A 72,089-nucleotide genomic window follows, 5' to 3' on the forward strand; every position below is an offset into this window, starting at 1 on the left:
ATTAGTAACCTTTGCCTGTAAAGGCAATTTTCAACACTGCCACATTGACAGGCTAAACGTCTGCCTAAAATTAACTCTTCTATTTCTAATTATTTCCTCTCAGATTGGACTTTCTCTACTCTCCTTTTCCCAGCAGTCCATAACTATGCCTAGCAATTATTAACAAAATATGCTTTATTGAAACTTTGTACATGATCCAGCCCATATTATGCAAAAAAAACAAAAAAAATCTCACTATGCTTGTTCTAGACTGAGTGTTAACTTTAAGGAGAGCTTATAACTAAAATAGTCACTTTTTCAATTGTATGATTTAGGCCAATCATTTAAATGGTATATGTAAAATAAAATAAAATGACTTACAAAGTAGTTTAGACTACAATTGAGTGGTAGGAAGTATTCAGACGGGTTGGGTTTAAAGGTATTTTAGGGGGGCAAATTTTATGCTCCTTTTATCCTAACTGCTTGAGTAAACTCACCAACATCTTATAATAACATTCTATTTCCTTTCTCCGTGTGAAGATTTATCACAATGAATCTGGTGAGATAATCCCTTTAATAGTAGAAGTCATTACGAAGTAATTGCATTGAAATGTGCTATAGAATGATGAGCACTTATTTCTCTTTCTTGCCAACAAGTATATGAGTCTTTCATTGACTGAAAGACAGTAACACAATTCTCCTTTCTCCCCTTAACACAGCCTCTTCTGATTGGGAAAAAAAAAATTACAAAAAAAATTTGGTTCGGACTTCCCTGGCACTTAATGCTGACAATACTGAGATGCAGAACTCTTTACCATAGTAGGAGATGTACCATCTCCTTTACACTGCTTTTGCCTGTTTAACACTCTGCTGGTTATTAATGACACATTTGAGATCATAGTGACCTCTTTCAGCCTCCTCAAGCAGATGTAGCCTAGCAATGATAAAAACAAAATATCAAGTACAGCAGTATAATTCTATTTTGCAAACAAAATAGCTGGGTATTAACTACTTCAAAAGACTCTGTAGCCAGAACGCTCTCTCTGAAAAAAATAATGCCTTCATGTGGTATGATTAGTGAAATAGTAGCGCTGCTCTAAAATGAGATTAATTTTTAATTTTAACATCATTCACAACTTTCTTTTCAAGCTGCCTGAGGCCTGAAATTTTGTTTTTGTTTTTTTAATCAATCTGTTGTTACTTTTTATTATTATTCTTGAATGTTCACTCCTGAAGCCAGAATTACATTTGTGTCTTTGGGGTTTGAAATTGATTCAAAATTGACTGAAAGACAGTAACACAATTCTCCTTTCTCCCCTCAACACAGCCTCTTCTGATTGGGGAAAAAAAAAAAAAAATGACAAAAAAATTTGGTTCGGACTTCCCTGGCACACAATGCTGGCAGTACTGAGATGCAGAACTCTTTACCATAGTAGGGGATGTACCATCTCCTTTACACTGCTTTTGCCTGTTTAACACTCAATTCAAAATAGCTCTTTTCTACCATTTCCAAGCATGTTTTACTAAAACACGATATTGATATTCTCTTTGAGGGTATTGAATCTCTCCTCTCCAAGTTAAAGTGAAAATGGGGAATGGGACTGATGTTGACCCACTGATTCCTCTTAATGTCCATCTGTCTCACTTTTATTTACAAACATGAATCATGAATCAAAAGCATTTTTGACATAACAGTTTCTATATGTGTTCCCTGGTTTGAAGTTCCCAAATAAAATATTTAATAGATATTCACTGGGCTCTTATTAAATGTATGACATTATGCTACATACTGCGGTGAGTGCTAAAAATTATTAAACTGTCCCCTGTCTCCTGCCAATCTGCTGGGAAGCCTCAGAAAGATAATTCAACAATTACATTGCAAAGGACATCTATAGGTAAAAGTCTATCTACAGGTATAAGTGAGATGAAATCCAGAAAGAATGTTAGAAGGGTGCTTTCATTATGCTGCATTGATCTATAACTTACTTATTCATGAAGAGTATGGTGGTGGTGGTGGTGGTGATGATTATTATATTAAAGCATTATTATTATTCTAACCCAGTAGAATCATAGCTTATTTAAAAAGCATTATAATATTTGATCCGCTTTCACATTTGATGCACAAAATAGCTCTTTGCTCCCCTCAGCACATATGTTACTCTCTTTATTTGGCAGATGAAGAAACTGAGTCACAGTAAATTATTTGAGAAAAATGTCTACTAGCAGAAACTAAGTTTCCTGAATCCTAGTCTCTGTATTTTTTAGGTAGATGGCTACAAAAATCCCCCAGGACTCAGACTGATCCCTTTTTACATTTCTTCTGTAAATTTTTTTAAGATAGTTTTTCATAATTTATTAGGTTATTTATATATACATATTTTTTATTATACTTTAAGTTCTAGGGTACATGTGCACAACGTGCAGGTTTGTTACATATGTATACGTGTGCCATGTTGGTGTGCTGCACCCATTAACTGGTCATTTACATTAGGTATATCTCCTAATGCTATCCCTCCCCCCTCCCCCCACCCCACGACAGGCCCAAGTGTGTGATGTTCCCCTTCCTGTGTCCAAGTGTTCTCACTGTTCAATTCCCTAGGGAACCAGAACAAAGATTAAAAATTCTTCTGTAAATTTTTAATCTTTGTTCTGGTTCCCTGGAAAACAGACTGAGGTAGACATACACATACAAAAGGGCTGGTGGGGGGTGCCCTTGGGAACAACATCCATAAGGGAGGGAGAGAAGCAGAATTAGGCTGGGGGAAATATTGATTGTAAATGCAGTTGCCCCAGTGAGTCTTGACATTCTTTCTTCAGTTATCTCTGTTGAAGCAAGAGGATTGTACCTTGAATATGGCATATCTTATACAGACAGTGTAACCTTGGACCAGGAAACTCCCTTTAGCTAGTGCAATTCTCAAAAAGGTATTCAGCTATCTATAGCCTGCAGCCAGTTAGCAACTTAGCTGAGAAGTGAGTGATCCTTCCAAAGTGGCAGTCTAGGTGGTACATCACAGCCTCTGACACATGTGTCTTCACCATTTCCATACATGGCCCCCACAGTTATGCAGGGGCTTCTCATTGCCTCAATCTGAGAGTCTGAAAATGACACATTACTTCTACTCACAGTTTATTGGCCAAAATTAGTCACGTCTCCACAAAACAACTGGGAAGTGTGTGCTCCCATGTGCCCAGGAAAGAGGGGAGAACTTCTCATCATTACTAGAAGTATATCCACTTAGTGTTTTAGAATACCAGGATCAATTACACTAAAACATCAAAATATCAGCCAATCAATCAAAAAGTACTTGCTGATTACATTCTATGTAACAGTGCCACATTAGGAGTTTTGATAAGTAGTATTTAGCAGAATGACAAAGTATTAAAAATCCAGATGGGAGAAAAGAAGATCAAATCTGTAACGCAAGGTAGTACATACTTGAGAGTTAAATTGTGACTATTGATGCTAAATTCTATAAAAATGCAGGAAAGAAGTACAAAAAGGGGAGACGTTGGAAGAGACTTCATGAAAAAGATGAAAATTGAGTTGTGTCCTGAAATTTTAAAAACATATGGAAAGAAGAGAAATTTGCCTCCACAATTACAATCAGATATACCTCACGACCACTCTTGGAACTTTTTAGAAGGTCCTTCTTTCTGAAAGTCTCACATTCTCAAGCATATGCTGCCCAATTAGTGCAAAGTAGCTCTTTAACATGAGGGAGTGCTGATAAATCATGAAACATTCTCTCACAAACTGAGAAACAGTTTGCTGAATAGTACAGATTAGTGAGGTGAAAATGTGCCCAGGGCAGAAAGCACTGTGCTAGAATGGCCTGCTGAACTGTGCTCCTCCTATTTCAAGACCTACACTAAATGGCCTAACTTCATCGCTGTCTGTAGCTTACCTCCCCAGTTAGCACATCTTCATGATTTTACCTATGGTGTAATTTCTGACGTTGCTATAATTCCTCCAGTCTACTTTCCCAAAAACCCCAAAAGAATGAGCAATTTGATCTTTTTAATATAATTGACTCAGTATATGTAGTAAACTTTCACTTACCTACTTTTGTTAATTCAAGAAGTGAAAATATAAACCCACTGTTTCAGGTGTGTCACCTGTTCTCTAACTTAAGCGTCACAATCACCAAAGGTGGACAATTTTATCCCAATTTTATATATTAGGACAAAGAGGTTTAGTGAAGTTCAATCACTTTTCCCAGTTATAGTTTGTTAAATTGCTTGCCCTAAGTGTAACTCAAACCTCATCTGTCTGATTCTAAAATTCATCATCTTTTCACTACAACTTTTCACTTTGCTTATAATTATAATTATATATATATTTATAATTATAATTATATAATTATACATATATTTATATATATATAATTATAATTATAAGCAGTCAATAATTATGTTAAAGTCAGCCCCTACACAGAATTCCAGCTTTATTTTTTATATAAGGTGAATCCCTCTTTGAATTTTAAAGTAATACAATTGCCAAAGTTTCTTACACAGAATTTCCTAATGTGTCTGCACTATATGGTCCTAAACCACAGACTCTCAGAAACTGCATTATGGAAGCTCAAACATAATTCACTCTGTGGTTGTCAACATTTGCTCCACACTGGTAATCTGTAAGAAATTAAGCTAAGACCACCCAATTTGTTGAACTGATCCTTCAGTTGTTTCTGACCTGGGCCATCTCCCCAGCAAGAGCCATAAGGTAAAACATGTTGTGTTCCATTCTCACCCTGCCAGACAATGCTGTGCCTTTTGAACATTTTAAAAAACATGTGTTCTAAAAGCATCTGTCGGCATTGCTATGCAACAGCAGTTTCCAATGGACCATGCTTGAGATGAATGGAAACTCAGGATATGTCTATCACATATAGCAAGGCACTAGAGATTAATGAGACCAGATGTTCCTAGAAGTCTTGGGGAAGAAACAATGGAATGCTTCTCTGCTCTTGGTATTGATTTACTTTTTCCCTCCCATGTTTTCTGGAATAAACTGAATAACATAATCTAATACATAAGCAAAGCTACAATATATAATTCAGAATGTGTTACATCTGAGTTGCTAGGTGACCATATAAAAACTCTGGGACCCCAGTGGGAAATTTCAGTAACCTCTTTTATCAGTTCAATAAATAGATAGATAAATAAATAAATAAAATGAATACTGAACAATAAATAAAAGAGTTTAAGAAGATAAATGACCCATGCTATACTCCGCAAAAATGTAAAATTTTAGAAGAAGTTCTCTGTTTGTGGGTGCAGTATTAAAAAAAAAAAGGACTGCAAAGGAATTTGAATTTTAACCTAAAGAAGTAAAAAATTACCAACTCAAATCCTGAGCTTTGCTTTTGCTTGGAGAGCTGCTTTGGTAAATGCCCTTGGATGAGATCTTGTCCTTGAGAAGATGGCGTTTCATGAAATCAGTGAGAAGCATCTCATTCCTAAAGCCCCAGTTCTATCCAAAGTAAAGGGGTACCCAAAGGGCTGAGTCAGGGAAGCCATCACTTCACTTGCCTTTCTGTCCTCTGCATATCTCAAAAGCCAAAGGGAAGACTGAGTGGATGCGGAGGAAATGCAATCACTCCTCTCACCATGCTGATCAAAATCCCCTCTGTGGTAATAACCAGGTAGCTGCTGGGAAAAAGAGCATTTAATCTAAATGTAAAACAGAATGTACTGTTGATGGTCCAGGTTTCAGTCCACTGATGGGAAACATCATCTTCTTACCTTTTTCTTCCCTGGAAATGAATCAGTGTGTTCAGCTTTGAAACTCATCAGCACACCCCTGTTTTCACTTTCCGCACAAATAGGTAGGAAGTCTGTGATTTTGACTGAGAATGAAACCCCTGCTGACATGATGATTTGTGGCAGATAATGCAACTGATTCCATAGAGATCGCTTGAGATCACAAGAGATGTGAACAATCAATCTGAAAAATAAAATTTATTCAGGTACAGTACTACTAATCAAATCCATACTCAAAACAGCTCATGCACAAGACGACTCTCACCACAGTTAACCAGTTCAAACAATGTCACTCTTTTGTTGATAGTGTCATTATGATAGTTGCATCAAAATGGAGAAGTGGGCCTAGGAAAAAGCTAAATTTTCAATGTGAAAAGGTTTGGGGGAACTATTAGGTATTCAAAAGAGAAACATAATCTGCAATTCAGAAAGCAGCTTCATAGGAACTCCACATTCACAAAAATGCTAGGAAATTAATCTACTTTTTCGGGAAACTTAATTTCATATCTAAAATGTTGCTTTATCATGATATAATGAGAATTAAGCCAATAGAAACCTTTATTGCCTCTCATCTTAATACTTGCAGTTTTCTTTGGAGGAACTCTTCTCCAGTCCTGACACTTCCTTTCACAGAGCTTCATTGCTACAAGACTGGCCCCTTTCTATCTGAGATGTACTGACTGGTGCAGTTGAAGAGAATAAACTAGACACACTACGCTCAGCACTTGCTTTCTCTTGAGTTGAATGGCCTATGGATGGCTGATGAATTCTTCTGATTCTGATGCTAGTACTCTTATCTGGGCCAAGCTCTCTAAGTGCAAGGGACTAACCTGAACAAAAACAGTTTGCATGACTGTGAAAACATTCCTTTCTGTGCATCATGTTCTGTCTCTCTCTCTCACACACCACACATACACACACACAGAGCGTCTATTATCTCTATTTCTCTCTGTGTGTGTTCATCCCCGATCTCACTGGTTTTCTCACAGGCAGCTGGAATTCTCTGCAACGGTTCCAGGCTGAGGGATGTCATGTAAAATGGAGAACCCTGTCCTGATCCAGCACTTCTGTGACTAATGAAAGCTATCCAGTCCTGGGGATCGGTATTAGGAAGCTCATTTTCTTTTCACACTAAGTTACATATTATAACTTACCTCTATCGATTATGTAGGTGATGTTTAGATTTCTTGTCTGCCTTAGTTCTTGCCTTATTTCCCAATTCATTACCTGTTAGAAAAGAAGAATATTTTTTCATTAAAAACTCCAATCTTTACACCTTTGATTAAAAATATTATATAAAAATGTTCGATAAGAAATTTGAACATTTGGTTCATGATGTTTTATTATGTGTGGTCACATGCATTAGTTCTCTAGATTTGCTTTGTTTTTCTGCACTTCAGGCCATCACTTTAAGAGAACATTATGAATAGCTGCTGGACCTAATAACATTTAAATGGAATGGCCAATTAATTCAATCCAGGAAATATTTGAGAGTTAAGTAGATCATGGGAGACATTAATGACATGGGGACAAGTATGGTACCCCAGGGATATTCCAGGAATTGAGACCCTATTGTACGCTGCTTATATAGAACCTTCAAACCTGAGATTGTATGAATTCTCCACTATTTGTTGCTTTGTTTTCTGTTTCTCTCCTTCTAATAAAGTTCTAAACCATCTGCATAGCTTAAATGAAAAGATCTATTAGCAAAGTTTGTAATTAACTCTTAAAGCTCTTTCAAGTAGATTAAAATAGCTGAACCATGTCTACGACCATGTTTTTGCTTATGCCTCTGTCTTTTCTTTATAAAAATTCCTAAAAGTGAGTATTTTACTTGCTAAGGGGGGCATTTGAAAGGTTGGAGTCCCTTTGTGACATCAGGATAATTGAGGCCCAAATTTCCTTGTGATCAACACTATCTGGAAAGCTGCCTCAGTTCTCCAGTTCCTTTTGAAGTTGACATCACTGCTGTGTGTGGTATTTCAAACATCTGTTCCCATGATTCCCAAGGAACAAGTGTCATGAATCACTGCTTCCCAAAAGAGTTACATTTTGCTGAAAGTTGACTTCAATTTTACTTGCAGTCTTAAAAGTCCCAAAAGATATACTAAAAATTCACTTCCAGAGTGTTTATAGTAAACAATTATTGCTTGTTTTGTGGTGCAAGACTGATATATTACTTCAGGGAAGCAAAAACAATAGGGATTTTCTAGGCAGTGGCATATTCTTTTATTCTCTCTTCCCTCCCACAACACTCAATATTTCTTGGAAAATTCCCAGGGAGTCTGAAACTCCTAAAAGTTATCTTCTACTATCCATGAGGTACAATTATCCCCTCTAAAAAGTAAGATATCTTTTAAAAAGAAAAATTCATTATATTTTCAAGTCCCTGAGAAAGTTTACCTCATTTCATGAAAATTAAGAGTTATAACCCTACCTAAAGGTTGGGAATCTAATAATTTCCCCTACTTTTTGAGTGAGACAGAAATATCTTGGATTAAAATGTTGTCTTTATATTGAATTAAAATAGCAAAACCAATGAACCAAGTTAGGTTGCTTAGTTTCCAAGGATCTGAAATGGTCTGGGATGAAACAGCAATACCTTCTTTAAAATTACATCCCTTTTCTCTGAAATAATTTATGGTTACAAATAAATTATAGGCAACATCATTTAAACTATCTAGCATCAAACTGTTATCTGATGTGTGAGTATATCAAAATTTAAAATAAGCTATTAAAGAATTTGTTTCTGCTCATTGCTTTCCATATTTCTCTCTGGAACAGGATTATTATTTTTATTTGCTCATTGATACCACTTCATATTTTTCCTAATTTTTAAGTATAATTATAAATAGAAAGTAAAACTTACCAACTTAAGTTTCATATAAATCTTTTTATTTTAGAATGGTTTTATATTTACATAAAAGATGTAAAGATAGGACAAAATATTTCTATATATGCTAACTCAATTTCCTCTGGTGTTATCATCTTATATTATTATGGTCCATTTGGCAATAATAACCCATATTGGCACATCGTTAGTAACTAACTAAACTCCGTATTTTATTTGGATTTCATTAATTTTTCTCTAATGCTCTTTATTTCTATTCCAGAATCTCATTTAGGATACCACACGGCATTTGGTCGTCGTGTCTCCTTATCCTTCTCTGATCTGTGACAGTTTCTCAGACAGTTTCCTTGATTTTGATGATGTTGACAGTTTGGAAAGGTATTGGTCACATACTTTGTAGAATGTTCCTCAATTTGGGGTTTGTCTAATATTTTTATTGATTATAGTTTTGGGTTTTTGAAAGGAAGACCACAAAAGTGAAATGCCATTCTCATCACATCATATTAATGTACATACCATCACCATAAGTTATCACTGATAACATGAGCCTTGACTACCATGCTGAGGTAGTATTTGTAAGGTTTCTATACTGTAGAGTTACCATTTCCTCTTTTCATACTCTACACTTTGGAAGTAAGTCACTAAGCATATCCTCCACTCAAAGGATGGAGAGTTAAGCTCCACCTTCTTGGGGTGTGGTGAACATAGACAAATTATTTGAGGTTCTTTTCAGGAGGTTTGTCTGTTTGCTTCATTTATTTATTCTTCAATTATTTATTTATATAAATAGGGACTCAGGCATATTTATTTTATAATTTGGGTTATAATCCAATAAAATAGTATCTACTCTTTTTGCTCAAATTGTTTTTCATCTTTTACCATTGTAAGCTCCATTGTCTCTTGTGTCACTTTGGCATATCCTCATCATTTCGTTTAGAGCACTTCCTTACTTTCTCACACAACAAGGTGCAACAGGCTCATCTTGTACATTCCCTACCGCAGCCCTGGAATCAGCCATTTCTCCAAGGAGCCCTGGTTTCTTTTATTGGAGGATAACATTAGAAACCAAGATGGTAGGATTTGGTGAGCTCGATACTAATGTCATGTCACTGTTTCCAGGCCCTCATAGAAGACAGAGCTAAGACATATATAGGTACGTGCAAAGCAATGCATACATGCATATCTATAATTACTTCTGTATTAATTTGTATCTATATTAAGCTAAAAATGACTTCATGCTAATCTCTCTGACTTTATTCCAGCACCATGTGGTTCATTCTAGTCTAACTCACTTACTTATCTGTAACTTCTCACTCCAGCAGTGAGAAACCTGGCTCCCACCATTATTATCCTGTTACATAGTTGATTATACATGTATGGCAGTTTCAGAATGGTTAACCTATAGCCCTTGAGAATGAAATTTTATCAACTACAGAACAGTGTTCATATATATTTCCTTTTGTATTTAGCCTTAAGGTTTTCAGTCAAACTACAGGTTTCCAAAGTTAGTTAGGCCACAGCCTTTTTCCTCTCCTTCAATAAGGTTGAATAATATGCGTAATGCCATTAGAGTCTTCTGGCACAGTCTGCATTCCAACTTGGGATCCCTGATAAATTTTGTTTTTGTTTGTAAAGATTCAGGTGCATTCTTATGTGCTGCAAAGTTCTAAGGGTCTTGAGATATGCACAGTGGCATTTAGCCATCACAATATTACCATAAAAATTAGTCCCAATACCTTTAAAAAAAATCCTGTGCTTCCTAATTATAAAGAAAACGTAAAATCTTTATCTGTTTACATTTTTAACACTTATTTTTTCCATTTATTATAAGCTCTTTATTTATAACTAAATCAAATTAAAAGCAATTTGTGCATACTCTTAAGAGCTTTTATTACTCCATTTTCTTTATTTTGTTTTTATTTGACTTTAAATTCCGGGATACATGGCAAAATGTGTAGGTTTTTTACATAGGTATACATACGCCATGGTGGTTTGCTACACCTATCAACCCATCATCTAAGTTTTAAGCCCCACATGCATTAGGTATTTGTCCTAATGCTCTCCCTCCCCTTGGCCCCCACCCCACAACAGGCCCCAGTGTGTGTTGCTCCCCTCCCTGTGTCCATGTATTCTCATTGTTAAACTGCCACTTATGAGTGAGAACATGTGGTGTTTGGTTTTCTGTTCCTGTGTTAGTTTGCTGAGAATGATGGTTTCCAGCTTCATCCATGTCCCTGCAAAGGACATGAGTGTATTCTTTTTCCTTTTTTTTTTTTTTCTTTTTTTTTTTTTGTTGTTGAGACGGAGTCTCACTCTGTCACCCAGGCTGGAGTGCAATGGTGCAATCTCGGCCCACTGCAACCTCTGCCTCCCAAGTTCAAGTGATTCTCCTGCCTCAGCCTCCAGAGTACCTGGGATTACAGGTGCCCACGACCACATCCAGTTAATTTTTATATTTTTAGTAGAGACAGGGTTTCACCAGGTTGGCCAGGCTGGTCTCGAACTTCTGACCTCATGTGATCCACCCGCCTTGGCCTCCCAAAGTGCTTGGATTACAGGTGTGAGCCACCACACCCTGCCAGAGCTTATTCTTTTTTATGGCTGCATAATATTCCATGGTGAATATTGTCAAATTTTCTTTATCTAGTCTATCATTGATGGGGTTTTGGGTTGGTCCCAAGTCTTTGCTATTGTAAATAGTGCTGCAATAAACATAAGTTTGCATGTGACTTTATAGCAGAATGATTTATAATCCTTTGGGTATATACCCAGTAATGGCATTGCTAGGTTAAATGGTATTTCTGGTTCTAGGTCCTTGAGGAATCACCACACTGTCTTTCACAGTCGTTGAACTAATTTACACTCCCACCAACAGTGTAAAAGTGTTCCTATTTCTCCACATCCTTGCCAGCATCTGTTTCCTGACTTTTTAATGATTGTCATTCCAACTGGAGTGAGATCTCATTGTGGTTTTTGTGTTTCTCTAATGACCAGTGATGATGAGCTTTTTTTCATATGTTTGTTGGCAGCATAAATGTCTTCTTTTGAGAAGCGTCTGTTCATATCCTTCACCCACGTTTTGATAGGGTTGTTTTTTCTCATAAATTTGTTTAAGTTCCTTGTAGATTCTAGATATTAGACTATTCCTATCAGGCTACCATTGATTTTCTTCACAGAATTAGAAAAAAACTACTTTAAACTTCATATGGAACAAAAAAGGGCCCATATAGCCAAGACGATCCTAAGCAAGAAGAACAAAACTGGTGGCATCATGCTACCTGACTTCAAACTATACTGCAAGGGTACAGCAACCAAAACAGCATTTACTGGAACCAAAACAGGTATATAGACCAATGGAACAGATCCAAGGCCTCAGAAATGACACCACACATCTACAGCCATTCTGATCTTTGACAAACCTCATAAAAACAAACAACGGGGAAAGGATTCCCTATGTGATAAATAGTGCTGGGAAAACTGGTAGCCATAAGCAGGAAACTGCAACTAGACCCCATCCTTACACGTTATACAAAAATTAACTCAAGATGGATTAAAGACTTAAATGTAAAACCCAAAACCATAAAAATCCCAGAAGAAAACCTAGGCAATGCCATTCAGGCCATAGGCATGGGAAAAGACTTCATGTCTAAAACACCAAAAGCAATTGCAACAGAAGCCAAAATTGATAAATTGGGTCTAATTAAACTAAAGAGCTTCTGCACAGCAAAAGAAACTATCATCAGAGTAAACAGGCAACCTACAGAACGGGAGCAAATTTTTTGCAATCTACCTATATTACTCATTTTCATACAGCTATAAAGAAATCTCTGAGACTGAGTAATTTATTAGGAAAAAGAGGTTTAATGGACTCATATTTCCACATGGCTGGAGAGGCCTCACAATCATGGCAGAAAGTGAAGGTGAAGCAGAGGCACGTCTTACATGACACCAGGCAAGACAGCATGTGCAGGGGACCTGCTCTTTATAAAACCATCAGATCTTGTGAGACTTATTCACTATCACAAGAACATCATGGGAAAATCTGCCCCCATGATTCAGTTACTTTCTGCCAGGTCCCTCCCAGGACACTTGGGGATTAAGGGAGCTACAATTCAAGACAAGCTTTGGGTGGTGACACAGCCAAAGCATATTAGAGCTATAGATATAAAAATGTCATTGATATTTCACTGAGGAAAAAATTAGAAAATATTCCAAGAAGAAAGCAAAGATACAATAACAAGGGTATCCTGTTCTCTTTTCCAACCTAACAAGAATGGAAAATGACTACAAGTGAAAATTGAGAGCTGTCGTCCCAATTTCCCGTCTTTGTATCTTTGTCTTGCCTTCCGTAATTTTTTTTTTTTGACAGGGTCTCACCCTTGCCGAGGCTGAATGCAGTGGCGTGATCAATGGCTCATTGCAGCCTCAGTTTCTCAGGCTCAAACCATCCTTCAACCCTCTGTCTTTGAGTAGCTGGGACTACAGGCACCTGCCACCACACCTGGCAAGTCTTTTTGTAGGGGTTTCACCTTGTTGCCCAGGCTGGTCTTAAGTTCCTATGCTCAAGTGATCTGCCCACCTTGGCCTCTTAAAGCACTGGGATTATAGGCATCAGTCACAAGTGCTGGGATTACAGACATAGGCCACTGTGTCCCATTGCCTTCTGTATTTCTAATGCCAATCTTTTCTTCCATCTTCTTTACTACTAGAAAGCAGGCCATTAACTAATGGAAGTAGAGACAGAAAGGAGTCAGTATTTCTACAGATCTTTAGGCAGGAAAAGAAATGAGGCTGAAATGATGATATTGTTTGTTTTTGTGTCCCCACCTAAATCTCATCTCAAATTGTAATACCTATAATCCCCACGTGTTGAGAGTCCTGCCCTTGAAACATGGGGATGATTGGATCATGGGGGCAGTTTCCCCCATGCTGTTCTTGTGATAGTGAGTGAGTTCTCAAAAGATCCGATGGTTTTATAAGGGGCTCATCCCCCTTTGCTCATTTGCTCTCTCTCATCTGCCACCATGTAAGATATGCCTTTGCTTCTCTCTCCTTCCACGATGATTGTAAGTTTCCTGAGGCCTCCTAAGCCATGCGGAACTGTGGGTCAATTAAACCTCTTTCCTTTGTAAATTACCTAGTCGCGGGTACACCTTTATAGCAGTGTGAGAACTGACTAATACAAATGGAGTACAGGCACAGGGATGGCTTCTCTCATCTTCTGTTAAAGTCATCTGGAAACAAGAGAAAGAGATATCACTTTGCACAACACTATTGACCTATCCAATTATGAATCTGCATCCCAAAGTGAGTTGGAAACGAACCTGAAAACAACTTGCTTGATTTCTTTAGCATCCTCACAATCATATTCACAGCAAAAAGTCTTCTGTGTATAGATGTAAAGATATTTTCACAGATTCAGTGAAATTTGCTTTGGAGCACTGGAATTGTTTTACATTTACCGCTGAGAAAGTTAAAGGAATAGCACATTTTACAATCAGTCTTTCAGTTCTCAGAGGGCCTCTTATCCTAAAAAAGTTCCCATGACTGACTCTCAACATGTTTTTAAAAACCTTTACCTCTATATGTGGCTGTGGTCATGTACTTGATTTTTTTTTTTTTTTGAGATTAAAAACACATAAACACAAGCAGTCAAGCAGGTGGATTTATATTGCTGTTTGTATTCTTACCAGCAATGCATGAAAGTTCAAGTTGCTCCATATGCTCATCACCACTTTTTATTGGCCTTTTTTCATTTTAGCCATTCCAGTGGGTGTGCAGTGACAACTCATATTTCAAAATTTGAATTTCTCTGATGACTAACGATGCTAAACACTTTTCTATGTCTATTGGTCACTCATGTATTTTCTTTTCTGAAGTTTCTATTTAAACATTTTTTAAACTTTTAACTGACTTGCATTTCTATTAATGAGTTGTAAGAGTACTTTATATATTTTGAATATGAATAATTTATCAAATATATGTTTTGAAATATCTTCTCCCAACCTATGGCTTATCTTTTCATATTGTTAATGGTGTCTTTTGCGAGCAGAAGCCTTTTATTTTTATAAGTTTACAACATTTTGTAAAAGACATAGGCATAGAAACAAAAAAACAGATGAGTGGTTGCCAGAAGCTGTGGCTAGGGATGGGAAACTGGTTGCATATGGACCTAAGAGAACTTATTATTGTGATAAAAAATATTTCATATCTTAATTATGATAATGGTCACACAACTATATATATTTGACAAAATTCATCAACTATATCCTTTAAAAAGGTGATCATGTTTGTTGTATGTAAAGCGTAACTCTATAGGCCTAATTTAAAGTAAAATAAAATCTCTTTGAAATCCTCCCATGTAAACAGAATAGTCTCCCCTGATGTACACCTTGCATTTGGGAATAAAAAACAGAAACATTTAAAAAATGAGAGTGGGTCAGGAATTTATTATCACAATCTAAGTACTGCCTTCCAAACGTGGGACTCTAAGATAGAGGCAAGCAATTGAGGTCAGATAATCCAATTTGAAGAAATTGAGAAAAAAAAGAAGAAGAAGAAAGAGAGAGACAAAGAGAAAAAAGAAAAAGAGAGAGAGAGGCAGGGAGGGTGGGAGGGAGGGAGGGAGGAAGGAAGGAAGGAAGGAAGGAAGGAAGGAAGGAAGGAAGGAAGGAAGGAAGAGAAAGACTGACTATATAAGTTAGCTGTTTAAATTCACAATATTATCACACATTTTCTTGTAATTCCTTACATTAAGTCACTTAACCAACTCAGACATTTTAACTGGGTAAACTTCATTGTATGCTTTTTCATATCCTGTGATCCTAAGGGAAGTCTTTGTGCAGGAAATCTTTCTTATAGTTGATCTAAATAAGTATTAGATTATAGCCTAAATAAATCATATTTTTCAAACGCTAGATGCATTGTTTCTCTCATTTAGTGCCAGCCTTGGATGAGGCTGTATCTTCAACAAATGAAATTTTGTGCAAACTGTATCTTCAACAAATGAAATTTTGTGCAAACTGTCACTTCACGGTCCAAAAAGATTTGTCTCTTTTAGAAAGCAGTTTCTGACCTCAAGATTACAGTCTATATTGCTTATATCCTTTTTTCCCTAAAATACAGAAGGCATCTGGGAGCATGAGAGGAGGTATTTTGTGTATATTGATCAAACCAATCATTTTGGGTTATCAGCTTCTCATGTACTGCATACTCTACTGCATCTGAGCTAAGAATTTGAAGAGATCAGCCAGTATTCTGATGGAAACTTTGAAATGACAGAGATAAGATAAAGAACTTACTGTATACTGTATAGGGAAAATATCGTTGGACAAAAGAAAGTTAGAAGTATAATATGGTACAAATAGTGCTAGTACTTAGTTACATCACTTTTACTTTTATACTCAATGCACCTGAAGATACTTTACCAACAAAGTACCAACAGAAAAATAAAGACATGGATGATTATCTAGATGAATCCAACAGAAAAATAAAGACATGGATGATTATCTAGCTTTGCCTAATAAACCTTATTTTACTCAGAGAAGTGCCTATGAGCCATAAACACTCCCTTTTCAGATGGGCAGCTATTTCAGATAATTCCTTGTGATGATTGAGAAAGTATTAGATTAACCTGTGGCACTAAACATAGATTCTCTCTCCAAAAACCTATGTTCCTGTCCCAAGCATCAGAGTTGCTCTTGCCGTTAGCGCCTTTCATTTCTGGCATTTCTTCCTCATACTAACACTCACAGTCAGTACTTCCATCCCCCTGCCCCAGCCCTTCCAAACTTTACATTGCAGATATGGGACAGGAAACATGGGGATAAATCGGGAGTACTTTACAGGGTAACTATCTTCTTCCTGCTAGAGGAAGAGCTGAAAAAAAAATACTAATTTTCTTCCTCTTTATTTCTTTTTAAAAAAAATGGGCTACATGTGCAGAATGTGCAGGTTTGTTACATAGGTATACATGTGCCATGGTGGTTTGCTGCACCTATTGAATCATCCTCTAAGTTCCCTCCCCCAACCCCCAACAGGCCCTGGTGTGTCTGTTCCCCTCTCAGTGTCCATGTGTTCTCAGTGTTCAACTCCCACTTATGAGTGAGAACAGGCGGTGTTTGGTTTTCTGTTCCTGTGTTATTTTGCTGAGGATGATGGCTTCCACCTTCACCCATGTCTCTGCAAATGACATAATCTCATTCCATTTTATGGCTGCAAAGTATCCCATGGTGTATATGTACCACATTTTCTTTATCCAGTCTATCATTGATGGGTATGTGGGTTAGTTCCATGTCTTTGGTATTGTAAATAGTGCTGCAGTAAACATATGTGTGCATGTGTCTTCATAGTACAGTGATTTATATTCCTTTGAGTATATACCCAATAATGAGATTGCTGGGTCAAATGACATTTCTGGTTCTAGATCCTTGAGGAATTGCCATATTGTCTTCCACAATGGTTGAACTAATTTACACTGCCACCAACAGTGTAAAAGTGTTCCTATTTCTCCACAGCCCCACTCGCAGAATCTATTGTTTCCTGACTGGTTAATAATCGTCCTTCTGACTGACATGACATGGTATCTCATTGTGGTTTTGATTTGCACTTCTCTTTTGACCAGTGATGCTGAGCTGTTTTTCATGTGTGTTTTGGCCACATAAATGTCTTCTTTTGAGAAGTGTCTGTTCACATCCTTCGCCCACTTTATGATGGGGTTGTTTGTGTTTGTCGTTTTCTTTTTTTTGATGGAGTTTCGCTCTGTCGCCCAGGCTGGAGCACAGTGGTGGGATCTTGGCTCACTGCAAGCTCCGCCTCTGCAGTTCATGCCAATTCTCCTGCCTCAGCCACCCGAGTAGCTGGGACCACAGGCACCCGCCACCACATCTGCCTAATTTTTTTGTATTTTTAGTAGAGATGCGGTTTCACCATGTTAGCCAGCATGGTCTCCATCTCTTGACCTCGTGATCCACCCTTCTCGGCCTCCAAAAGTGCTGGGATTACAGGTGTGAGCCACCGTGTCTGGCCAAAGTTCCTTGTAAATTCTGGAAATTAGTCCTTTGTCAGATGGGTAGATTGCAAAAATTTTCTACCATTCTGTAGGTTGCCTGTTCACTCTGATGATAGTTTCTTTTGCTATGCAGAAGCTCTTAAATTTGATTTCATTTGTCAATTTTTGCTTTTATTGCAATTGCTTTTGGTGTTTTAGTTACAAAGTCTTTACCCATGCCTATGAGCTAAATGGTATTGTCTAGGTTTTCTTCTAAGGTTTTAATGGTTTTGGGTTTTACATTTAAGTCTTTAATCCCTCTTGATTTAATTTTGTATAAGGTGTAAGGAAGGGGTCCAGTTTTACTTTTCTGCGTATGGCTAGCTAGTTTTCCAGCACCATTTACTGAATAGGACATCCTTTCCCCATTGTTTGTTTTTGTTGGATTCATCAAAGATCAGATGGTTGTAAATGTGTGTTGGTATTTCTGAGGTCTCTGTTCTGTTCCATTGGTCTATATATCTGTTTTGGTACCAGTACCATGCTGTTTTGGTTACTGTAGCCTTGTAGAATAGCTTGAAGTCAGGTAGCATCATGCCTTCAGCTTTATTCTTTTTGCTTAGGATTGTCTTGGCTATGCAGGATCTTCTTTGATTTCATATGAAATTTAACAGTTTTTTCTAATTCTGTGAAAAATGTCAATGGCAGTTTGATGGGAATAGCATTGTATCTATAAATTACTTTGGGTAGAATGGCCATTTTCACGATATTGATTCTTCCTATTCATGAGGATGGAATGCTTTTCCATTTTTTTGTGTCCTTTCTTACTTCCTTGAGCAGTAGTTTTTAGTTCTCCTTGGAAAGATTCCTCGGATCCCTTGTTAGCTGTATTCCTAGGTATTCTGTTCTCTTTGTAGTGATTGTTAATGGGAGTTCATTCATGATTTGGCTCTCTGCTTGCCTATTGTTGGTGTAATTTTTTCAGCCCCAAAACTTCTTGAACTAATAAGCAACTTTAGGAAAGTCTCAGGATACAAAATCAATGTGCAAAAGTCACTAGCATTCTTATACACCAATAACAGACAAACAGAGAGCCAAATCATGAGTGAACTCCCATTCACAATTGCTTCAAAGAGAATAAAGCACAAAAGAACATTTGACCGGATGTTAAAAGGCATTGGTTCAAGACCTCACTCTGCTCCAAACTGGTTAAGAAACTTGAAGCTAGTCACGCAACATGAATGTACACTTTTTATCTTAAAAATGTAGGAGTTATACTAAATGATTATTAACTTCCTTTTAGCTCCAATATCCTAATATTATAATGTTTTTATATAATCAAATTATGAGAGTTGTGGAAGTTCAGAAGATATTTTCCCCAAATGTGTTATTTGCTGAAATAACACATAAGCCATGTTAACCTAACATAATTCCTAGTATTCATAAAATGAAAAGCATTTGCCTTGCCTGTGTTCCTACTTCCCTATCATTTTCATTACAGCATGGCCCAAAGTATGCCCATTGCTCAGCAAGCAGTAATGAAGTGGAGCCCGTTTGGTTAATAATTCAATTCTGGAAATCCCACCTAGAGTCATTTCCTTCTGCTCTGAATCCTTTTAAAGATCAGTTTGGCACTTTGAATTTTAATTTTCTAGGATATAAGTTTTTCTTAAGTAGACGTGATTACATAAAAAAGAGAAAATATTACTTGTTCCTTTTGAAATAACATAGTCTATAATGTTCAATATTCAGAAATGGCTTATTAGCAAATAATTTCAAAACATTATTTGAAAGTTTAAAATAGTAGGTTACTGTCTTCATGTGTCAGACAGTGGGGAATTGCACATCCAAAAAAGCAATTGTCTTTGATGACTCAGAAACATGGCACAGGCTGGCTCTAAATACTAAGCCTAGAAGATAGTGTAACAATTCACCAGATATCCTTAACTGCTGGAAGCCATGAGTCTACATGGGATTACCTGCCTCATCTCACATTCTTTTTCAGCATGGGATCACTGTACTAGGAGCCTTTCTTCTCAGATTGTACAGGTCACCAATATAATATTATATGACCACTCCTGGCCCTTACTGAGAAAGTCAAAAGGAATAGAAAAGAGTTGGGGACCAATATCTCCCAATTACTCCTTCTCTGCTAACCATATCAGCCTCTGGTAATAACCATCCTACTCTCTACAAATATGAGTTAAACTTTTTTAGAATCCCCGTATAGGTGAAGTCATGTGGCATTTGTCTTTCTGTGACTGGCTTATTTCACTTAATGTATGTCCTCCAGGTTCATCTATGTTGTCACAAGTGGCAGGATTTTCTTCTTTTTTTGTGGCTGAATAGTATTCCATTGTGTATATATACCGTGTTTTCTTTATTCATTCATACCTTGTTGGACCATTATGTTGATTCAATATCTTGGCTATTATGAGTACTGCTATAGTAAACGTTGGAGTGCAGATATCTCTTTGACATACTGTTTTTGTTTCCTTTGGATTTATACCCAATTAGATAGGAGAAATAAGTTCAAGAGATCTATTTTAAAGCATGGTGACTACAGTCATCATGTATCATTAAAATATGATGATATATGGTATTCTTGAAAAGTGCAAAGAGAGTGGATATTAAGTGCTCTCACCATGGAAATGAAAACTCTGTGAGGTAAGGTATTTGTTAATTAGCTAGATTTAACTGTTCCACTACACACACATACACATTTCAAAACATGTTGTACATAATAAATACAATTTTATCTGTCAACTAAAAACGTAAATTTAAAAAGAATTGAAGAGTGAGTGAGCAGGAAAAAACTAGTAGAACTTAGTTATTGCAGTGTCATAAATATAACTTCCATGTCTTCCAGAAAAGGAGACAATGGAATGATAGTTGGGCAACCAGAGTATAAATAGGGAGCACTTGGCTGTTCAGCTCAAATGCATGACTGAGACAAAAAGCTGCCGAAGGCAATGGCATGCTGCAGTTTCCTTGAAATAGGATTATGCTCTGTGTGAATCCGAAAAGATGAGTTCAATATATAAAAAAGCCAAATAGCATTGTGAAAAATATAAAACTGTTCTTCCACAAACTCTAAAAATGTGTCATCAAACACAAGATTCTTTTAAGCTATCAAAAATTATTCAGAAATAAATCATTTAGGCAAGAGAAGTAAGATTACTGAGTTAATATAGCTATCAGTAAATTTTTTTTTATTATCTCAACACTAAATTCTGTGTGACACAAACTTACAGTGAATGAAAATACACTGAATGAAAAATGTACAGTCAAATGAAAATGATATGTATTTGATATACATATCTTTTCCATCCTGCATTCAATCAGCTGGAATTATTTTTAAGGAAATAATTTATTTCAGTGAATGGGTCTCTTAAAAGTTTAAATCTCAGGGTTGGGTTGAAGATATTAGTTCCCGGGCATCAGCTTTTTGAATTAATGCATAGCCTACCAATGAGGCGTAAGCCGCTGCGCCCGGCTGTTGCTTTATACTTTTAAAGATGTTTCTTAAAGTTCCAAAGGCAAAAACAAACAAAAAAAAAAGCAGTAAATAAAAATAAGCAATAAGTAAAATAAGGGTTATAACCAATCTTTAAAATCCTAGTGGTAATGGGCCGGGCGCGGTGGCTCACACCTGTAATCCCAGCACTTGGGAGGCCGAGGCGGGCGGATCACGAGGTCAGGGGATCCAGACCATCCTGGCTAACACAGCGAAACCCCGTCTCTACTAAAAAATACAAAAAAACTAGCCGGGTATGGTGGTGGGAACCTGTAGTCCCAGCTGCTAGGGAGGTTGAGGCAGGAGAATAGCGTGAACCTGGGAGGCGGAGCTTGCAGTGAGCCGAGATCGCGCCACTGCTCTCCAGCCTGGGCCACAGGCGAGACTCTGTCAAAAAAAAAAAAAAAAAAATCAATCCTAGTGGTAATGGTCCCTGGATTCCACATGAATGAGAATGAAGCATGGTGGACTCTTGAAGTTTTTTTTTAAAATCTTCTTGACCATTTACTTATTTCCTTTGTAGATGTTGCTGCTCAGATGTTAACCCAATCCGGACTGAAATTGGCTCCAGCTCAAGGCACTGACTCAACTCAAAGAGTTCTAGTCTTTCCACTTAGTCTTCTTTTTTTGTTTCAGTCCAAGGAAACCTCTGGCCTGGGCTATGCTGCATGTTTATTACACAAGTTCTTTGCCACCCTTAGCTCCTGCTTTATTTCTTGAGTTCTTGAGGGAAAAGACAATAGTTCCTCAAGAGTCAACTAACTAAGTTTTCTACCTTGATTTCGAAGTTACCTCCTCTGTCTTTTCTGAGAATGAGTGGGATCCTGCAAACCCTAGCTCTTCCCCTTGTCCAGTGTATTCCACCCCTTTTCAGTTTACTTGAATCACTAGCCAGTTATTAAGATAGCACATTTGCCTATTTAACATTTGTTTATTTAGCAAATACAGTCCTTATTGAGCTGTTTGTATGCCAGGCACTATGCTAGGCATGGAGCACACTATAGTGAATAAAAAGATATCGTGCCTGTCGTGGTGGAGCCTAATATGAAAAAAAATGATTTTAATAATATTACAAAATTAGTATAATGAAAGATAAAAAATTCCTGAGAGAGATTATAAGGGATCTACTTTAAACTGAATGATTAGGGGAAGCCTAACTGAAAAGATAAGGTTCTAACTGAAATATTAAGGACAAGAGTGGGGAGCGAAAGCATTAGAGACAGTGATGATCTGAGATAGTCCTAAACTGTATCAGGTTAGCCTCATACAGTTGCTCAGGGTATGCAGTAGCACTAGTTGCTGGGGTCTACACTGAGATCTTGACATAGCTTATTCTGTAGTCCTATTATCATGCACTGTGTCCTAACCTCTACTCTAAGTTAGTCTGGGTCTATCTCCTATATAGCCTTTTTGCCTGATGCCTTTATCCACGATATCAGGCTCCCATAGACCTTTCAAGATACCGGTCTGTTACTCTACTTCTCTCTAATCCCAAGTTCATGTCTCAAGTAAACTTTCCACTAAGCTTTGTTTCTAAACAGTGAGGAACTTCTAGGCTTCAGTGCATTTTCAGGGAAGAAGTTTTCAAGCCCTTCTTGCTCAGATTGACAGCCCTGCTCACTCCTCCAGGCCCTTTCAGAAGGTCGTCTACACTCTCAGCTAAATATCAGAAATCTCTTGGCAATAACTTATCACCACAGAATGATAGGAGAAAAAGTATTATTTTGTTAAATATAAGCAATACCTTAAAAAGCAAAATATTTGCTGGAGAAAATTGTATATTACCTTTTTAAAAGTTAGTTTTCATTACTCCTTTAGAGAAAGTCTCTCAATGCCATGTGTTTGTAACATACTAAGAGAGTTTAAAGGACAGCAGCCACATTTCAGAAACAATAATCTAAGGACTCAGTTTTAAATACATGCAGACATAATTATCTTCCTTTAAAATATAAAAGCCACAATAAAATTTCGAGTGTCAAAAAGAGAATTTCAGATTGATAGATAAGCTTACAAAAAAACTAGAATGAGTACTTAGTATAATTAGAGTTGTTGGTCCAATTCGAAAATACAAAAGAACAGAAGATTTAAACAATAAATAGGCACAATGAGGTACTTTTCTAATTCTTGCTTGTTTGTGAAAACTTTAAAGACTATTTCAAATATATAGAACAGAAAATTTGAAATTAAAACAATAATTAATAAAAGCATACTTATACCTTTGTTCTAGAAGTAGAAGTAAATCTCATATCTGGAACTACTGGTAGATTGCTTAAAAATCCTGTTGATGATGTCAATAAAGCTGCCATATTTGCAATTAGAAATGACACTTAGCACAAAACCATACATTTTCACATTTCATGTTTATGAGTATTAATTGTGCTATTTCCTCATGCCCTACACCCTGATGAATATATTGGTGCTGTCAAAACACAGAGTAAAACCCCAAGGACCCTATTGATTAATTAGCTTTTCCAGATTATCTGGAAATATAAATTTTGTTTCCAAAAGAGAATTAGGTTTAGTATGTTTCCTAAATCTCTGAAATTAGAGAAATATTATTTATAAAATATCTGCCATTGTATACGTTTATTTTTTAATTCCATTATTGAAATATTTATTTCCTACAAAATTGAACTAACAATAGGTATTTAAGTAGAATATTCGTCTTTTGTTTTAAAAAGGGTTCTATCTCAACAAGACCATAAAGTTATTTTAAGTGGGTTAACAATGGAAAAGTAACACATTAGGAATGGGACAGGCATAACACTCTGATTGGTAGAGCAGAAAGATGATATTCTTGTCAAAACTGTAATCAGAAAATTTTCTAGACATGCTAAGCTAAGTGTATTAGTCCATTTTGACGCTGCTGATAAAGACATACCTGAGACTGGGAAGAAAAATAGGGTTAATGGACAGCCGAGACCACGTCCACCCCGCGAGCACAGAGCGTCGCCCTCGCCGCTCTGCTGGGCATCCACAGCAGCAGCTAGCTCATCATGGATGATGTTATCACCGCGCTTCTCATCAACAAGGGCTCTGGCATGTGCAAGGCTGGCTTCACAGGTGACGATGCCCCTGGGCAGTCTTCCCCTCCATCATGGGCGCCAGGGAGTGATGGTGAGCATGGGTCAGAAGGACTCCTATGTGGGTGATGAGGCCCAGAGCAAGAGAGGCATCCTGACCCTGAAGTACCCCATGGAGCATGGCACCAACTGGGATGACATGGAGAAGATCTGTCACCACGCCTTCCACAATAAGCTGTGTGTGGCTCCTGAGGAGCACCCCATGCTGCTGACCCAGGCCCCCCTGAACCCTAAGGCCAATCATAAGAAGATGACCCAGATCATGTTTGAGACCTTCAGCAATACCCCAGCCATATACGTGACCATCCAGGCTGTGGTGCTGTCCCTGTATGACTCTGGCCTTACCACTGGCATTGTGATGGACTCTGGTAATGGGGTCACCCACACTGCCCATCTACGAGTGGTATGCCCTCCTCCATGCCATCCTGCGTCTGGACCTGGCTGGCCTGGACCTGACTACCTCATGAAGATCCTCACAGAGTGGGCGCTACAGCTTCACCACCACAGCCAAGCAGGAAATCGTGCACGACATCAAGGAGAAGCTGTGCAACATCACCCTGGACTTCGAGCAGGAGATGGCCACGGTGGCCTCCAGCTCCTCCCTGGAGAAGAGCTACGAGCTGCCCAACCTCCCGACAACCAGGTCATCACCATCAGCAATGAGGGGTTCCACAGCCCCCAGGCCCTCTTCCAGCCTTCCTTCCTGGGCATGGAATCCTGTGGCATTCTACTGTCAACTCCATCATGAAGTGTGACATGGGCATCCGCAAAGACCTGCATGCCAACACGGGGCTGTCTGGCGGCACCACCATGTACCCTGGCATGGCAGGACAGGATGCAGAAGGCGCCACCGCCCTGGCGCCATTGCTGCTCTGGAGAGTTAGTACTCCGTGTGGATCAGTGACTCCATCCTGGCCTCGCTTTCCACCTTCCAGCAGATGTGGATCAGCAAGGAATACGACGAGCCCAACCCCTTCCTCATCCACCGCAAATGTTCAAGGCAGATTGTAACTTAGTTGCATTACATCCTTTCTTGAGAAAACCTAACTTGCCCAGAAAAAGAGATGAGATTGGCATGGCTTTATTTGTTTTCTTTGTTTTGTTTTGTTTTGTTTTGTTTTTTGGCTTGACTCAGGATTCAAAAACTGGAACAGTGAAGGTGACAGCAGTTGGCTGGAGGAAGCATCCCCCAAAGTTCTGCAATATGGCTGAGGACTTTGATTGTACACTGTACTTTTTTTTACAGTCATCCCAAATATCATGAGATATATTGTTACAGGAAGTCTGTTGCCCTCTTAAAAGCCACCCCACTACTCTCAGGAGAATGGCCCAGTCCTCTTCCAAGCCCACAAAGGGGAGGCAATAGCATTGCTTTCATGTAAATTATGTAATGCAAAAATTTTTTAATCTTCACCTTAATATTTTTTTATTTTGTTTTACTTTGATCAGCCTTTGTGGCCTTCCTCTTTTGTCCCCTAACTTGAGATGTATGAAGGCTTTCGGTCTCCCTGGGAGTGGGTGGAGGTAGCCAGGGCTTACCTATACACTGACTTGAGACCAGTTGAATAAAAGTGCACACCAAAAAAAAAAAAAAATGAAGAAGAAAGAAAGAAAAACAAATAGGTTTAATGGCAGGGGAGGCTTCACAATCAAGGCAGAAGGCAAAAGGCACTTCTTACATGGTTTTGGCAAGAACTAAAGAGAGAGAGAGAGAAGTGAAAGCAGAAACCCCTTATAAAACCATCAGATCTCATGAGACTTATTCACTACCATGAAAACAATATGGGGAAACTGCCCCCATGATTTCATTATCTCCCACCGAGTCCCTACCACAAGACATGGGAATTATGGGAGTATAATTCAAGATGAGATTTGGGTGGGGACACAGAGCCAAACCATATCACTAAGTAACTATCTCTTGCATGCATTTAAGCTGCATTCAACTATATGTTTTTCTCCTATATGTGTTGCTCTGGAAGCCCAAGTCTTAAAACTGGAACCCTTGCACTGGAATTGAGAAACTCATTGACTATCTCAAGTGCTGTCTCTAACCCCAAATTACATTGGAGGTGATTTCTATCTTTACAAGTTCCATCTGAGCTCCGTTACCATCTTGGGCTGCTTTCTCTTCTGGTTTTCATTTCCTTGTTTGTTTGTTTGTTTCCTTTGCCCCATACACCATTTCTTTAAATTCTCCTTAATTCCAAAGGCCTGGACAGAAAACAGAAATGCATAACACTTGACAACTCAGTAGGAACTCTGATTTTACCCTGATAGCATCTGGACAACAGAACACCGGGAGGAAGTGAACAAGATGCAGATTGCACTCTTTCCCCCACCCAAAGCCATGAGCCCTTCTCTGGATCCCACTCACATTCCTGAAGCCAACAGACTGCATGCTCAAGATGTTTAGGCCTTGAGAACTTCACAGGGGAAAGCCAAGGAAAATGACACTGCTGAAGCTGATACAGCACATCTGCTTGCCTCATGGCCTTAGTCATTGGATTTCTGAAGCACTAAATAATAACTCACAAATTCAGAGCAAGTTATTCATTAAATGAACTTTGTGCAAAGATAAATAGGATAGATTAATGAAGACTCTGATGTATAAGTTTTCAAATTAATTGCATGATTGAGACTGATTAGCAACAAATATTTAGTTAGAAAAGCAAGTCACACCCTATAGGGTGAAAGGTTCTACCCATTGTCTATTTCCAGAATGGTGAAAAGACTACACCAGTGAACTGCACCAGAGCAAAGTCCTGGCAGTAACAGAGCCTAGAATTGCCTTTATAGCTGCTGTCAAAAGAGTGGATATCCACATTAACTATTCTGGATCCTCATTCTGGTCATAGTTTCACAGCCAGACTTGTTTATCTGTAGCACAATCATCTCTGATCCCAGAACTTACCAGCTTTCTTACTTTCCTCCATACTAACGTTTATTTACCAATTATATTATCATCATACAAGTACTGTGTCACAGCTTCTAACATTGCCTAACACACAATTTGGGGAATTAGAAATAGTTACAACAGCTCTAGAGACAAGGTTTTGGGCTTTATACTATTTCAGACATGTTGTAAAAAGTCCTTAAAATTTGAGAGTGCCTATTCTTAGGTTGAATCAGCAAAAAATGTATGCCACGTAGCAACAGCATTGTAATTCTAGACCTATTATATTTGGTATGATTACAACTTATGAATTCCAGCATTATAAATTTTAAAGGGTTATATGAAATTGGTTAATTTCATCAATTAGATATTGTCTCACTACTCCCTTGTTTTTTGTTTTTAGTTTTTTTTTTGTTTTTTTTTTTTTTGGAGAGAGGATAAATATTTGTGAAACCTCCAGGATACCATTCTATGCTAAATTGCACCAGAGCCAGATTGCCTATGTGGGAAAACAGGCTTCATCATTTATTAACTGAATAACTTTAGTTAAGTTTTGAATCTTTGCATTCTTTGGCTTTTCATCTATAAAACGGGAACAATAAAGGTGTTTATTTCTAAAAAATTTAATGAGTTAATACGTGTAGAGAACTAAGAAGAGTACTAGGCTCATAACATACATTCAACAAATGTTACACATTATTAGTATCAGTGTTTGGAAATACACAATACTATATTTCAGCTTTTAAATGGCAAAATAGTGTAAGAAGCAGGTAAATTTTAAAATGCAAACTGTGACGGATATCTGTAAGAATAAGTTAAAGATGTGAATCAGGAATATCAGACTTTAGATAATTTTTATAGAAATTTCCAATTCAAAGCAATAGCTGAAGTACACAGTATAGAATTTAACAAATGAAGGGCATATTCATGTTGAAAAAAGAAACATTTTGCAAATCTCTAACCTTAATTTCCCTGCATTTAAGACATTTTGACTTTTATATAAATTTCTTATTCAAAGGAAACTTGCTGAAATGTTTGTCCAATGCATCTTCACTTTTTAAATTATAGGACCTGGTGGTATCTCTATCATTCCTTTCGCCTTGCCTTGACCTATCATCTCTCCTTCTGAATTAAATTTCCACAGTAAAGCATATGCTCTCCTTGATTAGAAAGTCTCTCACATTTTAAATTCAGGAACTTTTTATATTCTTAGAAGTTATCAGCTGAGCACAGTGGCATGAGACTGTAGTTCTAGTGACTTGGAAGGTTGAAACAAGAAGATCACTTGAGCCCAGGAGCTCAAGGCTGTGGTGCCCTATAGTCATACTTCCAATTTGAAAATGATGGCATAGAAACAAGCTGGCTTCACTCCCTTCTACAGAAAACCAAAAACAAATATATAGCACCAAGATGATCACCAGCAATATCCTAGAACACAAATATGAGGATGAATCAGTTCCTAGAGCCACAGAGAAGTGAAAAAACTCCAGCAGACAGTAAGAGAATCAGATGTTCATGACAATGACACCCCTCCCTGGAATCTGCCCAGCCCCAAATATGTAGAAAATGTTCATTGACTCTCAGTTTCTACACTGGAGAAAGTGAGACTGAGGTTGACAGTCAGCTTCTCTACTGTCTTATGTTCCCTGACAGGAGACCTGTCCCTACCTCAAACTGTGGGAAGCATTGTGAGTACCTAAAAGGAGAAACATCTCTGAAGACAGCCAAAGAGGAAGTCGAGAGGCAGGACTAACATCCTGAATGCTAGAAACTGCTCTGTAATTCAGCCAAATGACATGCCAAATCAGAGTGGCTGCTTAGCAGTACCATGCCGTACACATTCCACAGGGCCCCTGAGCACAAACTACAGCCAGCCTTTTCACACTGCCAGGATATCCACTTTGGGATCTCCCCTATTTCTGATCATCAGTCTCTGATAATTTGCTAGAGCCAAGGCAACATGGGCTTAATATGCCATCTAGTGCTGAAAAGGAGGCATTGACCTAGTGGAAAAAAAGTATAAGAAATTCAACAGATAAATTATGAAGAATCTCTAAGCAAACATACCCAATAAAAACCAAAATAAGCCAGGCAGACAAAACTGGAATGAATAACTAATTGTTCAATGCAAAGACACAGAGGTACATTCACACACACACACACAAAGAAAACAACAGCAAACAAGAAACCATGACCTCTCCAAATAGACAAAGCAAGGAACCAGTGACTGACCCTAACAAGACTGATACATGAGCTCTCTGTCCAATAATTCAAAATAGGATTTTGAAAGAAACTTAGTGATCTCCAAGATAACACATAAAAGCAATTTATAAGTTTATCATATAAATTTTATTGAAATAATAACAAAAGATCAAACAAAAATCTTGGAACGGAGAAACACATTTGCTGAATCCAAAAATTCATTGAAGGCTCTTTGCAGCAGAATGGATCGAGCAGAGGAAAGAATCAGTGCTTCCAAAGACAGGGTGTTTAGAAGTACACAGTCACAGGAGAAATAACAAAAAAAAATCAAAAGGAATAAAGACTACTTATAAGATATAGAAAATTACCTCAAAAGACAAAATCTAAGAATTACTAGTATTCAAAAGGGAGCTGAGCAAAAGAACAGGGTAGGACACTTACTCAAAAAATAATAACAGAAAAGTTTCCAAAACTTGAGAAAGAAATAAAAGTTCAGGTATAGGAAGGACAGAGAACATCAAATAGGACTATGCCAAGATATATAATAATTAAACTCTCAAAGGTCAAAGACAATGAGAGGATCCTAAGAATCAGCAAGAGAAAAAAAGCAAACAAGATGTAAAGAAAGGCCAATCATCTGATGACAGACTTCTCAGTGGAAACCACATAGGCCAGGAAGGAGCAGAATATCTTCAAAGTGTTGAAAGGAAAAAAAAAAACTGCCATTCAAAAATACTTTATCTAGCAAAGCTATCATTCAAATAAGGAGTCACAAAGTCTTACCTAGACAAACAAAAGCTAAGAGAATTCATCACCACCAGACTTACCTCACAAGAAATGGTAAAGGGAACTCTTCAATCTGAACAACAACAAAAACATACTAATGTGAAAAAAGAAAATATTTAAAGGCACAAAATCCACTGGTAAAATTAAGTACAAAATCATCCCCAGAATACTCTAATTCTGTAATTCTAGTGTGCAATCCACCCATGACTTTAGTATGGAGCCTAAAAGATAAATACATATAATGTTAGCTACAGAAACTCGTTAAGAGATAGGCAATAAAAAATGTAAATTGAGACAACCAAAATTCAAAATGTGGGATGATGGAGTTAAAATATAAAGATTGTTTTTATTTTTTTCTTTGTTTGCTTGTTTTTACTCTTTTTTGTGTTATCTAATACAAGTTGTCATCTCTTTAAAATAATTTGTTATATCTATAAGATACTTCACATAAGCTTCATGGTAACCACAATGCAAAAACCTATAATAGATACATTAAAAGTAAAAATCAACACATTAAAAGTAAAAATCAGCACATTAAAACATTCTACCAGCGAAAAATCAATTAACAACAAAAGATGACAGGAAGAAAGAGAGAGAGGAGCTACAACACAACCAGAAAACAAGCAACAAAATAGCAGTAGTAAGGCCTTACTTATCAATAATAATGCTGAATGCAAATGGACTCAATTTTCCAATTAAAAATATAGAGTGACTAAATGAATAAAAAAGCAAGATCCAACTAAATTCTGCCTATAAGAAACCTCACCTATAAAATCACAGCTAAAGTGAAAGTGTAGGAAAAAAAAAGATATTTCATGTGAATGGAAACCAAGAAGAGCAGCAGTTGCTATACTTACATGAGATAAAATAGATGACTAGAAAAGACTGTAAAAAGAGACAAAGAAGGTCTTATAAAGATAAAAGAGTCAATACAGAATGGAAGATAACAATTGTAAATATTTATGCATCCAACAGCAGAGTACCCAAGTATATAAAGCAAACATTAATAGCTCTAAAGGGTTAGGTAGACTGTAATATAATAATACACTAGTAGGAAACTTTAACACCCCTACTCTTAGTAATGAACAGATCATCTAGAAAGAAAATCCAAAAAACCACTGACATTGAACTATACTAAAATAAAAAGGCCTAATTGACCTTTACAGAACAGTTGATGCAACTGCTGACGAATATACATTATTTTCATCAGCACATGGGACATCCTCCAGAATAAATGATATTTTAGGCCACAAAACAAGTTTCAACAAGTTCAAAAGGTTAGAAACAAAATCAAATGTCTTTCTGACCACAATGGAATAATACTAGAAATCAATAAAAAGAGGAAGCTTAGAAAGTACACAAACACATGGATATTGACATGCTCCTAAATGACCAATATGGTCAGTGAATAAACTAAAAAGAAAATATAAAACTCTTTTGAAGCAAATAAAAATGGAAGTACATTTCAAAATCTATGGGATACAGCAAAAGCGTACTAAGAGCAAAGTTTGTAGCAATAAATGCCTATATCAAAAAGAAGTTGAAAAATCTCAGGTAAACTAATGATGCACCTTGAAGGACTAGAAAAGCAAGAACAAAGCAAACACAAAATTAGTAGGAGACAAGAAATAATAAAGATCAGGACAGAAATAAATAACACTGCGACTAAAAAAAAATCAATGAAAACAAAAAGTTAGATCAAAGAAACAGAAGATCGATGAAACAAATATATTTTTGAAAAAAAAATAGGCAAACCTTTAGCTCAACTAATAAAAGAGAGAAGACCCAAATAAATAAAATTAGAAATTAAAAGGGGACATAACCACTGAGATTATAGAAATATAAAGAATTATTACAGACGATTATGAAAAACAGTATACCAATACATTGAAAAACCTAGAAGAATCGAATGTATTCCTGGACACATATAAACTACCAAAACTAAACCATGAAGAAATAGAAAACCTCAAGAAATCAGTAAATTGAAGTCATAAGAAAATGTCTCCCATCAAAGAAAATCCCAGGACTTGATGTCTTCACTGCTGAATTCTACCAAATGTTTAAAGGATAACTAATATCAATTCTACTCAAACTCTTCAAACAAAAAAAAAAAGTGAGGAGGAATGAATACTTTCAGACTCATTCTGTGAGGCCAGCATTACCCTGATACCAAAACCAGACAAAGACACAACAAAAAGAAAAATATAGGCCCATATCACTGATGAACACACATGCAAAAGTCCTCAATAAACTACTAGCTAACTGAATTCAGAAATACATTAAAAAGGTCTTCCAATATGATCAAATAGGATTCATCCCAGGGATGCAAGGATGTTTCAACATAGGCAAATCAATAAATACGACACATTGCATTAAAAGAAAAAAGAACAAAAACCATATGATCATTTCTATAGAATGCTGAGAAAACATTTGGTAAAATTTAGCTCCCTGCTTTATGATAAAAACTTTCAACAAAGGAATATACCTTAGAAGGAATATATTCTTCTGTGCAAAAGTAATTGCAGTTTTGCAATTACTTACCTTTAGTTACCTTTAATAGTAGAAACCACAATTACTTTTGCACCAAATACCCTAAAATAATATAGATATAGTATATATAGTGTGTACATGTATACATATATAAATATATATGTAAAATGTAGTATAGAAGAAATATATCTTAAAATAATAAAGGCCATATATATGACAAACCCACATCCAGCATCATACTGAATGGGGAATTATTGAAAGCCTTTTCTCTAAGATCTCAAATAAGACAAGGATGCCTACTGACTTTCACCAATTTTATTCAACATAATACCAGAAGTTTGGGACAGAACAATTAAAAAGTGGGGAGGGGCATCCAAGTCAGAAAGAGAAGAATTCAAATTAGCCTTGTATACAGGTGGCATGACCTTACATTTGGAAAAATCTGAAGACTCCACCAAAAAATTGTTAGAACTGACCAATGAATTTAGTAAAGTTTCAGGATAAAATAATCAACAAACAAAAATTACTAACATTTATATACACCAACAGCAAATAATCTGCAAAAGAAATAATGCAAGCAATCTTAATTACAATAGATACAAAAATATATAATACCCAGGAATCAATTTAACTGGAGATGAAAGATTTACTTTTATAAATAAGTTTTTCCTCTTGGAAAACTATAGAATACTGATAAAAGAAATTGAAAGAAACACAAAAAATGGAAAGATATGCCAAGCTTATGAATTGGAAGAACTAATATTGCTAAAACAACAATTCTACCCAAAACAATTGCAGATTCTATGTAATCCCTATCAAAATACAAATAACACTCTTCACAGAAATAGATAAACTAAAATTTATATGAAACTACAAAAGACCCCATGTAGCCGCAGTAATCCTGAGCAAAAAGAACAAAAGAACATCACACTACCTGACTTTAAAATACACTACTAAGCTATGGTAACCAAATTAGCATGCTACTGGCACAAAATCAGAAACGTGGACTGGCATAAAATCAGAAACAATGGAACAGAATAGGGGGCCCAAATATAATTCCATGCATTTACAGCTAACTCATTTTTTATGAAGGCGTCACAAACATACATCAAGAAAAAAACAGTAGCTTTAATAAATGGTGTTGGGAAATCTGTATAACCATACTCAGAATAATGAAACTAGACCCCTATCTCTCACCACATACAAAAAAATCAAATCAAAATGGATTAAAGACTGAAATCTAAGATCTGAAACTATGAAACTGCTAGGTGAAAACAATGCTAGTGGACAGTGGTCTGGGTGAATTATTTTGTTTAAGACCTCAAAAGCACAGGCAACCAAAGCAAAAATAGACAAATGGGATTACATCAAGCTAAAAGCTTCTGCATAGAAGAAGGAAACAATAAACAAAGTGAAGAGAGAACACACACAATGGGAAATATGATTTGCAAAGTATCCATCTGAAAATTGATTAATAGCTAGAATATATCAGGAACTCAAACAACTCAATAGCAAAAAAGTAATTATTTAATTTTAAAAAGAGCAAAAATCTGAATAGACATTGCTCAAAAGAAGACAAATGGCTAACAAGTATACGAAAAAATGCCCCAAATCACCAATCATCAAAGAAATGCAAATCGAAACCACAGTGAGATATCATCTCACCCCATTCAGAATAACTTTTATCAAAAAGAAAGGAAATAACAGAAGCTAGCCAGGATATGGAGAAAGGGGAACCTTCATACACTGTTGTAGGGGACGTAAATTAGTACAGTCACTGTAGAGAACAGTATGGAGATTCTTCAAAAAACTATAAACAGAGCTGCCATATGATCCAGCTATTCTGCTAATGGGTTTATATCCAAAAGAAAAGAAATCAAAAAATTGCAGAGATATCTGCACTCTCATATTTATTGCAGCACTGTTCATAATATCCAAGATTTGGAATCTACCTAACTGTTCATCAATAGACAAATGGATAAAGAAAATGTGGTACATACACAGTGAAATACTATTTAGCCATAAAAAAGAATTAAATTCTGAGCTTATTATGTTAAGTGATAATAAGCCAAACACAGAAAGACAAATATTGCATGTTCTCACTCATATGTAGGGGGAGGATACAAAGGAGGAAAGGATGTAGAAAGATTGATTTCAAAAGTTTTTTCAAAAGAAATGACAAGGGTCTCTGAAGAACTTTTATGGATATGGATTATATCTGCCAATATTTACTGTAATTTATATTGATTAAATTGAAAAAGTAAACAATATGTACTTACTCGTTTTAAAATAACCATAATAAACCATTACCTGTTCACTATTAATGAAATATTTTATTTAAAACCAAAAATTTAGTGAGAAAGTAGTATTTTCCATTTTTACCAATCTCTTAAATGTTTAGCTAATAGAAAGAAGACAATGAGCTTCTCATATTTGCTTATACCTTTAATCTGCTACAACATCTCTGGTTATGTAGCCTCTGGAAAAACTCCACAATAATACACTTGTGATAAGTATGAAGGGCACTGATATTTCAGCATTATTATGAAAATAATTTTGAACTTTCAGATCTCTCGGAAGTATTCTCAAGAGATCCCAGAAAACCATGTGAATAACCACTATCCTTGAGTGTTCATGTGTTGTCTAGCAAGTGTGTATCCCGCAGTATTGTGCACTATGAGGTACAGGAGAAAAATTAGATAATAAAACCTCTTTAAAAAATTTATATTCTCACTAAAGAGATTCAAAATGTACATATTCAAAATTTCATGACATTTTAAGGCAATTCCTTTTTTTTCTTTCTTTTCCTATACTACGTTAAGAAGTGTATATGCATTAGCTTCTTAGGTGAGGTTATAGATCATAAAATTAGGGGGAAAGCCAAAATAGTTCAAAAGAGAAAAAAAAATCACTGTAGCCTGAGAAGATTTCAAGAGTGGAGAAGTGACTCGAATTGAACCCAAAATAATCAGTAAGACATAAATGGAAATTAAATATTGAGAAGGAGATTTCAAACAGCATGACCTAGCAGGTGCACTCATGGTTCTTTCAGAAGTTGCAGAGGAAACACATGTAAAGGCAAAATGAAACAGAGTTAGAATGGGACTTAATTGTGGAAATATCTGAATTATAAATTGAGGATGTCCGAGTCCTTATGTAAGTAATGGGAATCACAGATGCTTTTGGACATTGGAGTAAAGTGAAGTGTGTAGTCTGGATAAAGAAGGAAGAGGATTGGAAAGCGGGAGAAGAAGTTGGGAAAGGATGAAATCATATAGACATTGCACAGCCAATCAAAAACATTTTAAGGAATTTTAGATTTTGTGGACTAGAGCTAGATGATACATTCCACTACCACTAACCACTTTGACAGCATCAGTAGCCAGCCCCCTCACCACGCAAAATTGAGAAAGATTGGATAGCATATATCACAAACACCCACGTAAATTCTGAACAGCAACAATTTGCAAAATCTGTAAACCATCACATAATTCAGTCCTCTGGGTTTCACCACTGTCCAAATATCCTATAATTAACAGCTTTAATCCTTGCCATGAAACACCTACCTCTTAGAGGGACCAACCATTCTCTTGGGGGCTTGCAATGTGACAGGTTACCACTGGCACTTTCTGCTAGCTTCTAGGGCATGCTATTATCTAGAGTTATCTGACCATTATAGTTTCCATTCTAGCCAATATTTTTTAAACCAGGGAATAAGTAGGAAATGGGAAATTAATATCAGCAGTCATCATTTTGTTCTACGTTATGATCTGTTTGTGGACAAAATTATTATTGCTATTATTAGTAGTAGTATTATTTATAGTGTGCTTACCATGGGTCAGCCATTTTCCTAAGCAAAGGGAACATTTTAATCACTTTTAAAATGGTTTTTCAGAGGGACTGCTTAGCAAATTGTTTTTCTATCTTACTAGCAGGAACTGGATATATGCCATTCTGTTTGTTTGTTTGTTTGTTTGTTTGTTTTGAGATGGAGTTTCGCTTTTGTTGCCCAGGCTGGAGTGCAATGACACGATCTTAGCTCACTGCAACCTTTGCCTCCCAGGTTCAAATGATTCTCTTGCCTCAGCCTCCCAGGGAGCTGGGATTACAGGCATGCACCACCACGCCCAGCTAATTTTTTGTATTTTTAGTAGAGACGGGGTTTCTCCATGTTGGTCAGGCTGGTCTCAAACTCCCGACCTCATGTGATCCACCCACCTCAGCCTCCCAAATTGCTGGGATTACAGGTGTGAGCCACTGCACCCGGCCAGGATATATGCCATTCCTAACTGCAATCTGGGAAGATGAATCTCCTAGTTTTCCAGCCTTTCTACTAGAGGAAATCAGGGAAAAAATGGTTGTAAATGGCCTTGGTGCTAACAATTACAGAATCTGTCATAATACCAAAGCATGGCAGCATTATTGCTTTTGTGGGCCCTTGGTACTTTTACCTTTGTGAGTCTCTTTCTCTGTGAAAATATCAATATACATCTTCATTGTGACAAAATAATATTTTGTGACTATCTTGACATAAAGATGAATGTATTAAAATAATTATTTCAACCTAAAAGCTTATTTTTTCTTCTGGTTTTAAAAAAGATTAAAATTTCTTGTGGGCTCCTGAAAGTATTGTTGGCTATAACCCTATTGTGTTTAATGAGTGATATTTAGCACTATAAACTTTCCTCTTGAAACCGTTTTAGCTGTGTCCCAGAGATTCTAGTAGGTTGTATATTTGTTTTCATTATTTTTAAAGAATTTCTTGATTTCTGCCTTAATTTCATTGTTTACCTAGAAGTCATTCAGGAGCAGGTTGTTTAACGTCCATGTAATTGTATGGTTTTGAGAGACTTTCTTAGTATTAATTTCCATTTTTATTGCCCTGCAGTGCAAGAGTGTCATTGGTATGATTTTTTTTTTAATTTGTTGAGTATTGCTTTGTGGTTTACTATATAGTTAATTTTAGAGTATGTGCCATATGTAAACGAGAAGAATGTATATTCTGTTGTTGTTGGGTGGAGTGTTCTGTAGATGTCTGTTAAGTCCATTTCATCAAATGTCAAGTTTAGGTCCCAAATATCTTTGTTAGTTTTCTGCCTCAATGATTCTTAGTATGATTAATACTTGGTATTTGTATTAATACTGTCTTGGTATTTGTGTTGATACTGTTTAAGTATTAATACTTTCAGTGGGGTTATCTAAATCTCTTTGTAAGTCTCTAAGACTCCCTCTTTGTCTTTTATTATTACCGTTGTTTTCAAAAGGTTTAAAGCCTCTTTTGCCTGAAATTAAAATAGCAACCCCTGCTTTTTTGTTTACCATTTGCTTGGTAGATTTTTTTCCATCCCTTTACTTTGAGCCTATGAGCATCATTGCATGTGAAATGGATCTCTTGAAGACAACATACAGTTGGGTGTTTCTTCTTTATAAAACTTTCCACTCCACTCCATGCCTTTTAAGGGGAGTGTTAAGCTTATTTACGTTCAAGGTTAATATTCAAATTTTATCCTGTTGTATATGTTCAAATTTTATCCTGTCATCACATTGTTAGCTAGTGTTTATGCAGACTTGATGATGTAGTTGCTTTAGAGTGTCAATGGTCTATGTACATAAGAGTGTTTTTGTGGCAGCCAGTAATGGTCTTTTGTTTCCATGTTTAGCATTCCCTTAAGGACCTCTTGTTAGGCAGGTCTGGTAGTAACAAATTCCCTTAGCATTTGCTTGTCTGAAAAGGATTTTATTTCTCCTTCACTTATTAAGCTTAGTTTGGCTGGATATGAAACTCTTGGTTGGAATTCATTTTCTTTAAGAATGCTGAATGTGGGCCCCCATTCCCTTCTGGCTTGTAAAGTTTGTGCTGAAAGGTCCACTGTTAGACTGATGAGGTTCCCTTTGTAGGTGGCCTGCCCCTTCCCTCTAGCAGCCTTTAATGTTTATTCTTTTATGTTGACCTTGGAGAATCTGATAATTATGTGTATTGGGAATGGTCATCTTGTAAGTATTATGCTGGGGTACTCTGAATTCCCTCAGTTTGAATGTTGACCTCTCCAGTGAGGTTGGGGAAGTTTCCAAGGACAACATCCTCAAATATATTTTCAAAGTTGCTTGTTTTCTTTCCCTCTCTTTCAGGGATGACAATTAGTTATAAGTTTAATCAGTCTTTCTACATAATCTCATATTTCCTGGAGATTTTGTTCATTCTTACTTTTCTTTCTTCATTTTTGTCTGACTGAGTTGATCCAAAGAACCCATCTCCAAGCTCTGAGATGTTTTCCTCAGCTTGGCCTGTTCTGATGTTAATACTTCCAGTTGTATTACAAAATTCTTGTAGTGAGTTTTTCAGCTATATCAGTTTAGTTAGGTTCTTTCCTAAAATGGCTATTTCATCTTTCACCTCTTGTATCATTTTATTGGATTCCTTAAATTCCTTGGATTGGGTTTCAACTTTCTCCTGAATCTCGATGATCTTTGTTGCCATCCAAATTCTGAATTCTAATTCTATAATTTCAGCCATTTCAGCCTGGTTAATAACCATTACTGGGGTGCTAGTGCAGTTGTTTAGAGGAAAGAAGACACTGACTTTTTGAGTTACCAGATTTCTTGCCCTGGTTCTTTCTCATCTATGTAAACTGATGTTTCTTTAATTTTTGAAGTTGTTGTCCTTTGGAAGGGGATCTTTGCTTTTATATTATTTTATGCCATTGGGGTTTGATTTTAGTTTCAGTCTACTGGCTTCATTTCTGGATGATATTGGGGGGCCCAGACTCAGCTCAGTCCTCCCAGGCTGCATGCTGAAACTCCTGGGCTGCATGCTAGGGGGCTGGGTCCAGGCCCACAGCTTTGTTCTCTTGTGCCTCAAGGTTAAGCTGCTGCTGCACTGGAGAGACTGAGGTATTTCTGATCAATTGGCAACAACACTCTAGTAGGGAATGCCAGCAAAGCACTTCACTGGGCCTTGGCAGCAGGGGGTCAATGCTTACATGCATGCGCCAGCAGCAGCCAGGCACTGGCATGGCAGGATCTGTGCACACACTTACACCACTGGCAGCAGGGCAGCAGGGTTTGTGCACATGTACATGCCACTGGCAGTGAGGCAGCAAAGTCCAGGCATGTGCATGCCAGCAAAGTGGTAGGGGGAGGCCACAGGTGAGTTCATGTGAGCAAAGTGGTGGTGGAGGCTGTGAGTGGGTGTGTGGTGGTGGGGTCTGTCTGCTGGAGCTCTCTGATGGTAAATCGGGGTCTGCCAGTGACAGAACAATGGCAGCAGCTGCTGGGATGTGGCCTGGTTGGCTATCCAAGGCCACGCAGCCAGAAAGGGACCCTGGAAGAGGCCGGCAGACAGCAGGGCACTCAGATCAGACTGGTCCCATCCCAAGGCAAGACAGCCCTGCTCTGTCCAGGTCCACTGGATAAGAAAGGCCAAAGCCACCTGGAGGAGTATGGCAGGCCTTGGTAGATGGGCATACATAGCATTGCTACATTGCAGCCATTCCCACATCAAACTCTCTGGGCTCCACACAGGCTGGAGTCCTGTTCCTGCCACTTCTCCAAGCAGATTTTCTTGCCAGCTCAAATGTCCATGGGGGTCAGGGGGTCTCCTGCAGCTAGGATTTCAGAAGTCTGTGGTAAGAGTGGGCCATTCCTCCCTTATTCAACTCAGTCTTTCCCCAAGAGCCACTGGGAGCTGGGAATGAGTCCTTGTACTCAGCAGCCCCATATAGGATCCCTGGGTTCCTCCTTCTTTGGCCCAGGGTCTGCATCCTCTCTTTGTCAGCTCTCAGTGACTTACTTGTGAAGACCTGCTCAACGTGTGCCAGTCTTCTTGATGGTCCAGTCTCTTGGTCAGTATTTTAATAAAAATTGATTAAACTCCATTTCCTGGAATCCTCCTTATGGATCTTCTGGTACCTGCTGGTCACCAGGCAACAGAGCTATGGCAGAGCCACCTGTCCTCACCAAGCAGAGGGGATGGAGCAGTGGAGATCCACCAGAACCCCGTGGGCAGAAATAATCCACATATATTTCTTATGTTCTCTTCGGGGATAACCAAACTGAGCATCAGGAAGACTGATTGCCTTGACCAAAGTAACACACCTTCATTGTTCTGTTGGCCATGAGAGAAGCTTGAGCTTAGTGGAGGGCAAATCCCAAGCGTTCCAGCACCTGGCTGTGTAGTCTGGGTGGGGGCTGGAGAGCACCATCTTGGATGCAGCAAGATCTAGGGAAGTGCCTGACATGGTAGCAGCCACATGTCATGGGCTGGATTGGAGACTGGCCCTCTCAGAGTGGAGGCAGTGCACTGTCCTGCAGACCATACTAGCAGCTAGTCATTTTAGAATAGAAAAAGAATATAAAGTCTTTCTTTATTTTTTTATAAAAGGGCTCAAATTATTTTTGTCTCCAATCCAAAGTCTTTTGAGAAACAGTCAAGGTCTTCTATGACTTCAAATTCATTTCTTGCCACCAGGCCAAAACTGTGATGCAATCTAGATATAGTAAGGAGTTTAAAGTTTCCAAATATACCATGTTAACTGGTTCATGTTTCTATAACTCTGTGCAGATTAATTTCCATTTTCCGTTTTTGTATATTATAAAGTGTATTACAAAAATTATTTATCACTAGTATATCGTGATATCAAAGAATATCTGGAGCTTTAGGGAAGAGAAGAAATTCAACTTTAGGGAAGAGAAGATAATTTCAACTTGCAATAAACACAATGACAGATAGAGGCACCAGAATGCATATTCCATGAAGAGACAGAAATTTTTTCTATCATTCATCGGTGTACCCAGGACCTTGCCAGATAAATAGTGGAGACTACATGCATCTGCTGAAATCTGCATGCAAAGTCCTATAAGGTATTCAAAGAGGTATACAAATTGTGGCTTCCTAGAACACTTACTGTTCTATGTGACCCTTGATTCAACCTTTAATATAAATGTTAAATCTCAGAAAGTCAAAATGAGCTTCAAGAAGATATTTGTGAATACTTTGTATTAGTCACATTAACCAAACAAAAGTTTATATTTAAAATGCATAAATTCTTAGTACTCAGGTAACGAAATAATCTGTATGCCAAACCCCCAGGTCACAAGTTTACCCATATAACAAACCTGCACATGTATCCCTGAACCCAAAATAAAAGTTAAAATATTTTTTAAATGCCTAAATTGTGTATAGTAAATTTTGAAAAGATTTTAGAATAAATAATAAAGAAAATATGTTCAATAAATAATCCATGTAAAAGCAACTAAAATAAAAACTTCTCTATAAGCTAAGCATATGCCAAATTGAGAACAGACTTGTGGTAGTAGAAAGTGTAATATGAATACCAAATGGATTTTGTACATTGCATTATTTCATCACAAGATAATTCAGGCAAAATTGTTGGTTGCAATTCTAGTCCCACAATATATGGAGGATTCAGTGTCCACTAATCAGGACTCAAACCCAGTTCATCTAATACAGAATAATGATATCTTTATAGAAATTTAAACCTAATTCCTAATCCTAAATGACTAAAATATTATGTATTATTTCTTATTCTCAAAAAGTCTGTGGCTATAAAGGAAGTTTAGCTTCATGTAAAGACATGGCTATGGCATGGGCCAATAGACACATGTAAGGTGCTCATATGCAGGGACCATTTGTACCTATTTGTGCCACTGGTGCTTAGCAGTGTTTGGAATATACGTATGTTCAATAAATGAACAAAGAATAAATGAAGCATGGATGAATTAAGTAACCCCTAGGCAATGACTGTTAACGGTTGCTGAAACAATTGGATCAAAAGCCGTTGAGAGGCTCTACAATATATGAATCGGGCTGAAAACACCTGATCCTACTTATCAATCTTAATATCACAAAGCTAGAGACAATGACATAGTATGGGCCTCCTGATGTGATGCAAAAGAAAGCACATTACATGAAATAGTGTGCTGAAAAGTTAACGTGAATCTGCTCACCTCTCTATGCCTTTCTATCAGTTTACAAGATACACAAGGACAGAGAAATGTTACCTGCCACTTAGAATGCTATCAGCAAAATCCAAGATGTGGGAAAAGCTGTGATATGAACAAGCAAGTTTCTTCAACAAATAACTTGTAAGGAAAATAAAAAGGAAAGATAACCTATGGATCAGACTGTGAGATGTGGAGGGGGAAATACTGTCAAAAGAACAGAAAATTAGGGAAAATCGAACATTGAATATGGATAACACTAAAGAACTACTGTTATTTTTCAGCCTGATACTATTTTGCTTATGTTAAAAATAAATGAAACAGAATCACTTTTCTTTTAGAGTCTCATACTGAAGTATTCGCAAATAAAATGATATGTAGTCTTGAATTTCCTTAAAAATAATGTAATGGGATAGAAGTGAGTGCAGGCAAGGTCAGCTATGTGTTACTAATTATTGAAGCTGCTTGACTGATACATAGAGATGCTTTTTACTTGTTTTTCTACTGTAAATGTGTGCTGATTTTTAAAAATATAATTCAGTAATTGTAAAGCTCCATACTACACACTATCTAGCACAAAGTAAGCACTTAATGAATGTTAGCTAATATAATTTTTTTTAAAAAGTGCTGTGTGGATGGTGCTGACATGCATCTGTTTACTTTGTGCAAGGGTGTGTATAATTTGTTAATGTTTACATTTCTCTTATGGTAATGACAGAATAGCTTATTTCAGACTAACTCTCCCACTGATAATTAATATAAACTCTGGGCAAAATATTTTCTAAGAAAAAAGTTTGAATGCACTGAAATAAAAACAAAAGAAGGCATATACAAGAGAGGATATACTATGTGAAAGAAGGGAAGCAAACTAGATGACTGCCACCTTTAATCACTGTTCCCCTGAGGGCCCGTCCTAGTTTGCTATGGAGTCTAGTGAAACACATCTCAGATGGAAAGAGGTAGCCTTAGTGGGCTACTAAAAAATACGTTGGATTGTCAGAAAAATCCTAGAAAGGAGAAATTCACAGAAAGGGAAGAATAAAATCTGCATTAAAATTTTATTCAAATTATTGGTTGACTATTAAACTGTTCATGTATAAGAATATGACCCATGCCTTAGAAGAAAGCAACAGCTGAAAGGCAGGAATTTTACCAGCTACCTAGTTCAGGGGATGCATAGTTTGGCTTTTAAGTCTTATAAAGTTAGAGGAGCCTGATGAAGACATCAGGCTTTCCAACAAAACCCCAGAAGGACCACACCTTAGAAACAACGCCAATACTAAGGACTACGCTCTCTAGGACTAAGGACAAAACAAAAAGCAGCCCACACTACACCAGCCTAAAACCATCTATCCACAGGTCAAGATGTTTAGTCAATAATTTAACAGCCCAAAAGGACAAAACGCAACACCTTTAGAGGAAGAAACAAAATCCAGAGTTTCTACAACGTATCAATCATCGTGTCCCATATACAGTCAAATAATACAGGACAAAGAAGCAGGAAAATTTGACCCATAATCAAGAGAAAAGGAATACCAATAGAAGCTGCCCCATAAGTGGCCCAGCTGTTTTTATTAGCAGATAAGAACTTTAAAACAGCTGTTACAAATACATTACGGGTTTATAGAAAAAAAAATGACAGAACGGGGGATCTTGGCAGAGTAATGGAAAGTTTAAAAAAATTAAAAGTTTATTTTAAAAAGAAGGAATTGTTTGGTTTTTTGTCCTTGCGATAGTTTACTGAGAATGATGTTTTCCAGTTTCATCCATGTCCCTACAAAGGACACGAACTCATCATTTTTTATGGCTGCATAGTATTCCATGGTGTATATGTGCCACATTTTCTTAATCCAGTCTATCGTTGTTGGACATTTGGGTTGGTTCCAACTCTTTGCTATTGTGAATAGTGCCGCAATAAACATACGTGTGCATGTGTCTTTATAGCAGCATGATTTATAGTCCTTTGGGTATATACCCAGTAATGGGATGGCTGGGTCAAATGGTATTTCTAGTTCTAGATCCCTGAGGAATCGCCACACTGACTTCCACAATGGTTGAACTAGTTTACAGTCCCACCAACAGTGTAAAAGTGTTCCTATTTCTCCACATCCTCTCCAGCACCTGTTGTTTCCTGATTTTTTAATGATGGCCATTCTAACTGGTGTGAGATGGTATCTCACTGTGGTTTTGATTTGCATTTCTCTGATGGCCAGTGATGAGGAGCATTTCTTCATGTGTTTTTTGGCTGCATAAATGTCTTCTTTTGAGAAGTGTCTGTTCATGTCCTCTGCCCACTTTTTGATGGGGTTGTTTGTTTTCACTCATAGGTGGGAATTGAACAATGAGAACTCATGGACACAGGAAGGGGAACATCACGCTCCGGGGACTGTTGTGGGGTGGGGGGAGGGGGGAGGGACAGCATTAGGAGATACACCTAATGCTAAATGACGAGTTAATGGGTGCAGGAAATCAACATGGCACATGGATACATATGTAACAAACCTGCACATTGTGCACATGTACCCTAAAACCCTAAAGTATAATAATAATAAAAAAAAAAAGACAAAAAAAAGAAGGAATTGTTTAGCTTACAAATTCATCAACCAGTAAATAAATAAACAGCACAATGCATCTGAGTAGGTCCTGTGTGGCAGCACATTCAGTCATAGGGTGGGAGAGAGGTTGTGCTGCTACCCTTCAGCTAGAGCAGTGTCTATTCCCTCCTTTCTTCCCGCCTTGCAGGCCTAGCCTTGGGACAGATCCAAGTAGATAATAGCTCATGGGCTCCAGACCAAGCAGGTGGCTTCCATGCTTCCATAAGTGACTGAAATTAAATATTAACTAGAGCCTGTCAAATTATAACAATAGACCCTTGTATTTTGTATTTTTATGAAACTTTATATTTAGTAAAGGCTTCCACATATCTTTCCAATGTTCCTGGCAATAACTAGAAGCTAGTGTGATATGAATGCCATGGTCTCTTCATAAAATAACTGTCTCTCAGATAAGGTTTCAAAAGATGCCGTTGCCTTCAGTATCTTAAAAAGGATTGCTATACAATTAATTGGTAAAAAGCTCAAGCCTCATTAGAAAGAATGACATCAACTCTGAGGTAGGGGACCCTGAGCATATGGGGGTACCAGGTGATGTATTTACTTTGCAATTATCAAAGAGTGCTTGACTAAAAGGTAATTGACAATCCCCTAGATACTAGATGTTGATTCAGTTCACAGCCTCATCTTGAGAATCTGGTCTATACCCAGCTCTGATCTCAGAAATCACCACAAAAATATATCATTGTAAACTGATCTACAAATCCCCACATATCTGAATCTGAATTCTATCATCTTCCAGAATTTCTAAGACTGTCTTAAAATACATTTAAAAATCACTAAATGCTTTTTTACTAAAGTAATCTTCAAATTTATTTTGCAAAAAAATACACAGTTCAAAAGATAGCATCTCTGGTGAGGCCTTGCCTCGCAATTATGAGATGGGAGAATATTCTGGGTAAAGTATCTAATAACAGTGACAGCAGGTGAGGAGATCTGAAAGGCAGAATGTCACATAAGCTGATCAGGTCATTTTGACTGAATGCAGAGGCAATCAAAGTTAAAAGTCGTCCTTCAAATGCCACTTAAATTAATCACTGAACGATTCATTCAAGTCCCCTTTTGACACATCAGGCTACTGAAAAGCCTTTATTTGAGTCTGTATTGAAATTTTCAAATCAGGCCAGGTGTAACTGCACACACCTTTAATCCCAAAGGTTTGGGAGGCCGAAGTGGGAGGGTTGCTTGAGTCCAGAAGTTCAAGACCAGCCTGGGCAACATAGTGAGACCATCTCTGAATAAATTTTTTTTAATTAGCTTGGTGTAGTGGTGCCTGCCTGTAGTCCTAGCTACTCAGGAGGCTGAGGCAGGAGGATCACTTCAGCCCGGAATTTCAAGCCTGCTCTGAGCTATCAATGCACCACTGCAGTCTATCCTGGGTTACAGAATGAGATTCCATCTCTAAAATAAAAATTTGTAAAATCAGTTGCTATGGTGCAAAAAATGTATATTATGATTTCCAGAAAAACCACAAATGAAAGAAAACATTTTTCAAAACTCTTTCAAGGGAAAGAGTTCTATTTCTAGGATGTTTATAAAATGTCATATATGAATATCCTAGCGGGTACACTGTAGATTATTTGGGTGATGGATACCCTAAAAGCCCTGACTTCACCACTACACAATCTAACCATGTAACAAAATTATACTAGTACCCAAGACATTTACACAAATAAAATTGTTTTTTAAAAATCACTTAAAGATATTTTCTTCAACTTGTTACTTGAAAAGATATTTTAAAAAGTAATTAACCCTTTCTTCATAGACCATATACCAACTTAAAAATCCAATTTCAGTATTCAAGCTCATAGAGAGTAAACCTTACACCCTAGGGCAAATGATGAAATCTGGGGAAAACCTACTGAAATTTTATATAACCTCACAATATATTTACTGACTTAAAATGAAGCCTAGTTATCAAGAATTTGACATCGTTTCAAAAACATTTATTGATTACAAACTTAAGAATGCAAAGTTCTGCTTAATGCTGGCCTTGATGTTTAGAAACATATCATTGCTGTGTTTATACAATGTCAAATACATTATTTATTTTATTTCTAAAACTAAATCAGGGGATGACATTCATTGATCCACCTGACTTGTATCTAGGATAAGATTCCATTCCTCTACCCTAATCAGTATGCACCTTACTGGGGAACTCTAAATTGAGTTATTTCCTAAAATAAAGAAAGGTCCAGGAAATCATTTGCCGTAAGTTTCCAGGAAGGTTATTGACCCTTCAGGATGAGACTTCTGGTTGCCATAAATTCAGTGCACACTTAGGTCTAAGAGTTGCAAGTAGTCTCTCAAGTTACTAAAAAAATAAAAGAGGTAGGGAGCATTCTTTCTCAGTCAGAACTACTGGTGTAAGAAATTCATTAGGTCCACTGCCTAAGAGTTTGCAGGGTCAGCTATACTGTTTGGCCTGCAAACTTTCAGACGAGCCTAAAAGCAAGTAGACAATATTTTAAAATACATGGACAAAAAAATTACCAGGTAATGTCAGGATAGCAACAATTATATGAATCAGTTTCAAAATGAATCATGAAAAAGCACTGTGTCCAAAACAAAGAAGTGATTTATAATGTATTAGAAGAGTAAATTAGTTTGTGTGTGTGTGTGTGTTTTTGTTCCAAGTTTCAATGCAGAAGTCTAGCAACTCTGAGTTTTCCCCCATGCTTCAGTGTTAAGAAAAAAATGCAGGTCACGATAGTTGATCTTTTCATAGTAGGAAAGGCTCAAATAAATTACAATTGAGAAAAATAATGTGCAATAAAAACCACATTAGAATAACAAAAAAGCATTTCCTGAGAAAGATCTTGTTCTTTTGTGTGGCATTTGTAACTGGCTAGATACAGTTTATTTGTTCTTTTTGTAATGGGGCCAGATGTCACTCCACATGTAGTATCCAGATTGAAATGAAATGAGGTAGAACTGACCCAGGCTGGACAAGAAAGGACTATGGAAGAAGTAAGGCAGGATCTACATAAAGTAATAATGGCAGAATTATTGATCATGTCTCTTTGGGTTTGTGTTGTTTTCAAAAAGGAATATATAAAATTAAGTAATGAATGAGACTATGCAGCATTTGTCTTTCTCTGTCTGGTTTATTTACTTAACATAATGTCCTTTGTATATAGCATAAGGTTCATCCATATTGTCACAGGTGACATGATTTTCTTTTTTATGCCTGAAGAGTATTCCATTGTGTGTGTGTGTGTGTGTGTGTATAAAAAACACTTTCTTTCTCCATTTATTTGCTGGACACTTAGGTTGATTCCAGATCTTGGCTATTGTGAATAATGCTAGGAATGTCGGAATGCAAATATCTCTTCCACATGCTAATTTCATTTCCTTTGGATATTTGCACAGTTGTGGGATTGCTGGATAATATCATCGTTCTAGTTTTAATTTTTAATCAAATTTTAAAAATTAATTTAAGTATAATTTTTGAAATTATGTTTTCTGTAATGCCTACACTAATTTACATTCCCACCAACAGGATACAATGGTTTCCTGTTCTCCACATCTTTCCCAACACTTGTGATTTTTCATCTTTTTGATAATAGCCATTCTTACAGGTGTGAAGTGATATCTTGTGGTTTTCATTTGCATTTCTGTGATAATTAATGATGCTAAAAATTTTTTCATCTACGTGTTAGCCATTTGCATGTCTTCTTTGAAGAAATATCTAGCCAGGTCCTTTGCCCATTTTAAAATCAGGTTATGTGTTTTCCTGCTATTGAGTTGACTTTCTTATGTATTTTAAATACTAACCCCTTATCAGATGTATGAGTTGCAGATAGTTTATCTCATTCAGTAGATTGTCCCTTCACTCTGTTGATTGTTGCCTTGGTTCTACAGAAACTTGATAATTTGATGCAATCTCTTTTGTCTATTTTTACTCTTGTGGCTTGTGCTTGGGATCATGTCCAAAAAATTATTCCCTAGATCAGTATCATAATGCTTTTTTTTCTATTTTTTTTAGTAATTTTATATTCACAAGTTTTACATTTAAGTATATAGCATGAGATAAAAGTCTGAATGTGGATATCCAGTTTTCCCAACATCACTTATTAAAGAGACTGTTCTTTTCTCATTGTATGTTCTTGGCAACTTTATTGAAAATCATTTGGTTGTTACCTGTGGGTTTATTTCTGGGCTCTCTATTCTGTTCCATTGGTATATATGTCTGTTTTTATGCTAGCAGCATGCTGTTTTGATTACCATATCTTTGTAGTGTGTGTTAAAATAAGGTAAGGTGATGCTTTCAGCTTTGCACTTTCTGCTCAAGGTTGCTTTGGCTATTTGGGGTCTTTTGTGGTTTCATACAAATTTTAGAATTGTCTTCCTCTTTTCATGAAAAATGTCATTGTATTGAATCTATAGACCACTTGGGGTAGTACGAATATTTTAACAATATTAGTTCTTCCCATCCATGAACACAGAATATCTTTCCATTCAATTGTGTCCGCTTCAATTTCTTCAATCAGTGTTTTGGAGTTTTCAAGGTACGTGTCCTTAACCTCCTTGATTAATTTTATTCCTATTTTATTTGTGGTTGTTGTAATTGGTTTTTTTTTTTTGCATCCTATTTCAGGTTCCTATATATGTATATGTGTCTGTGAGTGCACACGTGCACACACACACATATATATGAGGCATTGTACTTCTTATTTCTAGAAGTTTAATTTCAATCTTTTTTATGTATTCCATATCTCTACTTAAATTTTTTAACTGTATGGAATATCGTTATATAAAACATTTAAAATGTTCTTGTCAGCTAATTTTAACATCTGTGTCAGTCCCAGGATGGTTTTAATTGATTTGTTTTTCTCCTCCCTATGGATCCTATTTTTCTGCTTCTTTTTATGCCTGCTAATATTTGGTTAGATGCCAGACATTATAATTTTACCTTATCAAACTAGATATCTTGTATTTCTATAAATATTTTGCTTTGGGACACAATTAAGTAATTTGGAAATAGTTTCATCTTTATACATCTTGTTTTTAAGTATTTCTTAAGACAAATGAGAGCAGAACAGTTTCAGTCTAGGGCTAATTATTTCCCAAAAACAGGGCAAGATCATTTTGAGTACTCTCTTCATTGCTCATGTATTATGAGGTTTTTCCATTGTGGCTGATAGGACAAAGCAATATTCCAAGCTCTACCTGGGCATTAGGCACTGTTTCCTCTAATTCTTTCTGGTAATTCTCTCCTCACTCTTGGGCTGTTTCTTCACAGGCATATGCTGGTCAGTAAATATTAACACTTTTTAGAATATATTTTATAACAGATTACAGAGTCTCAAATGTCCAAGATACAATCCAAACTTACTCAACATTCACAGACCCGAAAAATGTTACCAAATCTCAAAGAAAGGCAATCAACAGAGCCCAACTCTGAGATAACCCAGATGTTGCAATTGTTACAAAGACTTAAAGCAACTATAATTATGCTCAATGAGGACAAGAAAAATATTCATATAATGAACTAATGGATGGAAAATAGCACAGAAATAGGCAACCTAATAAAAACAAATGGAAATTTTAGAAATGAAAAAATCTAACAGGTGAAAATTTAAAATTCAGCTTCATAGCAGAATAAAGATGACAAGGGAAGGAATCTGTGTACATAATAGATCAAAATAAATTATCAATTCTGATAAACAGAAAAAAATTATAAAATAAATTTTAGAAGTCTCAAGATTATGTAGGACAATATCAAAGGGGTAATTGGAGTCCCAGAAGGAGAATAGTGAGATGTGAGTTTTATATAGATATAGATATAGATAGATATAGATATAGATATAGATATAGATACACACATACACACACATACATACACACATATGTATACATTATTTCTTTGAATATTTGAATATATGTGTATATGTGTATATATACACATATACACATATATTCAAAGAAATAATGTCTATAAATATATAAAACTCATGTCTCACTATTAAATATATATATATATAAATTTATATATTTACCTAGTTTTACCAAATTAGGTAAATATATGAATTTATAAATCCAAGATGTCCAAATTCCCAAACAGCAGAAATATTAAGAAAGCCAAGCCTAGACACATCAAATTATTGAAAACTAAAGGCAAAGGGAAAATTTCAAAAGCAAAAGAGAATAAGAAACAACATTACATACAGAGGAAGAAAGACTTGAATGGTCAGAAGCTTTCTCCGATCACATAGCATGAAGGCTAGAAGACAGAGAACAACATCTTTAAAGTACTGAAAGAACAAAACCGCCAACTCAGAATTCTACAAGTGAAAATATCTTTTGAGAATAAAGAAGTGATGAAGACATTTTCAGAAAAACTGAAAAAAAATTAAAAAATAGGTGTGTACACCAGACCTATGCTATTAGAAATGCTAAACAAAGTTAAAGGAAATGACGTCAGAGGGAAACCTGGAGCTTCAGCAACAAATAAAAATAATTAGAAATGCTTATTGTAAGTAAATTATACCTCAATAAAGTTATTTTTAATTTTTTAAAGTAAATTAGTCTAGCTAACATCATGGTTCAAATTAGAAAAATGACAAAACTTAGAAAAATGAGGTAGGAGTATATTAGCTGTTTTGTACCAAAAAGCCCAATGAGGGTGAACCTAAGAAGAGATTCTAAGCTTTCATTCATTGCTTTTGAAAACAAAATTATTATTTTCTCTCTTTCTATGTCAAAAATAAATGTGTGGTTTTAAATGAGTTTTATATTCTAACTGGATGATAGATGCAATACATGCCATCTTGGTTTTCAAATACTGGTAAAACTTAGCTCTGGAAGAGAATTAGAGAAAAGCTATGGCATTCTTTCACCCCTGAGCCAATTCTAGTTCTTGAGCCAGAATGCTTAATGAGGTTCAAGTGAGAATTACATGGATAAATAAGAGATTTAACGTATTACAAATTCACTGGAAGAGCTAAAAAACAATTGTGATGATCAAAACTTTAGAAATCAGATTTTGCAAACAAAGAGAAGCCTACAAGAATAATTAATGAGAGCATGGAAGAGAAAAATCAGAAATTAGAAACTGAAAATGCAATGGAAATGAAATAAATTGACTGAAGACGTGCATCAACAAAGCCAGTGAAATTGGACCCAGTTTTTCTTTGCTATCAAAATTACTGTTTAGTTAAAAAGCAAAAACTAAGTAGCTTGGCATTTCAGAAACTCTCCTTGAAATAACATTCAGTACTAATTTCAAATGAAATTACAGAGCATTTCTGGATAGGAATGATTTACTTCCATTCTGTTTTAAATAAACTAATTCTAATACCTATTTGATTCTATGCATCTATGTGAAACAAACCCTTCTAACTCCTTTGTTCATTTGCAAATCCCCACACCTTCCAAACAAACAAACAAAAATATGTTCATAGGAAGCAGGCTTTCACAATCGTGAATATGTATTGCCCTATAAATTAGTCGTTGATATGTGTGTCTCCTTTGTTATAATGAACTCCCAAAGAGAAGAGGAATTCCTTATTTACCTTTGAGTTGCCAGTGCCTAGTACATGAGAGATGTTCAACAAAGCACTGTTAAATAAATTTAATTCTGCATTTATCTCTGCAGGGCTAGCTATACAATTTGAGAGCAAGAGTCCAGTGTATAATGACAATGTGGGGCCCCTTGTTAAAAACATTATTAAAAATTTCAGGGTGGTGACTACAGAGCTTGAAAACAAGCCCAGGTCCCTTCTGAGAATGAAGCTCTATGTGACTGCCCACGTCACTTGCCCAGGAACCCACACCATATTCATGCTGTCCAATGCCTACCAGCATTTACTTCTGCTCCTGAATAGGAAGTAATTTAGAAATGGCTCCATTCCAAAATGGTTAAATAATAATAATAATAACAACAACAGGATTTTTTTTTAAACAGGCTTCTGGCCTGTTACATACAACATAGTAGGGGGGAAAAAAACCGGAGAATCAGAGGTATAACAATTGAAAAGTGACCAGTTCCCAAATAAGGTTAAGAATGCAAAACAGTGAAAAATATAGTGAGAAGGTGACAAGAATAAATGTTCAACATTTTATTAGTAAGCTTTGTAGCTTTCTTCTTTCTAAATGTACTTGTTTAATAAAAACTCCACTTTTTTCCAGCACCATTTATTAAATAGGGAATCCTTTCCCCATTTCTTGTTTTTGTCAGGTTTGTCAAAGATCAGATAGTTGTAGCTATGCGGCATCATTTCTGAGGGCTCTGTTCTGTTCCATTGATCTATGTCTCTGTTTTGGTACCAGTACCATGCTGTTTTGGTTACTGTAGCCTTGTAGTATAGTTTAAAGTCAGGTAGTGTGATGCCTCCAGCTTTGTTCTTTTGGCTTAGGATTGACTTGGCGATGCGGGCTCTTTTTTGATTCCATATTAACTTTAAAGTAGTTTTTTCCAGTTCTGTGAAGAAAGTCATTGGTAGCTTGATGGGGATGGCATTGAATCTATAAATTACCTTGGGCAGTATGGCCATTTTCACGATATTGATTCTTCCAACCCATGAGCATGGAATGTTCTTCCATTTGTTTGTATCCTCTTTTATTTCATTGAGCAGTGGTTTGTAGTTCTCCTTGAAGAGGTCCTTCACATCCCTTGTAAGTTGGATTCCTAGGTATTTTATTCTCTTTGAAGCAATTGTGAAAGGGAGTTCACTCATGATTTGGCTCTCTGTCTGTTATTGGTGTACAAACTGGCTAGCCATATGTAGAAAGCTGCAACTGGATCCCTTCCTTATACCTTATACAAAAATTAATTCAAGATGGATTAAAGACTTATATGTTAGACCTAAAACCATTAAAATCCTACAAGAAAACCTAGGCAATACCATTCAGGACATAGGCGTGGGCAAGGACTTCATGTCTAAAACACCAAAAGCAATGGCAACAAAAGCCAAAATCGACAAATGGGATCTCATTAAACTAAAGAGCTTCTGCACAGCAAAAGAAACTATCATCAGAGTGAACAGGCAACCTACACAATGGGAGAAAATTTTTGCAACCTACTCATCTGACAAAGGGCTAATATCCAGAATCTACAATGAACTCAAACAAATTTACAAGAAAAAAACAAACAACCCCATCAAAAAGTGGGCAGAGGACATGAACAGACACTTCTCAAAAGAAGACATTTATGCAGCCAAAAAACACATGAAGAAATGCTCCTCATCACTGGCCATCAGAGAAATGCAAATCAAAACCACAGTGAGATACCATCTCACACCAGTTAGAATGGCCATCATTAAAAAATCAGGAAACAACAGGTGCTGGAGAGGATGTGGAGAAATAGGAACACTTTTACACTGTTGGTGGGACTGTAAACTAGTTCAACCATTGTGGAAGTCAGTGTGGCGATTCCTCAGGGATCTAGAACTAGAAATACCATTTGACCCAGCCATCCCATTACTGGGTATATACCCAAAGGACTATAAATCATGCTGCTATAAAGACACATGCACACGTATGTTTATTGCGGCACTATTCACAATAGCAAAGAGTTGGAACCAACCCAAATGTCCAACAACGATAGACTGGATTAAGAAAATGTGGCACATATACACCATGGAATACTATGCAGCCATAAAAAATGATGAGTTCGTGTCCTTTGTAGGGACATGGATGAAACTGGAAAACATCATTCTCAGTAAACTATCGCAAGGACAAAAAACCAAACACCACATGTTCTCACTCATAGGTGGGAATTGAACAATGAGAACTCATGGACACAGGAAGGGGAACATCACGCTCTGGGGACTGTTGTGGGGTGGGGGGAGGGGGGAGGGACAGCATTAGGAGATACACCTAATGCTAAATGACGAGTTAATGGGTGCAGGAAATCAACATGGCACATGGATACATATGTAACAAACCTGCACATTGTGCACATGTACCCTAAAACCCTAAAGTATAAAAAAAAAAAAAAAAAAAACTCCACAATTAACCACAATATTTGATTAGCCAAAATATTTTTGGATAATTTCGAGTTCCCTATATTTACATGCAGTATTCTAATGTCAAATATTTAGATTATGATAAAATGTCACTGATGCGAAATATGTTTAGAAATTTTTTTTTTTTTTGCATGATTCCAAAGACTCTTCAAGGCATTGTTATGAGGTATCTATTTCCTTTGACCTTCAGATGCAAAGGGTTGAGCTAATCAGGCTGTGTAGGTCAGGGCATGTTATTACATTGGACTATTAAAAAAGTCTTTTCTTTATTGGTTCCTTTTATTTCCTTTCCTACATGCTATTCACTACTCCCTCTCTAGGCAGTCATTTCATTCTGTTCGATGTGTTTAGTTTTCCTTATGTATTTAACTATAAAAATGTGATTTTTTGTTTTAAATGCATGAATTCCAATTATGATTTCTAATATATGAATTCATTTAGATAGTGTTTTCGTGTGTTCACTAAGCACTGTGTTTTTAAAATCCATCTATATTTGCTATATGAATATAATTTATTATTTCTAACCACTATATAGTATTCCATAATATACACCCAACGCATTCTATTACCTGCTCTGCCAGTGATGATTAGTTCAACTCCCACCAACACAAATAATACAGCAATAAACATCCTTGTACATGTCCCCTAATGAATCTGTGTGAGACTTTCCTTGGGATATATATTGAAGAAATAAATAATTTAGACATAAGGTATGAGAACATAGATTTGAATAAGTGAGCTCATATTGCCCTTTTGAGTGGATACATTAGTTTTATCTCCCACCAGCAATAAATATGGGTACCTATACCTCTACAAACTTGTCAGTAGTTGGCATTGTTTAGCTTTCTACTTATTGCCTGGAGCATAGGTATAAAATGATAGCTCATCATTCTTTTGATTTGCATTTTCAGCATTACAAATGAATTTGGGCATCTCTTTGCTTGTTAACCTCTTGAGACACCGCTTTGTAAGCTGCCTTTCAAATCTCATGCCCATTTTTTATTGGGGTTTCTGTCAGTTTCTTGTTAATTTGCAAGAATTCCTTTTCTAGTCTAGTTATTAATGCCTTATTACTTGTAGATATTACAAATGATTCCCTGCTTTTGTCATCCTGTTGCCTATGCATTATCTTAGTCTGTGATACCCTTCATTGAACAGATATTTAATTCTGATAAAAAATATGATCAGTTTTCTTCTTATGCTTTACAGTTTAAAGGTTGTGTTTAAAAACTCCTTCCCTGCTCCTAAATCACAAACATATTCTCCTGAATGACCTTCTCTTACTTTATACCATCACTTTTCACATGTAGGTATTTAATTAGGTATACATTGTAAGGTACTCTATATAGAGAACAAGTTTTCCTAACATCATCAATAATCTATTCTTTCTCATGGGTTTGTGCAGCGACATCAAAATATCATTGTGCTAGCAAAAATTAAATGCTAAAGAGGTCAATTTTTGATAACATCATTTTATGATTCGCTTTCTGACATGCTGAGCAAAAAATAATGGAAAATGAATTTTGTAAAAGGAAAATTTGTATATGGAAATTTGCATAAGAATTTGCATAACAATTTAAGACATTCAATACTGGGATAGTAGCCACAAGAAAAATGACCTTTCTGTCACTGGACGTGTTTAAGCCAAGGCTGAATCTCCACCTGATGAATCCCATATAATAAGTGTACGGTTGATGACCTGTCCTCAGTTCTTTCATGTGCAATATAAGAGGACCATGCTATCTACTGTCTAGGCCCTACATCAGATTAAGTTCAATGATTCTTTAAATCTGTGCCATCTAAATTTCCTTTCAGCTTAAAGAATCTCTGATTTTTTTAAACATTCAGTCTTCTCTCTTTTATAGAATATTCCTAAAATTGGATCAAATGTCATAGCCCTAGAACCTTACAAAGTAATTACACATATATTTTTATTCATAAAATATCCAGAGAACCTTGACTGCAGCTCCTTGGTAAATGAAATGAACCGTCCCCAGTATTTTTGCTCACCTTAGAAAACTTCTGGACCAATTTTTCCCAATAAATAATGTATCTCCAGTAAGATTTGCCAAAGGATTGCCGAACTTTCCTTGTAGACACCAAAATTGAAGTCATGCACACTGATTTATTTGAGGGACAGCTTTGTTTGTTCATAACTTACCAAGAGTTCATTACTCATATTAAGTGCCCAATAAATATTTCTACATTCTACTACTTTTTAGGGTTTTTAAAACCCCTGATTAAGGGTAAAAATTTGGGGTATGGTGGCAAAGTAAAAGTTCACAAGTCTTAATTTCAAATCTTATCCCTGGGCCAGAAGCAAAGAAAAAAAGACATTCTCTTAAAAGTTGACATCACTAGCTGAAAGACCATGCCCAAGTCTTGCCCTAACTGCCTCTCCCAAAATAGTTTCTTAATGTGTCACTGAAAAATCAACATCTAAATTAAACCTCGCATTATTTTGTGTCTGCCTGAGACCTTAGTGATACATCTCAAGTTAGAGGGGTGTCCACAGATTTCTAGTCAAATCTAAGTAGGAAATTCTAAAGACAATGAACCTATTACTTATGAATAAGTGTATTTGCACAATAATTGTGTTGAGAAGATTGCATTATAGCGGTATATTACTCCCTGGCACTATTTGGGCCAAGGTTATTACATTACAGTCAAATGACTAGAATAACAGTAAGATGCTCTTTGATTTTCTAATTATTATTAAAGAATGCCTCCTGAGCCGAGCCTCAGAGGCTTCTCTTTTGAATCATCTGCAACTCACGCTGCTTTGCATGCATTATACATTAAACCCATATGGCTGTTTGAGTGGAGGGTCTCTAGAGGGAAGTTTCATACTGCTTTTTTCACTGCAGGAGGGAGAAAGGTAGAAAAAACAAGAAAGAGGAAAAGGCTGGGGCTAGTGAGAAGGAAGAAAGAACACCACTGAGTAAAGATCAGGATTCAAGCACAGGTGAGTCCAGTTAATCAATATTAAATAGACATGGGAGCCAATTCTAGAAGATATTGCTTATATTTTTGTTGCCAAACTTGAGGGAGCTCCTGAGCAAGCGTGCTGTTTGTATCCATCAGTTTTTTGTAGGCACCTCTACCCTATCATTTCCTAAGATGAGAAAGAGCTGCAGCTATTTGTCAAAAATGTATGTATACAGCTGAAGTTTGACTTTAATAGAATCATGTTAAAAATTAATATTTAGAAGGCACCTATGCAATGTGGTATGTCCAAAAATATTTCCCCAAGTTTGACAAAATACATGTAATTTTACTGAAAGATAATATATAGAAATTCCCCAATATGCTCAGAATTCCCCCACTTAAAGTCCTCCTTTGAGAACAGATAATAAAGCACTAATTCCTCAGAAATTAGGCACAGAAGTAATTCCTTCATCCATTCTCAACAGAGTAATGCACTTATACTTTAACTTACGCAAATCCTAAAAGTAACACCTATTTATTAGTCATATTCATTCTTATTTCCCTGCTCTGGAACAAGTTCTATTCTTCAGGCTCAACAGATTATGAATATCACCTAATAATATCAAATACAATTGAGCACCAATCATGTGTCAGGCATTATGCTCAGCATTAAAAATCCATTATTTTATTTATTTCTCATAACAATCTTATCCGATATATATTCATATTATTGTAATTATTTTCACTTTACAGGTGAGAAAACTAAGGCTCAGAGAGATTTTACATTTACATAATGTTCAGCTCTATATGTTAAGCTTTATAATTTAAATCTTAAAGTAGATAAAAGGCAATTTTTTATTTTTGTTCTTGCAATGTATAGATGGATTGATGCACTTTCATCTTTAATTTGATTAGTCATCTTGCCCACAGAAATATATTTAGCTTTCAAACTTACAGGTCATTTTCTCAGTTTTTCTTAGGAGAAAAACAAAATTAAATGACAATGACAACAAAACTATGTGAGATAAAATATTAATGATATTTCAGCCAATGGGCTGTTAAAAGTCCTCCCACTCATATTTTCATTATCTAAACCTTCCTATAAATGGGGTTATATTGTTTTTGAATACCAATATTAATTTCTCAATTAAATATTTACCATTTAAAATATTTTTTATAGAATCTGATATAGGTTAGTAGCACAGAGTTGATGGAAGAGAAGCATGCAAATAGCTCTGAACAGATTCTCTGTATTTAGTTTTAAATGAAGCAGGACTCCAAGAAAGCATTACATTTTACCATTCCCATAAAGGTGGTGTTTTTTTTTTCTCTTTAATATTCTGGCATCTTGTCCCTGCCCCTATGTAGTAAGGGGCCTAAGTGAGCTCCAGATCTTATTTTCTCACCCTTGCTTCCATCAGTAGCAGAAAAGGTCTCTCCCTCATGGCCAGTCTATGACTTAACTCATATGTGGCACATCATCTATCCCTTACTAATCAAAATGAGATATGCATCTGTTTCCCCAAATTATCAAGCATGTGAATTGCTACTTGTGAATAAGAACTGAAAAGAACCAGTTAAAATACAAAATTGTCCATTATGCAAAATCTTGAGCACTTCTCTTTTTGAAATAATACAGTCATAAATTGTTCTATTTGTTTTCTTGAGGGCAAATGGTCCTCAGGAAATATTTATTCCATTACAGTTAAAAAGGAAGTTTTAAACAAATGCCTATCAATATTCCATTGCTCCACTTTAAAAATTAGGAAAATAGGAACTTAAAACTTCCTTTATAAATACAATTACATGCAATGTACATATTTGTTTCTATCTGTGTTTTCCATTGGACTGAGTCAAAACCAAGAAATATTTCATTTATCTTTACAATTTCCCCCACTGATAAGTGCTTTCCACAAGACCTGATAAGTAGAATATTCTCAATAAAATTTATTAAATGATGACTGAATAAACAGATAAGTAAAAGAAAAAAATGCACAAAATAATAGAAAGGGGAGTTTTAAAGTTTATGTAGCTCAACAAATGGGAAAATTAATGGCTTTAGGTATAAAAAGAAAATGTCTGAAATGTGGTTAGTGGCAGAACCAGAACTGAGTCCAAGCTCCACTCACCACGCTTTCCGCTATTCCACACTTAAACTCTAAAGTGTGTCCACGTAACTGTGAGATACAAAAAAGGGATTAGCGACTAGAAATGTATTTGTGTAGACAGAAAGAAACAGACAAATGGGAAAAAAATATAGGGAGAAGCACAGAAACACAGTAAAATAGACTCAAAACCACATGGAATATAAAGAATCAAACCCAGAGATAGACTTATGACCCAGTATCCCCACCTATGAAGCTCTGTTGCATTTTCTTAGCCTTAAACAGTGTTGTTCACCAGTTGGTATGTCCATCAGTAGGAAGTCAGTTGAATGGTGGTTCAGGTATATAATGAAATACTATATAACTGTTACATGAAAGATATACATATCTGTATAGGTGTGTATATATACACAGATAGATATATGTATCTATCTGTGTATATATACTGTATATATGTGTATAAATATACATATATGTATATGTATATACTGTATATATACTGAGATAGGCCAAGTTTTTTTAAAAAGTAAACATAAAAACAAAGTGCACAAAAGTAAGAATCAGATACTATAAGTGGGAAAAAAGAAAGTATAAGATACAGATATTTACGTACATGATGCTTGGAGAGACTAGAATATCTCTGAATATGTATACACAAGAATCCAAAATCTGGTTGACTTCAGAGAGGAAACTAAAGGACTAAAGATAAGAAGTGGGCATTTGTTTTGTTGTATGTATTCTCTTTGGCAGTGTTATAATTTCTTACTAGATACGGATGACTTTTTAAGAGACAAAAATGAAAACAAAGGATTTGTCTGGCTCATAATTTACTATAATATCATTATTGACACTGTTTTTTGAATTTCTCAAGTTTTACCATGATTTTTGAACCAATAGTTACCAACAAGAATTAAAATTAAAATTATAGGAGATTATATCAGAGGTTATAGATGGAAAGAAACTATGCATACTAGTTCAGAGCACAGTGCTAGACATCAAATAGACAATAAATCACAAAACCTGATGTTAATAATCAGTAAATTACAGAGAAGGATCCCCTTCTTCCTCCTCCCTTCCAATCAAACCTCTCTCCAAGATCTAGCTATTACTTCTCAGAGATTCCAAGCCAAAAAACCAAAAGCCTTATGACTTATTTTCAGTTTTGAAAATATACTTTATCACCCTCTGATTAAGCCTCTGATCAGGAGACGTAGTAACACTGTTAAGCATATGGTTTGATATGGGCATTTGAATTAAACCATGAGACAAATTACACTAGACACTTTTTCTCTCAGATGGCAGGCATAATTCTTGAGAAAAAATATTTCTGACAGGGAGCAACTGGAATAATACAAATTTTATAGGTACATAGTAGGTGTATATACTTATGGGGTACACGAGATATTTTGATACAGGCACACAATGCATAAAAATCACATCAGAGTAAATGGAGTATCCATCACCTCAAGCATTTATCATTTCTTTGTGTGAAAAACATTCCAATTATACTTATTTAGTAATCTGTAAATAGATAATACATTTATGTTGACTGAAGTCACCTTGTTGTGTTATCAACTACTAGATTGTATGCATTCTATCTAAATACATTTTTGCACCCATTAACATGATCCACTACCTCCCACTTCCCTTTTCTGCCTCTGGTAATCATCATTCTATTCCCTATTCCCATGAGCTCAATTGTTTTAATTTTTAGCTACCACAAATGAGAAGATTATGCAAAGAAGAAATGCCTGGTTAATTGCACTTAATATGATGTCTTCCAGTTCCATCCATGTTGTTGCAAATGACATAATTTTCTTCTTTTTTATAGCTGAATGGTACTGCATTGCGTGTATGTATCACATTTTCTTTATCCATTTGTCTGTTGATGGACACTTTGGTTGCTTCCAAAGCTTGGCTATTATAAATAGTGCTACAATAAACATAGGAGCATAGATATGTCTTCGATTTATTTATTTTCTTTCTTACGAACATATACCTACCAGTGGGATTGTTGGGTCATATGGTAGTTCTATTTTTAGTTTTTTGAGAAACCTCCATACTCTTTTCCATAGTGGCTGTACTAATTTACATTCCCACCAACTGTGTTCTATGGCTACTTTTTCTCCACATCCTTGCCATCGTTTCTCACTGCCTATCTTTTGGAGAAAAACCATTTTAACCGAGGTGATATGATTTCTCATCGTAGTTCTGATTTGCATTTCTCTAATTATCAGTGACGCTGAGCATCTTTTCATATACCTATTAATCATTTGTATATCTTCTTTGAGAAAGGTCTATTCAGATCTTTTTCCCGTTTTTTGATCTAATTATTGGATTTTTTCGTATAGAGTGGTTTGAGCTCCTTATATATTCTGGTTTTTAATCCCTTGTCAGATTGGTAGTTTTCAAGTATTTTCTTGGCTATTAGAGTTATTTTTTGTTTCCATATGAATTTTTAAATAGTTATAATCCCTTTGAATAAACTTCCTACTCCTATCTCTTTCTCTACCTCCTCTTTAAGGTCAATAATTCTTAGGTTTATCCTTTTGAGGGTATTTTCTAGGTCTTATAGACATGATTGTTTTTTCTTTTGTATCCTCTGACTGTGTCTTTTCAAATAATCTGTCTTCAAACTCACTAATTCTTTCTTCTGCTTAATCAATTCTGCTATTAAGATATTTTGATGCATTATTCAGTATGTCAGTTGCATTTTTCTAGAATTTCTGTTTGATTCTTTTCAATTATTAATATTTCAATCTCTTTGTTAAATTTATCTGAGAGAATTCTGACTCATTCTCCACACCACACACCCACTGCTGGTGGACAGGAGAGTGGTAGTGTTGGTAAAACAAGACTGTCTCTCCTACCCAATTCAATGCCTCTTTCAGTGATGTGAAGTTAAATCCAGGTACTGTGATTGCTGCACCTGATATTGATTCTTGTGATGGTGCTTTTCTCTGTGCAGATAGTTGTTGAAATTTGGTGCTCCTTTCAGGCAAACTGTGTAGGCTTCTATTCATTCCACCATTTTGATCTGCCACCCTCCCCTTGATACTGATTTCCAATTTTATTCCATTGTGGTTACAGAAGATACTTGATATGATTTTTTTTTAATTCTTAAAGACTTGTTCCTTGGGCTAACATATGGTCTATCCTTAAATATGATCTGTGTGCTAAGTAGAAGAATGTACATTCTGTAGCCATTGAATGAAATGTAATGTAAATATTAATATCTATTAGAAATATGTGGTCTATAGTGCAGATTAAGTCCAATTTTTTTATTTCTTTTCTGTCTGGATGATCTGTCCATTACCGAAAGAAGGCTGTTGAAGTCTCCAGCTATTATTGTATTGAGGTCTTTCTCTCTCTTTAGCTCTAACAATATTTGGCTTATATATCTAGGTGCTCCAGTGTTGAGTGTGTATATATTTACTATTGTTATACCCTCTTGCTGAAATGACTTATTTATCATATATAATGAACTTCTATGTCTCTTTTTATACTTTGTGTCTTGAAATCTATTTTGTCTGATGAAGTATAGCTACTCTGCTCTGTTTTTGGTTCGCATTGGCATGGAATATCTTTTTCTATACCTTTATTTTCAGTCTACATGTGTTTTTATAGGTGAAGAGCTTCTTGGCAACAGATCATTGGGCCTTTTTTTAAAATTCATTCAGCTACTCTATTTTTTAATTAGAGACTTTAGCTCATTTATATTTAATGTTATTATTGATAAGTAAGAACTTTCTATTGCCATTTCATTATTTGTTTTCTAATTGTTTTATGGTCTTCTCCTCCTCTCTTCCTTTCTTTTTTTTTGTGAAGAGGACTTTCTCTGATGGTGTGTTTTAATTTCTTGATTTTTGTTTCTGTGTATCAGTTGTATTTTTTTTTTTGTTTTGAAGTTGCCACGACACTTGCAAATAACATCTTACAGCCCTTTTTTTTTTTTTTTTTTTTTTTTTTTGAGATGGAGTCTTGCTCTGTCGCCCAGGCTAGAGTGCAGTGGTGCAATCTCGGCTCACTGCAAACTCTGCCTCCTGGGTTCACGCCACTCTCCTGCCTCAGCCTCTCCGAGTAGCTGGGACTACAGGTGCCCGCCACCACGCCCGGCTAATTTTTTGTATTTTTAGTAGAGACGGGGTTTCACCGTGGTCTCGATCTCCTGACCTCGTGATCCGCCCGCCTCAGCCTCCCAAAGTGCTGGGATTACAAGCATGAGCCACCGCGCACAGCTTACAGCCCATTATTTTAAACTGATGACAATTTTACTTTAATTGCCAAAACAAACAAGCAAATAAAAAAAGACAAAAACTTTACACTTTGATTCATTCCCCTGACTTTTTAACTTTTTGTTGTTTCTATCTATATGTTATTATACTGTCTATGTCTTGAAAAGTTGTTGTAGTTATTATTTTTCATAGGTTCATATTGTAGTCTTTTAACTCCAGATATGAGTAGTTTACACACCACAATTACAGTGTTATATTATTCTATGTTTTGCTGTGAGCTTACCATTGCCAGTGAGTTTTATACCTTTCAGATGACTTATTGCTTATTAATGTCCTGTTCTTTCACACTGAAGAATTCCCTTTAGTGTTTCTTATAGGAAAGTTCTGGTATTGATGAAATCCCTCACCTTTCGTTTATCTGGAGAAATATTTATGTATTTTTCATGTTTGAAGTATGGTTTCACTGGATATACTATTCTAGGATAAAAGGTTTTTTTTTTTCTTTCAGCACTTTAAATATTTCATGCCACTCTCTCCTGGTCTGTTAGGTTTCTACTCAGAAGTCTGCTGTCAGATGTATTGGAGATCTTTTGTATCTTATTTGTTTCTTCTCTCTTGATGCTTTTAGAATTCTTTCTTTATCCTTGAACTTTGGGAGTTTGATTATTAAAAGTATTAATATAGTTTTATTCAGATTAAATCTACTTGGTGTTCTATAAGCTTCTTGTGGTTGAATATTGATATCTTTTCTTGGGTTTTGAAAGTTCTGTTATTGCTTTGAATGAATTTTCTACTCCCATCTCTTTCTCTACCTTCTTGTTAAGGCCAATAACTCTTAAATTTGCCCTTTTGGGCCTATTTTTTAGATCTTGTAGGCATGCTTCATTGTTTTTTAGTCTTTTATACAATCTCTGATTGTATGTTTTCAAATAACCTGTCTTCAGACTCACTAATACTTTCTCCTACTCGATTCTGCTGTTGAGAGAGTCTGACGCATTCTTCACTATGCTAATTGAACATTTCAGCTGCAGAATTGCTGCTTGAATTTTTAAAACTAATTTTAATTTCTTTGTTAAATGTATTGTATAGGATTCAGAATTTCTCTCTGTGTCACCTTAAATTTTGTTCAACTTCCTCAGTGCAGCTATTTTGAATACTTTGTCTGGAAGATCACATAGCTCTGTCACTCTGGGATTGGCCTCTGATGACTTATTTAGTTTGTTTGGTGAGATCATGATTTCCTGGATGGTCTTGACACTTTGGGATGCTCATCGATGTCTAGGCATTGAAGAGTGAGGTGTTTGTTGTATTCTGAGCTTATTTTGTACCCATTCTTCTTAGGGAAGCTTTCCAAGTACTCAAAGAGAATTGAGTGCTGTGATCTAAGTCTTTGGTCACTGCAGCCATATCTGCATTAGATGCCTTCCCAAACCCAGTAATGCTGTGACTCTTGCATACTCATAGAGATACCCCCTTGGTTGTCTTGGGTAAGATCTGACAGAATTACCTGGATTACCAGGCAGAGACTCTTGTTTTCTTCCCTTACTTTCCCCCAAACCAACGGAGTTTCTGTCTCTCTGAGCTGACCTGCCTGGAGTTGAGGGAGGGGTGACAGAAGCACCCGTGTGGTACCACCACTGGGACTATGCTGGGTCAGACAGAAGTCACCACAGTACTGGGTCTCACCCAAGGCCTGCAGTGACTATTGTCTGTCTTCCACTGATGTTTATTTAAAGCCCAAGGGCTCTTTAGTTGGCAGGTGGTGAATCAAGCCTGGCTTGTGTCTTTCCCTTTAGGGTAGAGAGTTCCCTTCTAGCTCAGTGTGTGTCTAGAAATGGTGTGCAAGAGCTAGGACCTGGAGGTGAGAATGTTAGGAATCTACTTAGTACTTTATTTTACTGTGACTGAGCTGGTACTCAGGTTGTTAGACAAAGTTCTTTTTTTTTCTCTCTCTTTTCCTCAAGCAGGAGTTTCTCCTCATGGCCACCACTGCCCATGTGGTAAGTACTGACTGGCTACCACTGATGTTCTTTTCAATGCTCAAGGGCTCTTTAGTCTGCATGTGGTGAATGTTGCCAGGCTTGGGTCTCTTCTTTCAGGGAAGTGGGTTCCCTTCTGCCCCAGGATGGGTCTGGTAATGCTGTCCAGGAACTAAGTTCTGGAACTGGGGATTTTAGAAATTTACTTGGTGTTTTATTTTACTGTAGCTGAGCTGCTACACGCTGCAAGAAAAAAACCTTTTTACTCTTCCTTCTTCTTTCACGAAGCAGAAGGAGTGTCTCTGTGGCCACTACAGCTGGTAATCCACTGTCACACCGGAAGGCAGCACAGTACAGGGTCTCACCCAAGTAAGCGCCCATGGCAAGTGCTTCTTGGATACTGCTGATGTTTATTCAAGGTCCAATGGCTCCTTAATAAGCAGGTGATGAATCTTGAGGGAACTGGCTCCTTCTGTCCAAGGCAGCGGTTCCCTTCTGGCCCTCAGTGTGTTTAGAAATGTCCTGTAGGAGCTAAGGCCCGGAATGGGGACTTCAGGACCCTGGGTGGTGCCCTATTCCGCTGTGGCTGAGCTGGTAGCCAAGTTGCAAGACAAAGTCCTCTTTGCTTTCCTTTCTCCTCTCCTTAAGCAGGGGGAAAGAGTCTTTCCTGGAACTGCAAGCTGTGCTGCCTGGGGTTGGGGGAGGCGTTAAGCAAGCACTCTGTTGGCCGCTCTAGCTGGTGTCTCACTAGGTCATGTGTACCCCAAGTACACTGTCTCTGAGCCCAGAATAGCACCAGGACTTGCAGTCCTTGTGGCGTAAACTGCCTTTCAAGTTTACTTAGGATTCTAGATCACTTGGATCACTTAGGATTCTAGCCCATGGTAGTGAGGCGGGCTGGAACTCAGTTCCCAAGCACTGGAATGGGTGATTTCCCTCTGCCTAGGGCTGGTCTAAATCCTCCCTCCATGGGCACCAGCTGAGTTCTGCTCTGTATTGCTTTCTGCTGTAACAGGTGGTACTGAGTTCCAATGCAAAGCCCACAATCACTGCACTTCCCCTCTGTCAAGCACACAGATTCTCTCTCAGTGCTATACTGTGCAGCTGGGAGATGGAGGAGGGATAGTTCAGGAGATTCAAGACTGTCTTTCCTACCCTCTTTAGTGTCTCTTTCCTTAATGTGATGTTAAAACCAAGTACTATGATAACTCACATGCTTTTTGGTTCTTATAAAGGTGCTTTTTGAGACAAGGCCTTGCTTTTTCACCAAGGCTGGAGTGTAGTGTTACAATCTCAGCTCACTATAACCCCTGCCTCTGGGATCAAGTGATTCTCCCACCTCAACATTCCAAGTGCGGGGACTACAGGCATGCACCACTATGCCTGGCTGATTTTTTTATTATTTGTAGAGATGGGTTTTTGCCATGTTGTTGCCCAGGCTGGTCTCAAACTCCTGGGCTCAAGCCATCCACCTGCCTTGGCCTCCCAAAGTGCCAGGATTACAGGTGGGAGCCACCACACCTGGCATAGAGGTGCTTGCTTTTGTGGATAGTTCCATCTGGTGTTCCTGCAAGGGGTGGGAGATGATCACTGGAGGATTCTATTTGGCCCTCTCGCTTCACCTCCAAATCTCTTAGCACAAATATTGATAGCCATTCACTTGAATCATTGAAGTTAACATATTTTTAACTTATTTTCCCATTTTTCTTTCTCATCCCAGATTGCCTTTCTAAAACACGAATCTAATCGTGTTCCTCTCTTCCTGATAAACAGCCGTCAATGTTTCATATATATGTCTACAAGAAATCTATGTTCATAAACCAATTGGCATTCCTCAGCCTCAGTATGTGAACTGTGTAATAAATACATATTTTCAAAAAACATCTTCTGCTTGTTTCTTTGACAAATTAGCTTACTGTTGATATACTGAATCAAGAACGGTTTATTTATAAGCTTCTTTTCATCTATTATTGAGCATTTAAGAAAAATCAAAACCTGAACTGAGAAAAATCTTTTTAAGTGCTTGGCTGCCTCAGAAATGAGGACACTGTGAACAATTTGCAATAGAAATGGGAGGAGCCTATGTGAAGATATAGATTTCTAACATGTTATATGTGGTTAGAAAATGTTGCCTGGTAGCATCATTAATCAAAGCTAAACATTTACCTAACAGAACCCAGCAGCCCCAAACTCTAGCCATTTCCTCGCTGGTTTCCTATAAAAACACACCAGTGTGAATTTGATTAACACCTATCCCTAATCTGTCTGTTCAGCCCTACCACCTGTTTTACAAATTATTATCAGTCACGGATTGGGATTGGTTTGTCTTCAGGAAAGGCAGAACCAAAAAGAGGAGTTTTCTGGCCTAATTACTTGTTTTTCAAACAGGCACACCCACACATTTTGCCTACAAATTGTGATGCTTTGATATGCAGTAAAATTATTTTTACTCTGTAGTAATTTTAGATTGAGCCATTTATCACAGAACATCAAGGGTTGTCTTAAAAAGATAAAATGAATTGTGCCTCAATTGCCTAGTTAATTTCCTAAAAATGAAGGTTCCTTGTTTGTATTTAGCATGAGGATTACTCATGCAAACACTTAGTCTTCCTCACTGGGTGATTCTAAGCCCCTTAAGGTTAGGATTCCTGCCACACTCAAGACACACACACACACACACACACACTCACACACACCATCTAGCCCAATGTCATGGACATAGTAAATACTCAGTATATCTGAGAAATTAATAATTCAAGTTCCCTACCTTGTCTTTTTCTTTAGCATGTGCTAGATATTGTACACAATTCCAATGCCCGGTTAATTTTATCTTTCTGGTAATAGCTTGTTAGATTTGTGGAATTACAGAGCCCACAGGCAGCTTCAAGGTTTATTTGATGCACCTCTTTATTTCACAGATGAGAACACTGAGGTTATATGGAATTAATAAGAGAGTTGTCTAAAGTCATGCAACTAGGGAGTAGCAAATCTGGAACTAGTCTCATTCCTGAGTTCCAGTGATCTCTTCTCTGAATCACACGGAACTGTCTCCTATCAGAGCAATCTAATTGGAGGTTAACATGCAACCCTTGAACCTTGCTATTTATCTGTTTATTTCCTAGGATACATTCTTTTTGCCTTTAAATGGAAAATATGAATATTTGTCCAAGACATACATGGAACAATCTGAATATCCCCAAAGAATGTCATTCATTAAAAAACACGAACAACATTTGGCATTATCACAATAAATGATGGAGAGAGAGAAAGTCCTTGGAATTTTTCTTAAGTTGATCAGTGCAATGATTTCTTAGCCAAATTTACTATCTTACACATAATTTGCATTAAATACAAAGACAGGAGTAAATAAAAAATAATTAATACATTGGCTTCATCTAGTCTTTCTGATACCTTGATTGAGAATTAACTTTGCCAGACTCTATGTGGAACAGAGATAAAGAAACCGGTTTTCATTCTCAAAGAAGTAACGTGAGATTTGATTGCTCATACTCTGTGAAGCACGTAGGGACATTCATCACAGCCCACTAAAGAAAGAGCGACTTTTGCATTGCCACACCTTAAATGCATAATAGCAACTGAACATTAAACATTTCAGTGTTTAAGTAACTGATAAGCTCCTCCTACTCCCCAAAGTGTTTAACTGAGAAGATAGAAAAACAAAACATGTTTTCAACTATAGTTATAATAATTATAAAAATCAAAGACAAGCCGCCAGAGCCCCTTAAGCTGGATATCACAGACAAAGCAGACAGTCCTCTGATGAGCTATGATGTGATCTTTGTGCTGCTAAGCTTTAAGAGGAATGATGGAGTTCACGAGCTAGGAAAGTTTGCTGTGAAATTCCTCAACTTAGGGAGAGAGGAATGTCAACAGGAACAATGAAGTCTCTAGGAAAACCAAGGAAATAATTTTCACTCCTAGATATGTTTCTTCTTTTGGAAATCCCAACAAACCTGAAGAGGGAGTTTCTTGTGGAATTCAGAAGAGGTGGTGATAGCAACAACCAGGTACAACTAATGCACTGCAGGTGTTAAAAATCTACCATGCCCTACTTATGTATTGATTTGAAATCAATATAATTGATTTAGTCAGCTCTCTGACCCAGTGAATTCAAGGCAATCAAAGTAGCAAATGCAGATAGCTACACGAATGTGATCATTCTTATTTAAATAAGCTACACTGGAAAATAAAAATAGCAGCAACTATAAAAATGAAAATAACGATAGCTAATATTTGCTGAGACTCTGTCTCAGTTGCTCCCTCTGGATTATATGTTGCATTTAATCCTTACAATACCCCCTCTGAGATAGTATTATCTGTCAAAACTCATGCTACTACCTTTTTCTGTTTGAATAAGCATTCTAAAGCACTCTATTGGTAATCTTTTCCAAGGCATTAAGCATATTCTGCCTTGATTTCTGAGTTACGTGCTTGCTTATCTCTTCTTCCTGATTATAAACACCTTGACAGCAGGAAGCATAACAGCAAAATAACAGTGCTTGCTATTTAAGTGAGAATCAACAAATATTTACTGGATTGAACTGAATTAATTTGCATTGAAATGTAGATTACAAATGTGCAGGAAAAATCCAAGTTACATGGGAGTTAATTAGCAAGTCACTGCTCAAACTCCAGGTGTTTATATCAATTACTAGAACATGGATATAGTTTTAAATTTAAGCCAATTTGCTCTTTCTACATTTCTATTCCACCATAATTTGAAAGTTTGTCAATATCATCAACTATTGCTATCCTGTTAAAGGACAGGATGACGTTAAAGGACAGGATGACTAGAAATCTGAGACTATCAGGGTATGAAATGAGGAGCAGACCCCAAAGCATATAATTCCATGTAGCCAGATATTGCTATGCAAGATTTTTGATGCAGTAATTAATGCAAATATCACAGGTCATGGGAAAAATTTATTATACTGAATTCATTAAAATGTTACTCTAACAAGCATTTTTGATGTTCTCTTTCTTATTTTTACTTTCATTTTGTAGGTATTGTCCTGGATCATAGTTTTTAATGACTTTGTGTCATAAAATATAGTTTGCTTTGGACTGCATTGAAAAGGTGGATGACTAATTTGTTGGCAGAGGAACATACACAAGGAATAAACGTAACTTTCTTAGGAACTTAACTGAAGCATACTGCTGCTCAATGCTGCATATGCTGTACCCACAAGTCATTCTAGTCATTTTCTGTCACATACGGCAACAATCTTCTGAAAAGATATTTACTACTACTTTTTTCTTATATAGTTTTAGATAAAGAGACCTGCATAGGAAGTGTTGATATTGTTATCCTAAGGTCAATAATTACATCATTTTTGGAGCTAATGTTGGAATTATGAACTTTTATTTTGTACATAACTACAGGTCATAGAACAATTTACAGGAGTGTGAAACTTCTTGTAGCTACTTATATAATCTGTTTCCATTTTCTATTACCAACTATTTCTAATTTGGGAGAAAAATTATTCAGAAAATTACTACTTAACTGGAAAATCTTTTTTTTTTTTTTTTTTTTTTTCTGGCAGAGATACCTGAGGTTTTATTTTGGACAAAAAAAAAAAGCAACTAAATTGTTTTGCAGCTGGAGAAATGGACAAGGGGGGTCCCCAGGCAGTAAACTCCCTGGCAGATGAGCTGCGGGCTAGGGCTGAGCCTCCGGTGGGTCCCCCGTTCCCTGTGCTACTCTGCACAACGGCCTCCCTCC

The 72,089-nt window shown here is 36.5% G+C and overlaps 2 pseudogenes; one reads left to right on the forward strand and one right to left on the reverse strand.

Moving 5' to 3' along the window:
* The first annotated feature begins 24,098 nt into the window (after positions 1–24,098).
* Positions 24,099–25,201, forward strand: LOC129492674 (actin, cytoplasmic 2-like; annotated as a pseudogene).
* Positions 25,202–71,062: 45,861 nt separating this feature from the next.
* The window catches only part of LOC129492675 (keratin, type II cytoskeletal 8-like), a 3,083-nt pseudogene continuing 2,056 nt past the window's right edge, over positions 71,063–72,089 (reverse strand).

This window comes from Symphalangus syndactylus, chromosome 11 (assembly GCF_028878055.3).
Source record: "Symphalangus syndactylus isolate Jambi chromosome 11, NHGRI_mSymSyn1-v2.1_pri, whole genome shotgun sequence".
In the NCBI taxonomy this organism is placed as follows: Eukaryota; Metazoa; Chordata; class Mammalia; order Primates; family Hylobatidae; genus Symphalangus; species Symphalangus syndactylus.